Below are 72,089 nucleotides of genomic sequence, written 5' to 3' on the forward strand. Positions count from 1 at the left end.
CAGGGTCTAGGGAAGCTTTGCAGTCGCACTGACGGCCGCAGAGTGATTGACATGAAGAGGGCGTTTCTGGGTGTCAACTGACCGTTTTCAGGGAGTGTTGGGAAAAACGCAGGCGTGCCAGGAAAAACGCAGGCGTGGGTGGGTGAACGCTGGGCGGGTTTGTGACGTCAAAACAGGAACTGAACAGTCTGAAGTGATCGCAAGCGCTGAGTAGATTTAGAGCTACTCAGAAACTGCACAAAAAAAATTGTCGCCGCTCTGCGATCCTTTCGTTCGCACTTCTGCTAAGCTAAAATACACTCCCAGTGGGAGGCGGCATAGCGTTTGCACGGCTGCTAAAAACTGCTAGCGAGCGATCAACTCGGAATGACCACCTGTGTGCGCACGGGCAGTACGGCTCACTGGGTATAAATACTTCATCCATACTGAATAAGGCCGCCAATGATGGTCTCCTTACCCCTCATGTTTCTGCCTGTCCATGATTTGTGTACTCAGTACCTCATACTGCTCTGGTGTGTATTCCCATCAAATGTCACCGTTCTACAATTCAGACTTTTTATTACAGTATTGGAGGGATTTTTCCCAGTGTTTTCGCGCATGCACAGTAGGAAAATCACCGGGAAAATGGCCACCGCGCCATTTTTCTGGAGATCTGCACATGCCCAGAGCTACAGCACTGCCGGCTAGAGGGGAGGGGCCCCGACGGATCCTGCACATGGGCCCCCTCCTCTCTAGAAATGCCCCTGTCAACACCATATGGTTGACATGGTGGCAAGGCCGACAGGTTCACTTGGTCGACACGACAAGGGTCAACACAACATGTGGTCGACAAATTTTAAAAAAAATGTTTGCTTTCCCCCCCCCCCAACTTTTTCATACTTTACCATCCACGCGGACTACGACTGAGAATGGGCCCCTCGCCCGAAGCACAGCGAGCGAAGCATTTCATGAGCTGAAAGTCTGAAACCTACAATTTGACACTCAAGAAACATAAAAAAACTGCGTCGACATCTTCATGTGTCGACCATTTCCACGTCGACATGTTGATTGCAAGACCTTTTTCACCTGTTGACCTTGTGTGTGTTGACCTTTTTTTACTGTCGACCTTTTCACCCACACCCGAAACAGGACTTGTCATCTAGTGGTTGTCTGTGGACTGTGAGACTACAAGTCCCAGCATACCTTGCCGGTTATCAGCTGAAGAGTCATAGATTATGCTAGCGTGTTGTAGGTCTCCATGGCCAAGTACCGCTTCTGTTGTCGCCACCTCCAGCGTCAACAAATTTGAAATGTATTAATTCTGAAAAATAAAAACTGTCACAGCTTGCTATAAATGGAAGGCCGTCACTTATGCGATGTCTGTCCAAGCCGAGCACCTGAGTGATAGCCGCGCACAGCGCCGATGATCGCATAGCTTGGCGCTTTTTGTTGCTGCGCATGCACGAAAATCCCTAAAATCTCCTAGAGCGCACGTGTTACAAGGTGTATGCGCGAAGGCCTCTGTGGGCACAAGTCAGCGCATTACTGGGGGTTATATATGAAATGCGCTTCTTCGTTTTTTTTTTATTATTCAATTTGGCAGCTTTATGTGAGTAATTTCCTATGCACAGACAATCCATCTCTATTTGTTTGGCAGCTCAATTCCGTGCCGCTAAAATGACCAATAACCGGGGAAATCCGTGCCGTAGAGAATAGTTTCATTCATCCCTATTACTGGGAATGGGGACACACAAGGCTCCCCCCCCCCCCCCCCCCTCGTCACTGTGCAAAATGAGCTCACTGATGTGTAATGAGTAGTCCATTCCTGTCCAGGTGCGATCAATTTATAGGATCCCAAATGTTCTCCGATATTCTACAGACTAGCACATTGGTGGATAAAACAATTACAGACGATCAGTAGCAGCATTAGGGGGGCTTCAGGCAAAGTCCTAACATCCACGTGAACTGCAGGTCGGTATCTGTGTAGAACCTCCCTGGGGCTGGACAGGGGAAACAGCCGCTAATCTACTGTATTATTACATCTCTCATCCACTAATCCACTACTCAGACAAAAAAAGACACTAAATCCCCATGTATCAAGCCTTGGAGAGTGATAAATAGCACGGTAATAAGCCTTGGAGAGTGATAAATAGCATGGTGATAAGCCTTGGAGAGTGATAAATAGCACGGTAATAAGCCTTGGAGAGTGATAAATAGCACGGTGATAAGCCTTGGAGAGTGATAAATAGCACGGTAATAAGCCTTGGAGAGTGATAAATAGCATGGTGATAAGCCTTGGAGAGTGATAAATAGCACGATGATAAGCCTTGGAGAGTGCTAAATAGCACGGTGATAAGCCTTGGAGAGTGATAAATAGCACGGTGATAAGCCTTGGAGAGTGATAACTAGCACGGTGATAAGCCTTCTAGAGTGATAACTAGCAAGGTGATAAGCCTTGGAGAGTGATAAATAGCACAGTGATAAGCCTTGGAGAGTGATAAATAGCACGGTGATAAGCCTTGGAGAGTGATAACTAGCACGGTGATAAGCTTTGGAGAGTGATAAATAGCACGGTGATAAGCCCTGGAAAGTGATAAATAGCACAGTGATAAGCCTTGGAGAGTGATAAATAGCACGGTGATAAGCCTTGGAGATTGATAACTAGCACGGTGATAAAGTACCAACCAATCAGCTCCTAACTTCTATGTTACAGAGTGTGTTTGAAAAATGGCAGTTAGGAGCTGATTGGCTGGAACTTTATCTCCATCTAAGGCTTAGTAAATAGACCCCTATGATACTATAGACATACTGTATATAATCATTTCACCTAACACGTTACGAAGGGGATTATTTATCATCAAGTGTTAGAACTCGTTGTGAATAATAAAATTAATTGCGTATGATAAATGGTGCTCCTGCCAATCAGTTCCAGCTATCATGTGTTCAGCTTCTGTCATGTGTTTGAAAAATGACAATTGAGGGCTGATTGGCTGGAGCACGGTTTATCATACGCAAGGAGTTTTAAAAAAGACCTTTTGACCTTGGCCAACAACACCCCAGCCAGCCCATCACCCCATGCTGTTCACAGGAGACACACGGAATTTAGCACTCTGGATACGGCTGCCTCTCTGGAAGGAAAAGTACCAGGAGCCGGGAGATGCTGTATTAGAACCTGTATGTGGATATATATATATATATATATATATATATACACACATATATCAGGAATATGGAGTGTTTTTAATGAATTTACTGCTACCCCAGCAGGGGAGATTTACGAGCATTGTTTAAAGACATTATTGTCTATATTAATCTATGTCTTCATGTGACACGTACAACGGATTCTAACGGGAGTTATTTACAGCGTGTGTGGTGCTCCAGCTACCTGAAATAGGGACGTATTGTTTATGAATTAAACACGTATATGTGATACCCTGAAACTGCAGCCCAAATCAACTGTGGCACTACAGGTGCCAGCATGACTTTAATAAAAGTAAAATATTTGCTGGAGTTGCATAGCACTGTGCCAGCAGCCTACAGCTTGCAGCACAGAAGGAGTTAACAGCACAGCTCATAGCTATACAGATTAGTCTGCAAAATGCAAAGGGCATGACTCACTCATTTGCAGACTCAGAGCGGGAAACTGAGAGCGGGAAACACAGAGCGGGAAATCCCAGATAGAATGTGTACCTGGGAATGCAGGGTTATAAGAAGGTTGTCCTGCAGCAGCCTAGAGAGAGGACAGTCAGTGAGGAGAGGCCAGTCAGTGAGGAGAGGACAGTCAGTGAGGAGAGTGAGCAGACAGTGAGGTGGATTAGCCAGAAAGATGTAGCCCCAGTGAGGGCTCCCCACATGTTTAGGTGGGGAGTGATGCCAGCCACAGCAAAGCATTTGATGACAGAGGGAGACATCGCAGTGTAAGAGCAGCAGTATGCAGAATCCAGTGAAAGGGTGATGCCAGGAGAAAAGTGTGCTAATGGTGTGAGTCTCAAGAGGTATCTGGGTGAAGTGGTCGGAAGCCACGCGGCGTGAGTAAGCGCCCCCATGGAAAAGTATCTTGAGAGGTATCTGGGTGAAGTGGTCGGAAAGCCACGCGGCGTGAGTAAGCGCCCCCAAGGAAAAGAATCCTCGCTAAGTAAGAGAGAGAGAGACGGTCACCTGATGTGTAGCACTACTGGTCACAGAATGCCCAGGTACGTAATGCTGTTTGCCATGTATATGCCGCTGCGACTAAGCGATGCGCTGGAGGAGGTGCCCTGATGTGTGATCCACTGTAACTTATGCTTTGTGCTGGAGGAGCGTTCACAAGTTATCCCTGCAATCTCCCTGTTTGATGTTTAAATAAACTTTATGCTGTTTTTCTGAGATGGACTGGCGCCCAATTCTTTATGCGCTGCACCGACACCTGTAGTCCACACCCACAATGTACTTGTAGTTAAAGACCTGATTCTTCAGGGGACCCTCTGGTAACTGTGCCTGAACCCATGACAAGCCGGGGCAAGGTAAGGGTGATGTACTATACACAGTGACTGCAGATCTTGCATACCAAATACCAGCGGCTATCACATATATATTTATATATTGTAACAAGCGACCTTCCACCAGACACAACGCTGACACAGTTGTATGAAAGAAATGCAGACCATTTACTTCCACAGCACAGTAAACAGACTTTTCACAGCAAGTTTCAATGGGTACCTTAACTAGGCACCAGTTCACAAACAGCATGTCCACAATCTCAGGCTCCCTGTTTAACCCACTGCCCCACCCTCTATCGCCTGGCCACTTGTTGGCATCAGGAGCCCTGAGCCTTTGCCCTAACAAGCTTTATAAACGTGTGGCACAGGTGTGCCTGATTGCTGGGAGCGCTTGCTCCAATACTTGGACCGGACCTGCATGGATGGGATCTCATGTATGAAATTGCTGGGTATTTCTGTGTATCAACAGCATACCTCCCAACATGACCCTCTCCAGGAGGGACACAATGCTCTGCTCCTGGACTTTTCTCTTAATGTATGATTGCCATCACCTGTGCTGAACAGGGTAATGGATAAGAAAGGTGTTTCACCACAGGGGATGGTAGTCATACATTAAGAGATACGTCCAGGAGCAGAGCATTCTGTCCCTCCTGGAGAGGGTCATGTTGGGAGGTATGCAACAGCAATACAATAATATCATTTCCAACTGCCAGATAATCTTTGACACAACATTAAAGAGACAACCTGCTGTATCCCAACACCTCCCTGGGCTTCCTCTTGGTCCAGCCCTAAACCCAGGTCGCCTTAGCTTGGGGCACCCAAACATTTGTACCCTGTCCTGCAAACACCCGGGGTGTCATCCGGACTGGACTGACACATATCCTCCCCCCTAAGCTTCGAGCCTACGGGTGAAGCTGAGTCCTTCTTTGGCGCACATACCTGCTTGCCAATCTCAACAGGAGTACCCCTTTTCGGGTCGGTCTCTCTCGGAGTCCTCCCCCCCCCCCCTCTAGCTTCACCCCACAGAGCTGTGCATCTTTTGAGGAGAAGAACTTCCTTGAAAGGGCATCCGTGTTGACCTGTAATCCTCCTGCTCTGTGCTGGACATTGAAGCGATACGGCTGGAGGGCAAGGAACCACCGTGTTACCCGGGCGTTGGTCTCCTTATTCAGGCACTTCCATTGGAGCGGAGCGTGATCGGTGATTAAGGTGAACTCCCATCCCAGGAGATAGTACCTCAGAGTCTCTCCTGCCCACTTGATAGCCAGGCATTCCTGCGCTATGGTGGCATATCGCTGTTCCCTAGGCAGTAGTTTCTTGCTGAGGTAGAGGACTGGTTTCTCTTCCCCATCTACCTCCTGAGACAACACTGCACCGAGGCCTGTTCCTGAAGCATCCGTCTGCAGGATGAACCTTTTACCAAAGTCCGGGGCTATCAACACTGGTGCTTTACACAGGGCACTAAATCCTTCCAGGCCTCATGTACCTGGAATGTCCACACAAGCTTGTCCAGACTTTGCTTTTTAAAGCAATCAGTGAGCGGGGCTGCTCTGGTGGCAAAGTTCGGGATAAACTTGCGGTAATATCCCACCAGGCCTAAAAAGGCCCTGAGTTGGGTTTTCCTCTCAGGCCTTGGCCAGGCAGCAACTGCTTCCACCTTATTGACCTGAGGTTCGATTTGACCCCGGCCCACCACGAACCCCAAGTACTTGGCCTCTGACATACCTATCACACACTTCTCTGGGTTGGCCGTGAAGCCGTAGAGTCTTTAATACGGCTTTCACTTTGGCCAGATGAGACTCCCAGTCGTCGCTGAAGATAACAATGTAATCTAGGTACACGGCTGCATACTTCTGGTGGGGCTGGGGGAGCTTATTCATAGCCCGCTGGAACGTGGCCGGGACCCTGTGAAGACCAAATGACAAGACTCAAGAGTGGTCAAGTATTGGCTTTGGGCCAGTTGCTCGATCATCTCATCAACACGTGGCATGGGGTACGCATCAAATTTAGATGCTTGGTTCAACCTGCGGAAGTCGTTGCAGAACCGCAGTGCTCCGGACAGCTTGGGAACCAGCACTATGGAGATTATCCACCCGCTGGTGGACTCTTCAATAACCCCCAGGCAAAACATTTCCTCCACTTCCTTGTGTACTGCATCCCTCTTTGTCTCGGATATCCGGTACGGTCGCAGATTGACCACTACCCCCGGAGGAGTAACGATATCGTGCTCAATGATCTTAGTCCTCCCTGGAATCGCTGAAAAGACATCTAAATTTCTCCTGACCATGTCTTGAGCTTGATGCGTCTTGACCTCGTTGAGAAATCTGTCAATCGGGACTACCCATGCCGAGATCTTGGCCACTCTTGCAGTTGCTGTCTCTGAGCTTTTCTTCCAAGGCTTCAGCAGATCTATATGATAGATCTGTGTAAGCTTTCGCTTTCCCTTTTGACTCACACGATAAGTCACTGGTCCCACAGCCTCGAGCACTGTATATGTGCCTTGCCAATGGGCAAAAAGATTGCCCTCCACTGTGGGCACCAGGACCAAGACCTTGTCTCCAGGGTTAAAACTTTGTTTCTCAGCTGGGACATCATAATGACGTTTCTGTCTAGACTGGGCCTGAGTCATATGGTCCCTGACCAACTGAGCTATCTGCTGGAACCGCCCATAGAGCTGGTGAACGAACTGTACTACATTTGGTTCCGGGGATGTCTGTTGTTCCCATCCCTCCTTTAGGCGGTCTAGGATTCCCTGGGGCTGTCTACTGTACAGCAGCTCAAAGGAGCTGAAGCCCGTAGAGGACTGGGGAACCTCTCGGATAGCGAACATCAGAAAAAGTAGGAGCTGGTCCCAATCACTTTTGTCCTGGGCGACTGCCCTCCTGAGCATCTGCTTGAGTGTGCGGTTAAAATGCTCCACCAAGCCATCAGTCTGGGGATGATACACTGAGGTACGAATCTTCTTAACCCCCAGCAGCCGATATAAGTTGCTCATAAGCCGGGACATGAAGGGGGTCCCCTGGTCAGTGAGGACCTCCTTGGGTATACCCAGGCGGGAGATCAGCAATAGTTCTTTGGCAATGGTTGCTGTCTTCATATTTCATAGAGGGATGGCTTCAGGGTATCGTGTGGCATAATCAAGGAGGACTAAGATATACTGATGTCCCCTTGCTGATTTTTCTACTGGCCCCACAATATCAATCCCAATTCTTTCAAAGGGAACAGAAATTACCTGAAGAGGGATGAGGGGAGCTCTGTATTGGGGCTTTGGTGCAGTACGCTGGCAGATGGAACACTCCTGACAGTACTTTGCTACCGACGCTCAGATTCCTGGCCAGAAAAACCGCTGCTGTATCCTCTGCAGAGTTTTCTCCTCCCCCAAATGTCCTCCCCACAACTGTGAATGGGCAGCTTCCGGGACCAGAGGCTGATGGACCCGTGGTACTAGAAGCTGCTCAACTTTCTTACCCCGTTCCTCGACAACCCTATATAGTAAATACTTCTCTATTATGAAATAAGGACTGCCCCCCCCCCCCCCTGGGTAAAGGCGAATACATTTTCCCATTATAAGTACAAATGTTCTGGAAAGCATTTGCGAGGTTCAGCTTCCTGCTGGTCTCGTCCGAAATACTGAAGCGACATGACAGTTCTTAATGTCCTTTCATCACTTGCCTCCTCCGGATCGGTTGGCTCTTCTGGCATAGACGTACTGACTCCACACACACACTCGGTTCCTGAGAACTTACTCGACCTTCGAGCCACGAAGCTGGGAGAGGAAGGCAGCTCCTCGAGTTGAAATGCCAGCAGTTCCGATAGGCCAGGGAAATCTCGCCCCAGGATCAAAAGATAGGGCGAGCGCGGGGCGACGGCTGCCACCAGCTGGATTGTCCGCCCCTGAAGTTGTACTGGAAACCGCACTCTGGGGTACTTGCGAGTGGCACCATGGATGCAGAGCACCTCAACCGCAGGTAAGACCTGGTCAGTGCCTTCAGGGACCAACCTTGCAGCGATAATTGACAATTCACTCCCGGTATCGACAAGCGCCCGGATTGGCCGTGCTGTGATCTGGAGGGTCACCTGGAACCGGGAAGGCACAGACAAACCCTTGCTTCTGACACAGCTGTAGGCTGGTTGCTCTGATTACCCTGCTCCACACTCCATAGGCTCAGGTTGCTTGGTACAGTCCTTTCAGATGTGGCCCTGTTCCCTGCACTCATAGCAGATGACCAGATTGGTCTGGGCCCCCGTTTCCGGAGGTTGACGGGTCCGGGGTCTTGGGACTCGTCGAGTCTCTCAATCTGAGGGCTTAGCCATTTTCCCCAGTGCAGTATATCTCTCCATTACGGCGGCTAGGTCCTCCATAGTTTGAGGGTCAGCCTGGAGAACCCACCTCTGCATGCCTCTGTCTAAGAACCGCAGACAGTGGTCTATGGCTATGGTCTCCACCACTTGGGCAGCCGTATTCTTTTCCGGCTGAAGCCAGGACCTCGCCATTTTTAGAAGTTCAGCCAGCTGGATTTGAGAATTCTCTGTCGAGGTCCAACGCCAGTCCTGGAACTGCTGGGCTTTGCAGGCCTTGGTTACGCTGATGCGACCCAGTATGGCAGCTTTAAGCTGCAAATAGGTAGATGCCTGGTCCGCCGGGAGGTCATGGTACGTTTTCTGGGGATCCCCCGTCAAATATGGGGCCAGCTTATTCACCCAGCTATCCTCCGGCCATCCCAGACGTGTGGCCGCGCGCTCAAAGGTCCCCAGGTAGGCTTCCACATCGTATGAGGGACACATATTTTGCAACGGCCTAGGCTCCTGGTGATACTGTCGCTGGAGACCCACTTCATCACGAATCAGGCACAGGGTTTCCTGCTGAACTGGTACTTGTGTTTGGAGAAGCTGCATCTGGGATTGTTGCCCCGCGGCTGGTTACTAACCTGACCAGAGGAAGTTTGCAGAGTCTGTCTCAGGCTCCCTGTCTCTAACCCACTGGCCCGCTCTCTATCGCCTGGCCACTTGTTGGCATCATGAGCCCTGAGCCCTTGCCCTAACAAGCTTTATAAAAGTGTGGCACAGGTGTGCCTGATTGCTGGGAGCGCTTGCTCCAATACTTGGACCGGACCTGCATGGATGGGATCTCATGTATGAAATTGCCGGGTATTTCTGTGTATCAACAGCAATACAATAACATCATTTCCAACTGCCAGATAATCTTTGATACAACATTAAAGAGACAACCTGCTGTATCCCAACACCTCCCTGGGCTTCCTCTTGGTCCAGCCCTAAACCCAGGTCGCTTTAGCTCGGGGCACCCGAACTGTTGTACCCTGTCCTGCAAACACCCGGGGTGGCATCCGGACTGGACTGGCACAATATATATATTTTTCACACATGTAGACAAACAGTGGCAGTTGCTCTATCATTCCAGGAGATAATTATATCAGGTGCTAGAAAGGAAGAAGGGTCACAGACAAAAAAACAGAGGGGGGGTGCTTTTCCCCCCTGGTATCCCCCCAGCACACTAAAAAATGACCTGTAACCATACCTGAACCTATCTGGTAATAGAATTTCAGAAAATTGGTCACACATGTTTGCAAAGTCATATTTAGCTGCTGAGCCGCACCAAGGCTTCTCCGATATCAGCAGTCCTAACACTACATAATGGCAGTGACCACATAGGGCCATGTACTTTGTCTACAGTAAAGCCTTATGATAAAGGCTCATACAAAACCGCATCCAGACTGAGGGCCATCTTACCTGAGAGCCACCCCTAAGATCTCCCATTGGCACTACATGGATACAATATATTTTTGTAGATATTTATATTCTCTTGCCGGTCAGTGGGGTATTACTTGTATAACTCTTTTAGTAGCGCTATCTTAAAAGTTTGTGTTGATATAATAAGGGTGGAGTACTCCCCTCATTAGATGGCTGCTGATAAGAGTGCAACATTACCTATAAGCGCCAACTCCTGTATATGCTTTATAAAGGCTACATATAAAAATGTCACATTACTTCTACATAAAATAAATAAATAAATTCTCCTAGAAATATCTGATAATAACGAGATATGATGATAAGCGTTAAAATTAATATTCATCCAAAATGAATGTATTATCTGCAAACTATTCCAATTGTAATCCAGGGTTCAGTAATCACGATGTGAACTGGAGGCTGTGAATGACATAATGTGAACTGGGGCACTGTGACGTTATGTGGATTGGGGCACTACAATGTGGCATAATGTGGACTGGGGCACTGTGGCATTATGTTAATTAGGGCACTACAATGTGGCATAATGTGAACTGGGAAAACTGTGGCGTTATCTTAATTGGGGCACTACAATGTGGCATAATGTGAACTGGGGGAACTGTGGCATTAGGTAGATTGGGGCACTACAATGTGGCATAATGTGAACTGGGGGCACTGTGGCATTAGGTAGATTGGGGCACTACAATGTGGCATAATGTGAACTGGGGGCACTGTGGCGAAATGTGGATAATAACGAGATATGATGATAAGCGTTAAAATTAATATTCATCCAGAATGAATGTGTTATCTGCAAACTATTCCAATTGTAATCCAGGGCTCAGTAATCACGATGTGAACTGGAGGCTGTGAATGGCATAATGTGAACTGGGGTCACTGTGACGTTATGTGGTTTGTGGCACTACAGTGTGGCATAATGTGAACTGGGGGCACTGTGGCGTTATATGGATTGGGGAACTACAATGTGGCATAATGTGAACTGGATGCACTGTGGCGTTATGTGGATTGGGGAACTACAATGTGGCATAACGTGAACTGGGGGCCCTGTGGCATTATGTTGATTGGGGAACTACAATGTGGCATAATGTGAACTGGGGGCACTGCGGCGTTATGTTAATTGGGGCACTACAGTGTGGCATAATGTGAACTGGGGGAACTGGCATTATGTGGATTGGGGCACTACAATGTGGCATAATGTGAAGTGGGGGCACTGTGGCATTAGGTGGATTGGGGCACAACAATGTGGCATAATGTGAACTGGGGGCACTCTGGCATTATGTGGATAATAACGAGATATGATGATAAGCGTTAAAATTAATATTCATCCAAAATGAATGTGTTATCTGCAAACTATTCCAATTGTAATCCATGGTTCAGTAATCACGATGTGAACTGGAGTCTGTGAATGGCATAATGTGAACTGGGAGCACTGTGACATTATGTGGATTGGGGCACTACAGTGTGGCATAATGTGAACTGGGGCACTGTGGCATTATGTTAATTGGGGCACTACAATGTGGCATAATGTGAAATGGGGGCACTGTGGTGTTATGTGGATTGGGGAACTACAATGTGGCATACCGTGAACTGGGGGCACTGTGGCATTAGGTGGATTGGGGCACTACAATGTGGCATAATGTGAACTGGGGGCACTGTGGCATTATGTGGATTGGGGCACTACAATGTGGCATATTGTGAACTGGGGGCACTGTGGCATTATGTGGCTTGGGACACTACAATGTGGCATAATGTAAACTGGGGGCACTACAAGATTGCATAATAATAACTGGTGGTACTGTGTGGCATAAAAGGACACTACTATGGAGCTTAAATTGAACAACTTCTACATATAGAGGTGTCTCCCTAGAAGCATTGGGGGCCCCTTCAAAATGTTGCAGACCCTCTGCTGAAGGAGGCAGCCAGAATGTCAGTAAGATGCTATTCTAGCTTGGCTTTGAAGCAGACTATCTGTTTGGGCTGTGACATAATAAGTACATACCCTGCTAGCACAGAACACAATACATCTGCCTATAGAGTACTGTACATCATTTATGGATGTAAATGTAGTTATGTTGGACTAGAGCTCAAACTGTGCCTTTGCTGCCAGAACAGTGACTTCAGAAAGTAACAATTTGCTCTCCGCACGCTGCCATATTTGTATGATAGTCATTAGCGCTAGCATTGACTTTAGGTGCACTAAATCACAGTAACCAGCCCTTCATTTCCTTTCTTTGTCTACCATACACTAGATGGCAAATTGGCATATATCATTAAACTCCCCTTTTAAAATAACTAAAACTAATGTTGTCTTTAGCAAGAAGAAGCGCCACGGCTGTATACTTAAATGCCAGAGACGTTTAATATTCTCCTGTTGTCTCTCTGTGATCTGTGTATTCACAGGGGAACCAGCGACGGGAGAGAGAGATTAGGAGTCCTGCTGCGCAATATCATTTTCTCAGTTTCTGCCATCAGACTAGTTGGCGCATCTTATCTCTCCGCTGCCCAGTGGGATGCTAGATAAGAGAAGCCAGTTATATGAGAATAGCCTCCGCCCTTATAGGACACAGTGATACTACAGCGAGGAAAGCTGCTCTCCGTTACCGACTCATCCTCTTCCCCTGCGGTGACATGTACTGACGCAGATCGCAGGATCACCTACTAAAGTGCAGACACTATATATATACAGCGTACAGCTTATATATAACCACGGATGTCGTTCCTGAGTCCTCCGTGACCTCTGATTTTTTTTTCAAAGTGCTCAGCTCGCAATATTTTTAACAAGAATCCAATATTTCGGAAACATTTTTACATGTAAAGCATCATATTGGTTATAAATATTAATCATTCATATTAATCCCTGTTCCACTAGAGCTAGCAATCTAAATTCTCTACCACACACACTCACACATGCACACTTACGCGTTATATCACACTGTACTTGCAACTCTGCCCGGAGGACCAGGAGTGTCCCGAGTTTATGGGGGCTCGTCCGCCACCCCCGACAGTTGGTCTAGTCACTGCTGCTGTCCACTTCAGCCTGGAGGTTGGACAATGAGATTCTAATCAAATAGGGACACCCTAGACTCGCGCCCCACCCTGCTGTAAAATCCAGCGAGCAATAGCTTTGAACAGCCGGTGGGCGTGGCCACATTGATATTTAGCCCTGCCCCCGCTGTGAAATGCAGAAAATCCCAGCGTTAAGCAGCAGGGGTGGGGAAGGTTGCTTTATATGCACTAGGGTCATTGTGTGCCGTGCACAAGGGCACCAGGGCCCCGGTTTATAGTTATACTGCCGTCTCCAGAGTCCCGCATCGGCCGGAGGCCTGACTCTGCAGAGCAGCATAAATCTAACCAACCAATATGTTTCTGATGTGCATTAAACAATTATAAATTAAAATGTAATTATTTGTTTTCACTTTTAAGTTATTAATGATCCAAAAAGGGCAAAGTGGGGGGCATGGCCTGGAGGCTGAACAGAGTGGCTGCACAAACAGGGAGCTCTCTACTCCCTGAGGAAAATATCCCTCTGTTTTCCTCCCCTGACCACTTTAACAAACCACCATACCATCCACTGCCGATCCGGGACCCCCTCACACTGGTGGACCTGTGCTGCGGAGTCGGGAAGCCGGTATACTGGCTTCTGAGGACTGCGGCCTACCCACCCACCTGAAGCCGGGGCCTCGATTTCCGGCGCTACCCGTCGCGGAGGGCGTCCGCCCCTGGAGCCCCCGGAGTGCCCTCACAGGACTCCCATCCCTGCTCTGAGCGTCCGGACCTCCCTTACCTGGCATCGGGGATCGGTGGTGCTGCGGGAGGAGGAAGAGTCCGGGCAGACGCGGCTGCATGAGGCCCGGAGTCCTGACGGCGGCGACCATCTTGGACCTCGGGACCCGGGCGGAGAAGCAGAGGACGTGCGGCCTGGCGAGCCCGTCGGCGCAGAGGTGAGCCGCTCTCATTGATCCGTGCTCCCTGCGGTGGTCCCTCCCTCTGCGCCCCAGCCCACAGCACCCGCGAACGGCCGGCGGCCCTGCCACGCTTGAGGGGCTGGACGCAGCTCCATCCCCCCCCTCCTGCGACCTCAATCAAGAACTGGCTTTGTGCCCCTCCTGGGACTGAGGGGATCTCCTCCACTCCTGCCACCCACCTGGAAGCCCCTACACGCTCTCTCGGGAGGTGCCGGCTCGGACCACCCTCAACCTCCGGCTCTCTGCAACCCGCTCCAGCGGCGGCCGTTTAGTGGGTCTCTGGGACCGCAGTCCCATCTGCCTCCATCCACCTAAACGCCATTGAGGCCTCCACTGGAGCCCACCTGAGGGCCGCTTTCACACCTGTCCGCGGTCCTCTCCCCCGCCGGGTCCCCGCCGCGGGGCTGCCCCGATCGCCGGCTGGTCCGTGCCCGGGACGCGTCCCTGTGGTCCCCGAGCGGTGGAGATAGTCTCCGGGGCCCCCTCTCCTGCGACTTCGGATTCACACTCTCCAGTCCGGGCCGGGGTGCCCTCCCTCTGCTCTCGTGGGCCTCCCTGGGCAGGCTCCATCTGCCGGGCTCGGCTGATGTCCACACCGTGATGTCTCCTTAAAGCCCCCGAGTCACCTTCCCTGGCCCTGAGCCTCACAGCGGGAGCGCCACCCCCATTCCCCACCCTGATTTCCACCTACCTCCCTACGCCCCCAAGATGACCGGGGGTAACAAAAAATCCCAGGGGTCCGATCTCACACCATTTCTGACCAAAAAAGGCACCCCAGCCACGAACGGGCCCGACAATCCCGGCCCCTCTCAGGGCCCCTCCGAATCGGAGGCCGAGGATGACGATCTCACGCCCCTCACCCGCAAGGACTTCCTCTCCCTGCTTAGGGAGATGCGGGACATTAAGTCCTCAGTCCAAGCTCTACACTCCCTGAAATCCGATATAGCCGATATCGGCTCCAGAACTGACCAACTCGAAAGAAGAGTCGAAGAGGTGGTAACGTTCCAGCAAACAGCAGAGACCGAGCTGCACCAACTCCGTCAGGATGTTGCCCACCACCGGGAGGAGAACGAGGACCAAGACAATAGAGCAAGGAGAAATAATATGAGGATTCGGGGTATCCCTGAGGAGGTCGAGGCGTCTCATCTTGAACTCTACCTCAAACGCCTTTTCGCACACCTGTCGCCTGACACCCCTGAGGAACATCTCCTCCTGGACCGAGCCCACCGGGCCTTGCGGCCGCGCTCCCAGGACTCTTCTCAGTTCAGAGATGTCATTCTCCGAATGCACTACTTCACTGCGAAGGAGGCCGTTATGAGGGAGGCCCGACGGCTGGGATCTGTGACTTTCCAAAATACCCCACTCCAGATTTTTCAGGATTTATCCCCGCTAACCTTAGCTAAACGCAGGGACTTCAAACCCATCACTTCCCTGCTCTCCCGTCACAACGTGAAGTACCGTTGGGGTTTCCCTTTCTGGATCCTAGTGTGGCACCAAGGGAAGCTCCTCACAGCTAGAGACCAACCTGAGGCCCAAACGCTCCTCTCCGGACTGGGCATCCCCGCTCCTGACCAAGATGTCCATTCTCCACGCCTCCCACCACGGACACAGCGGGATTCGCTTCGGTCTCCTCGTTCTGAGTGGTTCACGGTGCCGTCCTCCGGGGCCCCCCAGGCTCCACCTCCAGTGCCCTGAGAACTCTCACCTCTCTACGCTACAGCACCCCACATTGAATTGGTACGATCACTTGTGGTCGTACCCCCCCACCTGCAGTGCTACATTACCTTAGGTTCTTCGTGACCTTACCTCCTGATCCCTTGGTTGCTTCACAATAGCATTGTTGTTATCCTCTATTGAAATGTTACAGTGTTTGAAAGTTTAAATGCCTAACTGCTTACATACTCAAAAGTCACTCTCCTGATATGTTTCCATGCAGATACTTGACCCACTCTCTCCCATCCTCCCCCTCCTCCTATTCTTCGCCCCTTGGGGCTGGCGCTCCGGCTATCTTCTCTTCCTGTCTTCTCTCCAGCTCTCTCCCTCAGGTACCCCCAGGGGAGGCTTGCCTCCTGTCCTTTCCCGAGCGGCTCGTGACCCGCGATCGGGGCCCCATGCCGCGCCCCCACAGGGCCCTACCGCTGACCTAGGTGCTCCCCCAACGCCTAGTACTCCTTCCCCTTGTCAGCTTTACCGGTCCTGGCCTCCTCCGCCAGACGACCAACCACCCCCCCACCCCCTCCGGTCCTCTTTCCCTTCCACCCCTCCTCTGACCACACTCTCTCTCATTTCATATATCTTCGATCTGTCTCCCCCTCCCCCTTCTCCACCTCCAACCACTCCCGCCCTTTCAAATCTGCCTACCTCGCTGCTGCCTGCCCATGGGTCTCCGGGTACTCTCTCATAATGTGAAGGGCTTGAACAGCCCTCAAAAGAGAGGCAAGCTCTTTGCTTCCCTTAAACACCATAGAGGCGATTTGATTTTCCTACAGGAAACTCACTTTGTGCACGAATCTCACCCTAACCTGCAATGTAAACCATTCCCCTTCTCCTTTCATGCCTGCGATCACCTAGCCAAAAAACGTAGAGTAGCGATCTTAATTGCCCGCCACCTGTCTTTTGAACTCCTAGACTCTCATGCTGACAAAGACGGCCGATTCCTTGTCCTAGTGGGAAAACTCAACAATAATCTATGCACCCTGGTTAACGTTTACGCCCCTAATCAGCGACAGGAACGGTTTTTTACAAGGCTAGATAATCTCCTCACTCGAGTCCGACAGGGCGACCTTATACTTGCAGGTGACTTCAACTCCGTTCTCAACCCACAGCTAGATCGCTCTACCTCTTCCCCTACTCCTTCCCCGTCGGACTCCCTCCGCTCTAGATCCCTCCTCCGACTCATGCGATCCCAACTCCTCTACGACTCCTGGAGGATAAAAGACCCCTCTGCCCGCGACTATACCTTCTACTCTGCCCCTCATAACTCCTACTCCCGCATTGATATGGTCCTGCTCAGTCATGATCTTGCTTTGAACCTCCGCGATGCCCATATCCACCCACTAATCTGGTCCGACCACGTCCCCATCTCCTGCGACCTGGCAGGTTTGGCTTCCCGTCCTTGCCCTATGACATGGCGCCTCAACGACTCCCTCCTACTCAACCCTGAGACAAAGTCCCAGCTCCAAGACAAAATCTCTGATTATTTCACCTTAAATGACTCCCCCGATATTTCTAGACCCACCCTCTGGCTGGCACACAAGGCTGTCCTTCGAGGACACCTCATCAGCCTAGCCTCAAAAGCTAAAAAGCAATCCCTTTCCCAATACAACAGGTATTCCATTAAACTCCATGCACTTGAGACCCAACACAATACAAGGCGTCCTCCGACCAGGCGGTCTTGTCCGAACTTCGCACCATTAAAGCGGAACTCGATCTTCTTCTTACTACACGGGTGGCCAAGCGTCTTAAGTGGCTTCGCCAGTCCTTTTATGAGAAGGGTGACAAGGCGGACAAGATCCTGGCGGCTCGACTCCGCTCCACAAGAGCCAAAACCAACATTGTCACTATCAGAAATTCTCTCAACCAACTTATTCAGGATCCCACAGCCATTAGAGCCGCCTTCCAATCCTACTACACCGACCTATACAACCTTCCGCCCCCCCCCCCCCCCCCCCACCGGGCTCTTCCCCCCAACCTCGATCCGACCTTATCTCCCACTTTCTCTCTGCTTCTAAACTACCCAGACTACCCCCGGACGCCTTGGACCTTCTTAACGGTGAGATTACGGTGGAAGAAATCACCCAGACTATACTCATGCAAAAAATCGGCAAATCTCCGGGCCCGGATGGGTTCACCGCTCTCTACTACAAGAAATTCTCTGCCCTTCTCTCCCCCCACCTACACTCTCTCTTCAATGGGATTGTCCAAGGCGACCCTTTTCCCCCTGAGATGCTAGAGGCTAGAATTGTGGTGATCCCCAAAGAAGGCAAGGACCCCCTTAACTGCGCAAGCTATCGCCCCATATCTCTCCTGAACCTAGACCTGAAAATCTTCGCTAAGATCCTGGCCAACCGTCTTAACCCATACCTCCCTTCCCTTGTTCACTACGACCAAGTAGGCTTTATCCCGGGCCGCCAGGCAAGAGACAACACCAGACGTGCCATTGACCTTATACATATCTCGAATTCCAGGAGATCCCCCACTGTCATGCTTTCCTTAGATGCCGAAAAAGCATTTGACCGGATCTCCTGGGACTTGCTGAGACCCGCCTTGGAGGCCTATGGCCTGTCCGGTGGCTTCCTCACTAGCATCCTAGCATTATACTCCACCCCCTCTGCCACCGTCCTTATCAATGGTACCCCATCCGCCCCACTTAGCATTTCCAATGGCACACGTCAGGGCTGCCCCCTCTCCCCCCTAATATTTGCCCTCATTATAGAACCCCTTGCCTCTCAAATTAGAGCACATCCGGATATACACGGAATACAGGTAGGCCCCACAGATCCCAAAATCTCCCTCTTCGCAGATGACATCCTACTCTCCCTGACCCAGCCCCTTATTTCACTCCCAAACCTATTCTCGGTTCTACAAGCCTATAGCCTTATTTCAGGCTATAAGATCAACTACTCCAAATCTGAGGCCATGATGCTACATATCCCCCAACACCAGGCTGAGTCCCTTCGCACCAATTTTAAATTTAAATGGCAGCCCACAAAAATAAAATACCTAGGGATATACCTAACCCCGCGTTACGACTCCCTCTTCCGGGAAAACTTCCCACCCCTTCTTACCAACACACTAGCCGACTTGACCTCTTGAACAGTCTCTTCAACTCGTGGCTGGGCAGGATCATAGCAGTTAAAATGACCATAATCCCCAAATGGCTCTACCTTTTCCAGACTCTCCCTGTGGCGGTCCCGGCCCCCTTTCTCCGCAATATCCAACGAGCCCTTATACGCTTTATTTGGAACCACAGACCTCCCCGCATTGCTGCCAACACCCTGAAAAGAGCAACCTCCATGGGAGGCAGAGGCCTTCCCGATGTCAAATTATACTACTTCGCCTCCCACTTATCCCACATTGTCACTTCCTACGCTCCTCCAGGATCGGTTTCCTGGCTGGACATCGAAGCAGCCTTCATTGGCATCCCAGATCTGACCCCCCTATGGGGACTTCCCTCCGCCTTTCGACCCCCAACCTCTAAACTTCTTCCCACCATCAAATTCAACCTCAAAACCTGGGACACCCTCTCTCTGAAGTGGGGTCTCACTACTACACCCTCACCCTTGACCCCCATCTGGCAGAACCCCATGTTTCCCTCTGGACTCTCAGCTACGAGATCCCGGACGTGGATTACTCTGGGCCTTAAATTTCCAATTGACTTTGCCGATCGAGGCCAATGGCTGTCCCTCCCGGACCTCCAGCAGAAAACCCCCTCACAACCACTCAATCCCTTTAAATACTCCCCCCCCCCCCCCTGATCCCCATGTGTGAACTTGATTGTTTTTCCCACACCAATTAACCCTGTTACTCATTTGAAAAATTGTGGTCTATTTTGGACACTGGCTATGTTGGCCATCTGTCCCATGTATTTCTAGAATGCCTTCTTTATGTACCTGACCACGTATAAATAAAGAATTTCAATAAAGTGCAAAGTGTTGGCAGAGAGGACATACACACAAGCAGTGCCCCTTGGGACAGATGGGCCTGGCAGCTGGCACAGGAAGCACCCTCTTGCCTATTAGTTATGTCCCGCGAAGATCCTATGGCGTTTCGGGAAGGTTTCGGAGCTCTGATGCTGCTCTTGTTATTCCTTCTCCTGATCAGGAGCCGCAGACTGAAGCAATTAGGCTCATACAATGCCGGGGCGCAGTGAAGTGTAACCCACTGACTCACTGTATGGCGGGCACAGGAGGGAGCCGGCGGCCCTGTCGGCACTCTCTCTCCTGCTGACGCACATCATGTGGGGCTCTTGCTGGAGGTTGGTCAGAGGTGACTGCCCGTCCTCTGAGAGAACGTCACTGGCTCACAGACAGGCCCTAATAATAAGACACTCTTAAATTAATGTACTTCGTTAGTGGCCCTCTGGGAGTTGTAGTCCCCCTGCTGCAGCTTCATTAGTGGCCGTCTGGGAGTTGTAGTCCCCCTTGCTGCGGCTCGGCTGATTCTGGTCTGTGTGGAATGGCCCCGCTTGATAAATAAACCCGTGTATTCATTGTGATGTTAATCCACTGGGAGTTGTAGTCCTCATTGCGTCTTTAGTACAGGGGTATCTTGCCGCCATCAGAACAGGCTTACTGATGCCATTTAGTGGTTTGAACCAATGGTATGCTGTGCGCGTGCGCAATGGATAGATATAGCGCCCGCACACACAAAGGCGCTCTGCGCCTGGCTAGACACCCCCTGTTACCTCCCAGTAACACCCACTGAAGTCCATCTCTCTGCATTCACATTCATCCCGCGCCTCCAAGAGCTTACCATCAAGGACGCATGCACAGGCGTCATACATCGGCCGCGTACGTGCGACATCGCCACTGCGTCCAGCGTTGAATCAGGCCCTATATCCCTGTAATCTCCTAGTTATTGCCTCCCCCCTCTGTGTGTAGGCGACAGGTAGCTGAGAAAATAACTGTTTGTTTCTATGCTCAGTGTCCCTGAGCCGTGATGACAACACTGTCTGTCGGAGGAGAGAGGAATTGGCACAGAGCAGATTTATAAATATCAGGTACAGCCCACACCCCATACTGCAGCAGACGTCTATGACAGCCACCCGCAGCAGCCGCGCACTCCTCCTTATATATATCTATATACATGTATATAATGCACCAGTCTCACAGCAAGAAACTCAGCGCTGGGGATCATGTAGAATGGGGGAAGTAGTACTGTGCAGTGTCACATATCCTAGTATACAGGGCGAACAGTCCTAAGCAGTGTCACATATCCCAGTACACAGGGCAGTGGAAGTGGTACTATGCAGTGTCACATATCCCAGTATACAGAATAGGAGAAGTGGTACTATGCAGTGTCACATATCCTAGTATACAGAATAGAAGTGGTACTACGCAGTGTCACATATCCCAGTATACAGGACAGGGGAAGCGGTACTATTCAGTGTCACATATCCTACTGTACAGAATAGAAGTGGTACTATGCAGTGTCACATATCCTAGTATACAGAATAGAAGTGGTACTACGCAGTGTCACATATCCCAGTATACAGGACAGTGGAAACGGTACTATTCAGTGTCACATGTCCCAGTATACAAAATTAGAGAAGTGGTACTATGCAGTGTCACATATCCTAGTATACAGAATAGGAGACGTGGTGCTATGCAGTGTCACATATCCCAGTATACAGAGAAATGGTACTATGCAGTGTCACATATCCCAGTATACAGAATAGGAGAAGTGGTACTATGCAGTGTCACATATCCCAGTATACAGAATAGGAGAAGTGGTACTATGCAGTGTCACATATCCCATTATACAGAATAGGAGAAGTGGTACTATGCAGTGTCACATATCCCAGTATACAGAATAGGAGAAGTGGTACTATGCAGTGTCACATATCCTATTATACAGAATAGGAGAAGTGTTACTATGCAGTGTCACATATCCCAGTATACAGAATAGGAGAAGTGGTACTATGCAGTGTCACATATCCCAGTATACAGAATAGGAGAAGTGGTACTATGCAGTGTCACATATCCCATTAGACAGAATAGGAGAAGTGGTACTATGCAGTGTCACATATCCCAGTATACAGAATAGGAGAAGTGGTACTATGCAGTGTCACATATCCCAGTATATAGAATAGGAGAAGTGGTACTATGCAGTGTCACATATCCCAGTATACAGAATAGAAGTGGTACTATGCAGTGTCACATATCCTAGTATACAGAATAGGAGACGTGGTGCTATGCAGTGTCACATATCCCAGTATACAGAATAGAAATGGTACTATGCAGTGTCACATATCCCAGTATACAGAATAGGAGAAGTGGTACTATGCAGTGTCACATATCCCAGTATACAGAATAGGAGAAGTGGTACTATGCAGTGTCACATATCCCAGTATACAGAATAGGAGAAGTGGTACTATGCAGTGTCACATATCCTAGTATACAGAATAGAAGTGGTACTACGCAGTGTCACATATCCCAGTATACAGGACAGGGGAAGCGGTACTATTCAGTGTCACATATCCCAGTATACAAAATTAGAGAAGTGGTACTATGCAGTGTCACATATCCCAGTATACAGGGCAGGGGAAGTGGTATTATGCAGTGTCACATATCCCACTATACAGGGCAGGCGAAGTGGTACTATGCAGTGTCACATATCCCAGTATACAGAATAGGAGAAGTGGTACTATGCAGTGTCACATATCCTAGTATACAGAATAGAAGTGGTACTACGCAGTGTCACATATCCCAGTATACAGGACAGGGGAAGCGATACTATTCAGCGTCACATATCCCAGTATACAAAATTAGAGAAGTGGTACTATGCAGTGTCACATATCCTTGTATACAGAATAGGAGACGTGGTGCTATGCAGTGTCACATATCCCAGTATACAGGGCAGGGGAAGTGGTACTATGCAGTGTCACATATCCCAGTATACAGGGCAGGCGAAGTGGTACTATGCAGTGTCACATATCCCAGTATACAGAATAGGAGAAGTGGTACTATGCAGTGTCACATATCCTAGTATACAGAATAGAAGTGGTACTACGCAGTGTCACATATCCCAGTATACAGGACAGGGGAAGCGGTACTATTCAGTGTCACATATCCTACTGTACAGAATAGAAGTGGTACTATGCAGTGTCACATATCCTAGTATACAGAATAGAAGTGGTACTATGCAGTGTCACATATCCCAGTATACAGGGCAGGCGAAGTGGTACTATGCAGTGTCACATATCCCAGTATACAGAATAGGAGAAGTGGTACTATACAGTGTCACATATCCCAGTATACAGAATAGGAGAAGTGGTACTATGCAGAGTCACATATCCCAGTATACAGAATAGGAGAAGTGGTACTATGCAGTGTCACATATCCCAGTATACAGAATAGGAGAAGTGGTACTATGCAGTGTCACATATCCTAGTATACAGAATAGAAGTGGTACTACGCAGTGTCACATATCCCAGTATACAGGACAGGGGAAGCGGTACTATGCAGTGTCACATATCCCAGTATACAGGACAGGGGAAGTGGTACTATGCAGTGATAAAGCTGAATCTATTTATCGTATAAATTACCCTTTAAGAGGTCTAAGAACACTGTACGCTGACTACGTAAGAAGTACCGTAAGGGTACGCTACTTGCGTAACGATCGCTCAGCCGTAGGCGAGACGCTCAAGCGTCGCGTTCGCTCACGGCCCAGAGATCACAGACTGGCACACTATTGGCTACAGACAAACGTAATGATTCGCTATGGCGTAGCGGACGCTCGAGACCACGAGGAGATCACCAGCGGCGCAGACGCTCACAACGCTATACCTTGATTATACCTTTAACCATGAGATACACAGTATACCCTTATGTAGAGACAGTGTGTAAGTGCAACCTGGTGTAACCTGATTAACTACAAAGCTGCTTGAGCGTCACCGACGCTCTGTGAACACTTAACACTATGAGAAAATACACAGATACTTGTTTAGGGTCCAAAGCCTATTAAATGTATTATAACTAATATACTTGTAAAACGGAATCACAGTACAAATGATACACTACAATATAACAGAGACTTCCTAACCAAATAACTACACTATAAATACAATACAATACAATACAATCTAATCAAGGGAAAATACGAGAGAAAGAGTAGAGAGAGAGAGAGAGAGAGATGAGAGAAATGGCTCACAGTAAGACAATATGATCACGGAGAAAAACTTACGCACAAGGGGAAACGATCGCATGCGCCTGGACATCCAGCACCCGATTTTCAGCAATGAGAACCGTTGAAGAGTGAGAGCTGGATGTGGTCGGCCTGCCTATTTATGCCCCACACACAATGCAATCCAATGGTCCCTACAATCTTATCGTCCATTGGACACAGGAATTCGGCTTCGCACTATAACAAGAGGTCATAGGTTGATTCATACAGGTGGGCTGTGACGATTTCAAACAGCTCAGGTGGGTGGGACACTGGGTTTCCCGCCGCATACCTGAGTAAGAGTAAATAATAGTAATGGACATAAACTCCTTATGTCCATAACTATTCGCACGAGCGATTAATACGCTCCAAACCAACACCGGAATATTGCTATTTAAATACTCTTCCGATGGGTACCAAACACTGCTGTATGACTCCTGTTAGATCCTTCCTACAATACAAAGAGGGATTCCTCCGTTCAGGGACATTCTATATTAACCAAACTTTCAGAATCTATCAAAAGGACCATGATCTATAAACTACGTTAATTGTGGAAATATGTAACGATTGGGTCGCACGCTACGACTACATACTCTTTACCGTAAATACGCATACCGATGCGAGCGGGTGCACGCATCAGCGGGTATGCGCTATCACGGGAAAGCGCACGCATGCGCAGCGCGGACCAGTGCGAGGTGCAAATATGGCAGTGCGCATAGAGATATTTTTCTGACTTTGACAGCAGTGTCACATATCCCAGTATACAGGACAGGGGAAGTGGTACTATGCAGTGTCACATATCCCAGTATACAGGACAGGGGAAGCGGTACTATTCAGTGTCACATATCCCAGTATACAAAATTAGAGAAGTGGTACTATGCAGTGTCACATATCCCAGTATACAGGGCAGGGGAAGTGGTACTATGCAGTGTCACATATCCCAGTATACAGGACAGGGGAAGTGGTACTATGCAGTGTCACATATCCCAGTATACAGGACAGGGGAAGTGGTACTATGCAGTGTCACATATCCCAGTATACAGGACAGGGGAAGTGGTACTATGCAGTGTCACATATCCCAGTATACAGGACAGGGGAAGTGGTACTATGCAGTGTCACATATCCCAGTATACAGGACAGGGGAAGTGGTACTATGCAGTGTCACATATCCCAGTATACAGGACAGGGGAAGTGGTACTATGCAGTGTCACATATCCCAGTATACAGGACAGGGGAAGTGGTACTATGCAGTGTCACGTATCCCAGTATACAGGGCAGGGGAAGTGGTACTATGCAGTGTCACATATCCCAGTATACAGGACAGGGGAAGTGGTACTATGCAGTGTCACGTATCCCAGTATACAGGGCAGGGGAAGTGGAACTATGCAGTGTCACATATCCCAGTATACAGGACAGGGGAAGTTGTACTATGCAGTGTCACGTATCCCAGTATACAGGGCAGGGGAAGTGGTACTATGCAGTGTCACATATCCCAGTATACAGGACAGGGGAAGTTGTACTATGCAGTGTCAAATATTATAGTATACAGAACAGGAGAAGTGCTTCCGAATGGGGCGTGACCTATGGAAAAGGGGCGTGGCTTTGTGGGAGGGCACTGAGGGGGCATGCCCAGCGCTCTGTGAGCTGCTGGCATGCCCTCTCTCCTCCTGTCTCCACTGCACAGCATCTATTCACCACTGCTCAGCTATGCAGCAGTGACAGGAGCCTCCCAACTGCCCCCACCGTGGGACACTGTGGCCCGCGGGTGGGACAGCGGGACAGTCCCAAAAAACCGGGACTGTCCCGCAAAAATCAGGACAGTTGGGAGGTATGGTGGTACTACTATATATACATGTCTCGTATCTCAGTCTACAGAACACAAAATCACACTGTACAATAATCCACATATGCCAGAATCTCTCCCTTTAATGCCATAAGATTTTATAGGCGTACAGCTGCCATTTTGGTTTTGCATTTTTGCATTATGTCTATTATCCCTTAGCAGTTATGGTTCCCTGACCCACACATTCAGTCTCCTCTCGTGCCCCGGGCACCGGATAGTACGTGCATGGGGAGCAGAGACTGCATTGCACCAGCATGATGTACTGTAGCTGCCTGCACGCAGGAGCTCAGGAGTTATGTAGAGACCAGCGTACAGGAGCTCAGGAGTTATGTAGAGACCAGCACACAGGAGCTCAGGAGTTATGTAGAGACCAGCGTACAGGAGCTCAGGAGTTATGTAGAGACCAGCACACAGGAGCTCAGGAGTTATGTAGAGACCAGCGTACAGGAGCTCAGGAGTTATGTAGAGACCAGCGTACAGGAGCTCAGGAGTTATGTAGAGACCAGCACACAGGAGCTCAGGAGTTATGTAGAGACCAGCGCACAGGAGCTCAGGAGTTATTTAGAGACCAGCGTACAGGAGCTCAGGAGTTATGTAGAGACCAGCGTACAGGAGCTCAGGAGTTATGTAGAGACCAGCGTACAGGAGCTCAGGAGTTATGTAGAGACCAGCGTACAGGAGCTCAGGAGTTATGTAGAGACCAGCACACAGGAGCTCAGGAGTTATGTAGAGACCAGCGTACAGGAGCTCAGGAGTTATGTAGAGACCAGCACACAGGAGCTCAGGAGTTATGTAGAGACCAGCACACAGGAGCTCAGGAGTTATGTAGAGACCAGCGTACAGGAGCTCAGGAGTTATGTAGAGACCAGCGTACAGGAGCTCAGGAGTTATGTAGAGACCAGCGTACAAGAGCTCAGGAGTTATGTAGAGACCAGCACACAGGAGCTCAGGAGTTATGTAGAGACCAGCACACAGGAGCTCAGGAGTTATGTAGAGACCAGCGTACAGGAGCTCAGGAGTTATGTAGAGACCAGCACACAGGAGCTCAGGAGTTATGTAGAGACCAGCACACAGGAGCTCAGGAGTTATGTAGTGACCAGCGTACAGGAGCTCAGGAGTTATGTAGAGACCAGCATACAGGAGCTCAGGAGTTATGTAGAGACCAGCACACAGGAGCTCAGGAGTTATGTAGAGACCAGCACACAGGAGCTCAGGAGTTATGTAGTGACCAGCGTACAGGAGCTCAGGAGTTATGTAGAGACCAGCACACAGGAGCTCAGGAGTTATGTAGAGACCAGCGTACAGGAGCTCAGGAGTTATGTAGAGACCAGCACACAGGAGCTCAGGAGTTATGTAGAGACCAGCACACAGGAGCTCAGGAGTTATGTAGAGACCAGCGTACAGGAGCTCAGGAGTTATGTAGAGACCAGCGTACAGGAGCTCAGGAGTTATGTAGAGACCAGCACACAGGAGCTCAGGAGTTATGTAGAGACCAGCACACAGGAGCTCAGGAGTTATGTAGAGACCAGCGTACAGGAGCTCAGGAGTTATGTAGAGACCAGCACACAGGAGCTCAGGAGTTATGTAGAGACCAGCACACAAGAGCTCAGGAGTTATGTAGTGACCAGCGTACAGGAGCTCAGGAGTTATGTAGAGACCAGCACACAGGAGCTCAGGAGTTATGTAGAGACCAGCGTACAGGAGCTCAGGAGTTATGTAGAGACCAGCACACAGGAGCTCAGGAGTTATGTAGTGACCAGCGTACAGGAGCTCAGGAGTTATGTAGAGACCAGCACACAGGAGCTCAGGAGTTATGTAGAGACCAGCACACAGGAGCTCAGGAGTTATGTAGAGACCAGCGTACAGGAGCTCAGGAGTTATGTAGAGACCAGCACACAGGAGCTCAGGAGTTATGTAGAGACCAGCACACAGGAGCTCAGGAGTTATGTAGAGACCAGCACACAGGAGCTCAGGAGTTATGTAGAGACCAGCACACAGGAGCTCAGGAGTTATGTAGAGACCAGCACACAGGAGCTCAGGAGTTATGTAGAGACCAGCGTACAGGAGCTCAGGAGTTATGTAGAGACCAGCACACAGGAGCTCAGGAGTTATGTAGAGACCAGAACACAGGAGCTCAGGAGTTATGTAGAGACCAGCGTACAGGAGCTCAGGAGTTATGTAGAGACCAGCACACAGGAGCTCAGGAGTTATGTAGAGACCAGCACACAGGAGCTCAGGAGTTATGTAGAGACCAGCGTACAGGAGCTCAGGAGTTATGTAGAGACCAGCGTACAGGAGCTCAGGAGTTATGTAGAGACCAGCACACAGGAGCTCAGAAGTTATGTAGAGACCAGCGTACAGGAGCTCAGGAGTTATGTAGAGACCAGCACACAGAAGCTCAGGAGTTATGTAGTGACCAGCGTACAGGAGCTCAGGAGTTATGTAGACGCCAGCACACAGGAGCTCAGGAGTTATGTAGAGACCAGCACACAGGAGCTCAGGAGTTATGTAGAGACCAGCATACAGGAGCTCAGGAGTTATGTAGAGACCAGCACACAGGAGCTCAGGAGTTATGTAGAGACCAGCACACAGGAGCTCAGGAGTTATGTAGTGACCAGCGTACAGGAGCTCAGGAGTTATGTAGAGACCAGCACACAGGAGCTCAGGAGTTATGTAGAGACCAGCGTACAGGAGCTCAGGAGTTATGTAGAGACCAGCACACAGGAGCTCAGGAGTTATGTAGAGACCAGCACACAGGAGCTCAGGAGTTATGTAGAGACCAGCGTACAGGAGCTCAGGAGTTATGTAGAGACCAGCGTACAGGAGCTCAGGAGTTATGTAGAGACCAGCGTACAGGAGCTCAGGAGTTATGTAGAGACCAGCACACAGGAGCTCAGGAGTTATGTAGAGACCAGCACACAGGAGCTCAGGAGTTATGTAGAGACCAGCGTACAGGAGCTCAGGAGTTATGTAGAGACCAGCACACAGGAGCTCAGGAGTTATGTAGAGACCAGCACACAGGAGCTCAGGAGTTATGTAGTGACCAGCGTACAGGAGCTCAGGAGTTATGTAGAGACCAGCGTACAGGAGCTCAGGAGTTATGTAGAGACCAGCACACAGGAGCTCAGGAGTTATGTAGAGACCAGCACACAGGAGCTCAGGAGTTATGTAGTGACCAGCGTACAGGAGCTCAGGAGTTATGTAGAGACCAGCACACAGGAGCTCAGGAGTTATGTAGAGACCAGCGTACAGGAGCTCAGGAGTTATGTAGAGACCAGCACACAGGAGCTCAGGAGTTATGTAGAGACCAGCACACAGGAGCTCAGGAGTTATGTAGAGACCAGCGTACAGGAGCTCAGGAGTTATGTAGAGACCAGCGTACAGGAGCTCAGGAGTTATGTAGAGACCAGCACACAGGAGCTCAGGAGTTATGTAGAGACCAGCACACAGGAGCTCAGGAGTTATGTAGAGACCAGCGTACAGGAGCTCAGGAGTTATGTAGAGACCAGCACACAGGAGCTCAGGAGTTATGTAGAGACCAGCACACAGGAGCTCAGGAGTTATGTAGTGACCAGCGTACAGGAGCTCAGGAGTTATGTAGAGACCAGCACACAGGAGCTCAGGAGTTATGTAGAGACCAGCGTACAGGAGCTCAGGAGTTATGTAGAGACCAGCACACAGGAGCTCAGGAGTTATGTAGTGACCAGCGTACAGGAGCTCAGGAGTTATGTAGAGACCAGCACACAGGAGCTCAGGAGTTATATAGAGACCAGCACACAGGAGCTCAGGAGTTATGTAGAGACCAGCGTACAGGAGCTCAGGAGTTATGTAGAGACCAGCACACAGGAGCTCAGGAGTTATGTAGAGACCAGCACACAGGAGCTCAGGAGTTATGTAGAGACCAGCGTACAGGAGCTCAGGAGTTATGTAGAGACCAGCACACAGGAGCTCAGGAGTTATGTAGAGACCAGCACACAGGAGCTCAGGAGTTATGTAGAGACCAGCACACAGGAGCTCAGGAGTTATGTAGAGACCAGCGTACAGGAGCTCAGGAGTTATGTAGAGACCAGCACACAGGAGCTCAGGAGTTATGTAGAGACCAGCACACAGGAGCTCAGGAGTTATGTAGAGACCAGCGTACAGGAGCTCAGGAATTATGTAGAGACCAGCACACAGGAGCTCAGGAGTTATGTAGAGACCAGCACACAGGAGCTCAGGAGTTATGTAGAGACCAGCGTACAGGAGCTCAGGAGTTATGTAGAGACCAGCGTACAGGAGCTCAGGAGTTATGTAGAGACCAGCACACAGGAGCTCAGAAGTTATGTAGAGACCAGCGTACAGGAGCTCAGGAGTTATGTAGAGACCAGCACACAGGAGCTCAGGAGTTATGTAGAGACCAGCACACAGGAGCTCAGGAGTTATGTAGAGACCAGCACACAGGAGCTCAGGAGTTATGTAGAGACCAGCACACAGGAGCTCAGGAGTTATGTAGAGACCAGCACACAGGAGCTCAGGAGTTATGTAGAGACCAGCACACAGGAGCTCAGGAGTTATGTAGAGACCAGCACACAGGAGCTCAGGAGTTATGTAGTGACCAGCGTACAGGAGCTCAGGAGTTATGTAGAGACCAGCACACAGGAGCTCAGGAGTTATGTAGAGACCAGCGTACAGGAGCTCAGGAGTTATGTAGAGACCAGCACACAGGAGCTCAGGAGTTATGTAGAGACCAGCACACAGGAGCTCAGGAGTTATGTAGAGACCAGCGTACAGGAGCTCAGGAGTTATGTAGAGACCAGCGTACAGGAGCTCAGGAGTTATGTAGAGACCAGCGTACAGGAGCTCAGGAGTTATGTAGAGACCAGCACACAGGAGCTCAGGAGTTATGTAGAGACCAGCGTACAGGAGCTCAGGAGTTATGTAGAGACCAGCACACAGGAGCTCAGGAGTTATGTAGAGACCAGCACACAGGAGCTCAGGAGTTATGTAGTGACCAGCGTACAGGAGCTCAGGAGTTATGTAGAGACCAGCGTACAGGAGCTCAGGAGTTATGTAGAGACCAGCGTACAGGAGCTCAGGAGTTATGTAGAGACCAGCACACAGGAGCTCAGGAGTTATGTAGAGACCAGCGTACAGGAGCTCAGGAGTTATGTAGAGACCAGCACACAGGAGCTCAGGAGTTATGTAGAGACCAGCACACAGGAGCTCAGGAGTTATGTAGTGACCAGCGTACAGGAGCTCAGGAGTTATGTAGAGACCAGCACACAGGAGCTCAGGAGTTATGTAGAGACCAGCGTACAGGAGCTCAGGAGTTATGTAGAGACCAGCACACAGGAGCTCAGGAGTTATGTAGAGACCAGCACACAGGAGCTCAGGAGTTATGTAGAGACCAGCACACAGGAGCTCAGGAGTTATGTAGAGACCAGCACACAGGAGCTCAGGAGTTATGTAGAGACCAGCGTACAGGAGCTCAGGAGTTATGTAGAGACCAGCACACAGGAGCTCAGGAGTTATGTAGAGACCAGCACACAGGAGCTCAGGAGTTATGTAGAGACCAGCGTACAGGAGCTCAGGAGTTATGTAGAGACCAGCACACAGGAGCTCAGGAGTTATGTAGAGACCAGCACACAGGAGCTCAGGAGTTATGTAGAGACCAGCACACAGGAGCTCAGGAGTTATGTAGAGACCAGCACACAGGAGCTCAGGAGTTATGTATAGACCAGCGTACAGGAGCTCAGGAGTTATGTAGAGACCAGCACACAGGAGCTCAGGAGTTATGTAGAGACCAGCACACAGGAGCTCAGGAGTTATGTAGAGACCAGCGTACAGAAGCTCAGGAGTTATGTAGAGACCAGCACACAGGAGCTCAGGAGTTATGTAGAGACCAGCACACAGGAGCTCAGGAGTTATGTAGAGACCAGCGTACAGGAGCTCAGGAGTTATGTAGAGACCAGCGTACAGGAGCTCAGGAGTTATGTAGAGACCAGCACACAGGAGCTCAGAAGTTATGTAGAGACCAGCGTACAGGAGCTCAGGAGTTATGTAGAGACCAGCACACAGGAGCTCAGGAGTTATGTAGAGACCAGCACACAGGAGCTCAGGAGTTATGTAGAGACCAGCACACAGGAGCTCAGGAGTTATGTAGAGACCAGCACACAGGAGCTCAGGAGTTTTGTAGAGACCAGCACACAGGAGCTCAGGAGTTATGTAGAGACCAGCACACAGGAGCTCAGGAGTTATGTAGAGACCAGCGTACAGGAGCTCAGGAGTTATGTAGAGACCAGCACACAGGAGCTCAGGAGTTATGTAGAGACCAGCGCACAGGAGCTCAGGAGTTATGTAGAGACCAGCACACAGGAGCTCAGGAGTTATGTAGAGACCAGCGCACAGGAGCTCAGGAGTTATGTAGAGACCAGCACACAGGAGCTCAGGAGTTATGTAGAGACCAGCGTACAGGAGCTCAGGAGTTATGTAGAGACCAGCACACACAGGAGCTCAGGAGTTATGTAGAGACCAGCGTACAGGAGCTCAGGAGTTATGTAGAGACCAGCACACAGGAGCTCAGGAGTTATGTAGAGACCAGCGTACAGGAGCTCAGGAGTTATGTAGAGACCAGCACACAGGAGCTCAGGAGTTATGTAGAGACCAGCACACAGGAGCTCAGGAGTTATGTAGAGACCAGCACACAGGAGCTCAGGAGTTATGTAGAGACCAGCACACAGGAGCTCAGGAGTTATGTATAGACCAGCGTACAGGAGCTCAGGAGTTATGTAGAGACCAGCACACAGGAGCTCAGGAGTTATGTAGAGACCAGCACACAGGAGCTCAGGAGTTATGTAGAGACCAGCGTACAGAAGCTCAGGAGTTATGTAGAGACCAGCACACAGGAGCTCAGGAGTTATGTAGAGACCAGCACACAGGAGCTCAGGAGTTATGTAGAGACCAGCGTACAGGAGCTCAGGAGTTATGTAGAGACCAGCGTACAGGAGCTCAGGAGTTATGTAGAGACCAGCACACAGGAGCTCAGAAGTTATGTAGAGACCAGCGTACAGGAGCTCAGGAGTTATGTAGAGACCAGCACACAGGAGCTCAGGAGTTATGTAGAGACCAGCACACAGGAGCTCAGGAGTTATGTAGAGACCAGCACACAGGAGCTCAGGAGTTATGTAGAGACCAGCACACAGGAGCTCAGGAGTTTTGTAGAGACCAGCACACAGGAGCTCAGGAGTTATGTAGAGACCAGCACACAGGAGCTCAGGAGTTATGTAGAGACCAGCGTACAGGAGCTCAGGAGTTATGTAGAGACCAGCACACAGGAGCTCAGGAGTTATGTAGAGACCAGCGCACAGGAGCTCAGGAGTTATGTAGAGACCAGCACACAGGAGCTCAGGAGTTATGTAGAGACCAGCGCACAGGAGCTCAGGAGTTATGTAGAGACCAGCACACAGGAGCTCAGGAGTTATGTAGAGACCAGCGTACAGGAGCTCAGGAGTTATGTAGAGACCAGCACACACAGGAGCTCAGGAGTTATGTAGAGACCAGCACACAGGAGCTCAGGAGTTATGTAGAGACCCCCGGGCTGCAGCGCTGACCAAAGTCTGCAGGGGGCGCTGGCCGGCACATATGAACATACATGTGAAGTTGTATGTAACATCTATCTTCAATAAGCCCGCCCACAGACTTCTATTGACTGGTTTCACAGGAGTCTGGGGGCGGGCTTATTGAAGACAGGCTGAAGCTGAGCAGTGGTGCCGAGCGAGGGGACACGGTGCACTAACTGGGGTTCCCCATCACTTTACGAAGAAAACGACACCAAAAAAAGTTTAAAAAACTCTTGTCGACCTTTTTCCTTGTCGACCTAATGACTATGACGACCTAGGGGTAAATTAACTAAGATGGGAGTTCTATTTAAGATGGGATGTTGCCCATAGCAACCAATCAGATTTCAGGTATTTTCTTCTAGAAGGTGCTAGATAAATGAGAAGTAGAAGCTGATTGGTTGCTATGGGCAACATCGCATCTTAAATAGAACTCCCATCTGAGTTAATTTACCCCCTAGTGACCATGTCAGCCTAATGCATGTCGACCAGTAGTGGTCCACCTAATGACCCATACCTGCCACAACATGCGCGGGACACAGGCGCACACTGCTCAGCCTCATGCAGTCGAGAGCCCGGCTGGGCCCCAGATACTTTTCAGGGGGCGTGGCCTAATCACAGTAGGTGTGGTTATGCACCCTTAGAAAAAACTACTGAAAAAATTGTATTTTAAGCACCTCCATGGCGTAATGCCCAATAGTGGTCGACCTAATGACCGTACCCCGTAGTGGCTGCTGATTCCCGGGGGAAGGAAGCCAACACATGTTACATACAACTTCACATGTATGTTCACATGTGCTGGCCAGGTCCCTTCTGCAGACTTTGGTCAGTGTTGCAGCCCGGGGGCAGAGGTGCCGCTGGTAGAGGCCTAATAAAAGAGATCAGAGAATGTGTGTGTGTATAAATATCATTATTTTTATTATTTGGGGGGGGTGGAAAACCTTTACATACTGTACGCCTCCGTTCCTGCATTCCCAACATCCTCCAGGCCACTAACAGGGCAGGTTTTACTGACGTCCTGGCTTCAGCACAGATGGTTACATCAATATAACTGAGGTGCTAATTATGTCACCTGTGCTCAAGCATACAAATAGCGAGTTCCTGAGGGGAGACCTGTATGCATGCCTGGAGGGAGGAGGGCTTGTGACATCTCACCATTAATAAATGACGAGGACAGACTTGCTGGAGGGACGACCTGTATCTGCTGATGATTCAATACGGAACCTGTGTCAGCATCAGCAGCACATAAGGGGTATCTCAGGTGTAAGCTCTGTGGCCGAGCGATTCTGCTCTGCATTGTCCGCCATGCTCTGATTCCACTGCTGTTATTACTGACAGGCTGCAAACACTAAATAATGTACAGTAGCTGTGTCTCTCCATGTGATGCAGAGCGGCTCACACAAGCTGTCCCTGTGGAAGTCTCCTCCTGCATCAGAGGACGAGAGAGAGCCGGGGAGGGGAGAGGTGGCAGAGGTGTCCTTCACACATCCTTCCAGCCTGCTTTCCATCTGCCAGATATACAGAATATCCCACTGCTTCCCCTAAGCACATCCCCCACACTGCTTCCACGCCTACTGTGCTGCACCCCCACTGTGCTGAAACCCCCACTGTGCTGCCACCCCTACTGTGCTGCACCCCCACTGTGCTGAAACCCCCACTGTGCTGCCACCCCTACTGTGCTGCACCCCCACTGTGCTGAAACCCCCACTGTGCTGCCACCCCTACTGTGCTGCCACCCCACTGTGCTGCCACTCCACTGTGCTGTAACCCCCACTGTGCTGCCACCCCTACTGTGCTGCCACCCCACTGTGCTGCACCCTCACTGTGCTGCCACCCCTACTGTGCTGCACCCCCACTGTGCTGAAACCCCCACTGTGCTGCCACCCCTACTGTGCTGCCACCCCACTGTGCTGCCACTCCACTGTGCTGTAACCCCCACTGTGCTGCCACCCCTACTGTGCTGCCACCCCTACTGTGCTGCACCCCCACTGTGCTGTAACCCCCCACTGTGCTGCCACCCCTACTGTGCTGCACCCCCACTGTGCTATACTCCTACTGTGCTGCCACCCCACTGTGCTGCATCCACACTATGCTGCCATGCCTACTATGCTTCCACCACTCACTGTGCTGCACCCCCTACTGTGCTGCCACCCCACTGTGCTACACCCCTACTGTGCTGCCACCCCTACTGTGCTACCATGCCATTGTGCTGCCACGCTACTATGCTCCCACCTTCCCTGTGCTGCCACCCCTACAGTGCTTCAACCCCTACTGTGCTACCACCCTTCCTGTGCTGCCACCCCTACAGTGCTTCAACCCCTACTGTGCTGCCACCCCTACAGTGCTGCTACCCTCACTGTGCTGCCACCCTCCCTGTACTGCACCCCTACTTTGCTGCCACGCCACTGTGCTGCCACCCTCACTGTGCTGTACCCTACTGTGCTGCCACCAACACTGTGCTGCCACCTCTACTGTGCTGCCACGCTACTATGCTCCCACCTTCCCTGTGCTGCCACCCATACAGTGCTTCAACCCCTACTGTGCTGCCACCCTTCCTGTGCTGTACCCCTACTGTGCTGCCACCCTCACCGTGCTGCCACCTTCGATGTGCTGTACCCCTACTGTGCTGCCACCCCTACTGCCACCCTTACTGTGCTGCCAGCCCCACTGTGCTGCCACCCTACTGTGCTGCCACCCTCACTGTGGGTCCATGGCTAGGAAACTCTCCAGACCTTAATCTCATTGACAACTTGTGGTCAATCCTCAAGAGGCGGGTGGACAAACAAAACCTCACAAACTCTGACACACTCCAAGCATTAATTAGGAAGAATAGGCGGCCATCAGTCAGTATGTGGCCCAGAAGATGATTGACAGCAGCCAGGGCGAATTGCAGAGGTCTTGAAAAAGAAGGGTCAACACTGTAGATATTAACTCTTTGCATAAACTTAATGTAATTGTCAATAAAAGCCTTTGACACGTATGAAATGCTGTAATGTTACTTCAGTATACTATAGTAACATCCGACAAGAAGGTCTAAAAACACTGATGCAGCAGACTCTGTGAAAACCGATACGTGTGTCATTTTCAAAACTTTTGGCCCGGGTTGTATGTATGTATATATATATATATATATATATATATATATATATATTTGACATCTTATTACATGCCTCTGGTAGTCTTTTATTGACACTATGCCATAATATATTACATCCCTTGTACCTTGGCGGCTGCACAGGGTTTTGGTTCTAGATGTCTTTTAATTCTTATTTTCCGTGAATGTAGAGCCCGTGGTGTAGCGGTGGGGTAATAACCTAGACAAGCTTTTTACATCCTCTTAGTCCATGAAATATATTGCTCCTCGTATATCGGTCTTACGGACTGTGTTGCCCCCGGGCTGCACTATCCTCATGTTGTGCCTGTTATACGGCTTGTCAGATGGCGGTCAGTGAGTTACCGTGCTGCTGCCTGTACATAATATACTGATCTCAACAGCCGTAGCCTCAGCCTGAGCTAAACATTTATACAGTGCACATTACTTGTCCTGATATACCTACTCCATCACCCCTTATATGCCGAGAGCCTGACACGATACAGGAATAATTATATATACGTACTAGCTGAATACTGTACGTGTGCTTCGCTACGGAATTTCCAGTATAATCACAAAGATGTTATTGTTACGGGAATCTGCAGTCTTTGTGTCTTATTTTCTGGACAACGGGAAATACCTAAAGTTAACTGATGAGTTTATCACAGAAAATCAGCAATTAGACTTACAACAGGACATGCTCCGCCCTCCGCTGCCAATCTTCGTCAGGCCACACCTCTGGGCGGGCCTTCCCCGGATTGTTGCTGTAAAAAGGCTGGCGCTGAGGAGAATAATGCGCCTCCTCCTCTACCCCGTCCCGCCTCTGATGCTGCCCTGCTCGGTGCTGTGACTGCTGGGACGACAGGCCATGGTCCGCCCGCTGTATGGTAAATATGTAAGGTTTGCAGATATAGGCTGACTCTATTCCAAAGGGCCCTAGGTCTCCTTACTGAGCTTCTCACTATCCTTAGAGCTCCTCCTTTGAGGTAAAAAGGTAAAGATATTCGCACAACACTTAAGGTCACTGGGAGAGCTGTCGGTAGCCTTTACACAGCAGATAATCGGCTGCTGACTATCAAGCTTTCCTTTAATGCATTAAACAGTCAAAATATCTCTCGCTCCTTTCCTCCTATTGCTCTCTGAGAGGTTCGGCAATGTTTAGTTTAAGTGACAGGTTATCCTCTGATAATTGAGACACTATCCTTTCCTGATTGGAAATAGGTTGGTTAAGTACTTAGATCTGAAATCTACTGTATATATATAAAAAGCAAATACCACTGACTCATCACAAAATCTCCTGAACCATAAGGCTGGACTTCCTTGCCAGTGGCAGTTTTAGAGCAGTCCATTATTCAAATAGGGGAGCCAACCGCAGCGATGTTTGACAGTGTTTAGGGGTGGCAGTTGATGTGGCTCCCATATTTGAATAATAAACTGCTCTGCAACTACCAGGGCTAGTCCGCCTCGCATGCCAGGCTCGACCTCCCCCGCACAAGTACAAGAGCATCACACAGCGGCAATGCATTCGTTCTGGAAGAGTAGCTGCCCGGGCTGCAGCGGCTGCATGTAGCGTCACGCAGCCACCGCGGCCCGCCCCCCCCCCCCCCAATGGTCCGGGTCTGGCGCTTCATTTGAGGGTTTACCTTGCCCCTCCTTTTGTATGGCAGATTATCAGGCCTTCATAGAGGCCCTGGTGTGATGGTCGTTGGCCCCTGCTACCTGGGGGACGTACTTGGCAGCTTTGTGTACTAGGGAGGCTTACCTAGCGACGGTAGATGGGAATACTCCGCTTACCAATCCTATGTGCGCTGCGATACGCTGTAGTGTTGCGCTCCCTGCAATGACTCGAAAACATAGTTCACAATGGTTAGCATTCGGCAACTGAGGGTGTGAGGGGTGCCTTTTTCTTTTTCCTCCCCGGTGCCATGATTTTACCCCTATGGTTCACGGGAGGTTGTTTTGTTTTGTTTTGGGCCGAGCGTCATGGGTTGGCTAAAAGGGCCGGATATCTTTTAGGGGGGTGCCGGGTGCACTGGATTGGAGTTCAGGGGCTACGTTGTGAAGCCATGCTGGATTTGTTGTTGTCTTCTGTTGAACAGTGGGGGATTCCTGAATGGTTAGTTCTTCATATAGGGGGCAACGATCTTGGTCAGTTGAAGGGTGTGGAGTTGATTGTCCGTTTACGAGAGGTCATGTCGGGGGTTACGGCACGTTGGCCATCGGTGCGGATTGTATAGTCCGATGTTGTGCTGAGGTTGGTCTGGAGAGGCGCTTGTAAGCCCAAGGCTTTGGAGCATGCGCGCCGTATGGTTAATGTGGCAGTATCTAAATTTGTTCAGTCCATTGGTGGTTTAGTAGTTCGGCATAGTTTTCTAGGAGGTGATCCGGCTCGGTTTTTTTTCGGCCCGACGGTGTGCATCTTACTGCTTTGGGACTTGGTTTCTTTATCAAGGATTTGTTGTCATTTTTGGATTGACACCAGGACCTGAGGAACGGGGAGGTGGCTGCAGCTAATCAGTAACACTAGTACCGCCTGAATCATCTATTGATGTAGGTGACGGGACAGGTTTTTCTGTTAGAATTACTGGCAAGGAAAATGGAGGTGGTGGAACTAGTTCCCCCCTACCATTAGAGGTGGTGGAACTGTGTGGACATATGGGAAAGTTGTTTCCTTTTTTTCAATGGGACAGTTTACCTCTTTTACCACCTAATATTTGCTGGACGAAGTACAAAGATACCATGATGGGAGTGAACACACATTATATGGTGTGAGTTGGGGTCCGCATTTGGGCTACCATATTCTCTATAAAGATACCTTTATGGGAGTTCGTCTTCTTGCTTTCGTGTGAGTTTGGGTACCAGTGGCGTGCGGTGAGGTCGGTGGCTGGGGAGGCACAAGCAGCCAACCCCCCCCCCCCCCCCCCATAGAGTGGGGTAAAAAAAAAAAAAGTGTAGCCCCCCCACATTCGTGAAACCAGCACCGGGCAGAACCAGCCAGGGGGGTCTAATGCCATAGCAGGGGAGACACTCGGTATGGGGTCCCCCCTGCCATAACATTAATCTGCCCCCCCCAAACCAGTCAGCCCAGGGCTAGAATTCCTCGGAAGTGGAGACCCCAAAAAATGAAAATGGGGTCCCTCTCCCGAGCAACAACCAGCACTGGGCCACCCCTGGTGGCAGTGGGTGCGGGGTTCATTGTTAATATTGTTCTTGACAGGTGCCCTACAGGTCCCAGCATGCCGGCACTTGGAGAAGCACAAGTGCCAGCATTCCCGGACATAAATGGCCCGGTGGCACCTGTGGTCCACCTGTTAAGAACAGTAATATTGTTCTTTACAGGTGGCCAACAGGTCCCAGCAAGCCTGCCCCAGCAGGCTGGCACATGGAGAACCACAAGTGCCAGCATGCCTGGACATAAATGGCCTGCTGGCACCTGTTCTCCACCTGTAAAGAAAATATTAAAATAAAAACACCAGTCTCTTTTAAAAAAAAATAGTTTATTTGACAGGGTCTTCACCTGGGGGCGGCGGCCTTTAAGCTCTTTTGCATGGCCGCCGCCTCCCCAGGGCTTCCGGCGTCTTCACCTGGGGGGCGCCACCTCCCCAGGGCTTCCAGCGTCTTCCTCCGGCGTCTTCACCTAGGAGGTGGCGGCCATTAAGCTCTTTTGCATGGCCACCGCCCATCCAGGACTTCCGGCGTCTTCAGCCTTCAGGAGCTCTTCTCCGCTCCTCCTCCGCCGTCGGACTGACAGCCGCTCCCTCGCGCTGACTTATATAAGTCAGCCAGAGAGGGCGGAGCGATGACGCGGCGAGCCGTGATTGGCTCGCGGCGGCCATCTTCAATTTAAAAAATGACACTGAGGTGCCATTTTTGAAATGGGTTACCGCTCCGCTGCCAAACTCTGCATCGCCGCCGCCCGCACCTCCGCCGTCACACGCCCTCCGCCACCTACACCACCGCCGCCAGCACCTCCGCCGACACCCGCACCTCCGCCGACACCCGCACCTCCGCCGCGCCCACAACAGTGATTGACAGCGGATCCAGTGACGGATCCGCTGGCCAATCACTGTGGCCTGACTGACAGGGGACGTGCTTTCATAGGTTGAAAGCACATCCCTGTGTGAAAGCGGCACCACTAATGGTGCCGCTTTCCTATGTTATTTCAATGGGCTTTTAATGCCCATTGCTAGGCCCCGCCCGCTCCCGCCCCCCGCTCCCCATACCTTTCCCTATCTGACCGGGAGGCACCACGATCGGTGCCTCCCAACCCCATTTAGACAGGGATAATGATTACATTAATATAAAGGAGATACTTATGACACAGAATATGTGTCATAAGTATCTTCTTTATATTATTTTAATCATTAATGACAGGGGAGGCACTGCCTCCTCTGCCTCCCCTGACTGCACGTCCCTGTTGGGTACGCAAAGATCACCCCTCTCTTGAGTGTATTTTTGGAACATTGCCTAATTACAAAGATACCTTTATGGGAATTATATCCTCCTCTATTGTGTGAGTTGGGGTACGCAGAATTTTATCCCCTTCTGCTATATATATATAAAATATAGTGGATTGGTCCATCCCTTAGAAAGATACCTTTATGTGCATATACCTGCCAGTACATATTGTGAGTGGGGAACGCTCCTCCTCCTCCTTTGAGAGTTTATACTAAAAGACGTATACGACTATTGCAAAGTAAAAAGATTGGTCTACACATTTCTGTGTTTTATTCTTTTTTATGAACTTTGGAAAAACTACATACAAGAGTCATTTGGATTTCGAGTGGACCCTTTGAAGGCCTACCTAGAGACATTACTCCACTAAGAAGGACCCTTCATTTGGTTATTTCTGAAGGAATGTATTGTTTTTTATTTTTTCATGTCTTGTTATTTTAGTCATTTTTAAAGTGTCCTGGACACGAATAAGTGTCTTTTCTCTAACGTCCTAGTGGATGCTGGGGACTCCGTCAGGACCATGGGGAATAGCGGCTCCGCAGGAGACAGGGCACAAAAAGTAAGCTTTTAGGATCACATGGTGTGTACTGGCTCCTCCCCTTATGACCCTCCTCCAAGCCTCAGTTAGGTTTTTGTGCCCGTCCGAGCAGGGTGCAATCTAGGTGGCTCTCATAAAGAGCTGCTTAGAAAAAGTTTTTTAGGTTTCTTATTTTCAGTGAGTCCTGCTGGCAACAGGCTCACTGCTACGAGGGACTTAGGGGAGAGAAGTGAACTCACCTGCGTGCAGGATGGATTTGCTTCTTAGGCTACTGGACACCATTAGCTCCAGAGGGATCGAACACAGGCCCAGCCATGGAGTCCGGTCCCGGAGCCGTGCCGCCGACCCCCCTTGCAGATGCCGAAGTTGAAGAGGTCTAGAGGTCCGGAAACAGGCGGCAGAAGACTTTCAGTCTTCATAAGGTAGCGCACAGCACTGCAGCTGTGCGCCATTGTTGTCGGCACACTTCACACCAGCGGTCACTGAGGGTGCAGGGCGCTGGGGGGGGCGCCCTGGGCAGCAATGTATAATACCTTTTTCTATGGCTAAAATACATCACATATAGCCCTTGAGGCTATATGGATGTATTTAACCCCTGCCATATATCGCAAACTCCGGGAGAAGAGCCCGCCGTTTTAGGGGGCGGGGCCTATTCTCCTCAGCACACAGCGCCATTTTCCTGCTCAGCTCCGCTGTGAGGAAGGCTCCCAGGACTCTCCCCTGCACTGCACTACAGAAACAGGGTAAAACAGAGAAGGGGGGCATATTTTGGCGATATTTTTATATATTAAGCGCATATAACAGAAACAACACCTTTTAGGGTTGTTTATATACATTTTTATAGCGCTTTGGTGTGTGCTGGCAAACTCTCCATCTGTCTCCCCAAAGGGCTAGTGGGGTCCTGTCTTCGATAAGAGCATTCCCTGTGTGTCTGCTGTGTGTCGGTACGTGTGTGTCGACATGTATGAGGACGATGTTGGTGTGGAGGCGGAGCAATTGCCGGTAATGGTGATGTCACCCCCTAGGGAGTCGACACCGGAATGGATGGCTTTAATTATGGAATTACGTGATAATGTTAGCACGCTGCAAAAGTCAGTTGACGACATGAGACGGCCGGAAAACCAGTTAGTATAGGAGGCTGGAAACTACCCTGAAGAGTATATACACACATACTGGTGTTATACTGCGACCAGCAATAGCCTCAGCCTGGATGTGCAGTGCTGGGGTGGTGTGGTCGGATTCCCTGACTGAAAATATTGATACCCTGGATAGGGACAGTATTTTATTGACTATAGAGCAATTAAAGGATGCTTTTCTTTATATGCGAGATGCTCAGAGGGATATTTGCACTCTGGCATCGAGAGTAAGTGCGATGTCCATATCTGCCAGAAGAAGTTTATGGACGCGACAGTGGTCAGGTGATGCGGATTCCAAACGGCATATGGAAGTATTGCCGTATAAAGGAGAGGAATTATTTGGGGTCGGTCTATCGGATCTGGTGGCCACGGCAACAGCCGGAAAATCCACTTTTTTACCTCAGGTCACCTCCCAACAGAAAAAGACACCGTCTTTTCAGCCGCAGTCCTTTCGTTCCTATAAGAACAAGCGGGCAAAAGGACAGTCATATTTGCCCAGAGGCAAAGGAAGGGGTAAGAGGGTGCAGCAAGCAACTACTTCCCACGAACAGAAGCCCTCCCCGGCTTCTACAAAGCCCTCAGCATGACGCTGGGGCTGTGCAAGCGGACTCAGGGGCAGTGGGGGGTCGACTAAAGATTTTCAGCACACAGTGGGCGCGCTCACAGGTGGACCCTTGGATCCTGCAGGTAGTATCTCAGGGTTACAAGTTGGAATTCGAAAAGTCTCCCCCTCGCCGGTTCCTAAAGTCTGCTTTACCAACGTCTCCCTCAGAAAGGGCGACGGTATTGGAAGCCATTCACAAGCTGTATTCTCAGCAGGTGATAGTCAAGGTACCCCTCCTACAACAGGGAAAGGGGTATTATTCCACACTATTTGTGGTACCGAAGCCGGACGGTTCGGTAAGACCTATTCTAAATCTGAAATCCTTGAACCTGTACATACAGAAATTCAAGTTCAAGATGGAGTCACTCAGAGCAGTGATAGCGAATCTGGAAGAAGGGGACTTCATGGTGTCCCTGGACATAAAAGATGCTTATCTGCATGTCCCAATTTACCCTTCACACCAAGGGTATCTCAGGTTCGTGATACAAAACTGTCATTATCAGTTTCAAACGCTGCCGTTTGGTTTGTCCACGGCACCTCGGGTCTTTACCAAGGTAATGGCCGAAATGATGGTTCTTCTACGAAGAAAAGGCGTATTAATTATCCCTTACTTGGACGATCTCCTGATAAGGGCAAGGTCCAGAGAACAGCTGGAAGTCGGAGTAGCACTAACCCAAGTAGTGCTTCAACAACACGGGTGGATTCTGAATCTTCCAAAATCTCAATTGACCCCGACGACACGTCTGCTGTTCCTGGGAATGATTCTGGACACTGTTCAGAAAAAGGTGTTTCTCCCGGAGGAGAAAGCAAGGGAGTTATCCGAACTTGTCAGGAACCTCCTAAAACCAGGAAATGTGTCAGTACATCAATGCACAAGAGTCCTGGGAAAGATGGTGGCTTCTTACGAAGCAATTCCATTCGGCAGATTCCACGCACGAATATTTCAGTGGGATCTGCTGGACAAATGGTCCGGATCGCATCTGCACATGCATCAGCGGATAACACTGTCACCAAGAACAAGGGTGTCTCTTCTGTGGTGGTTGCAGAGTGCCCATCTGTTAGAGGGCCGCAGATTCGGCATACAGGACTGGGTCCTGGTGACTACGGATGCCAGCCTACGAGGCTGGGGAGCAGTCACACAGGGAAGAAACTTCCAGGGCGTGTGGTCAAACCTGGAGACGTCTCTTCACATAAATATACTGGAGCTAAGAGCGATTTACAATGCTCTAAGCCTGGCAAAACCGCTGCTTCAGGGTCAGCCGGTGTTGATCCAGTCGGACAACATCACGGCAGTCGCCCACGTAAACAGACAGGGCGGCACGAGAAGCAGAAGAGCAATGACAGAAGCTGCAAGGATTCTTCGCTGGGCGGAAAATCATGTCATAGCACTGTCAGCAGTGTTCATTCCGGGAGTGGACAACTGGGAAGCAGACTTCCTCAGCAGACACGACCTCCACCCGGGAGAGTGGGGACTTCATCCAGAAGTCTTCCACATGATTGTGAACCATTGGGAAAAACCAAAGGTGGACATGATGGCGTCCCGCCTCAACAAGAAACTGGACAGATATTGCGCCAGGTCAAGAGACCCTCAGGCAATAGCTGTGGACGCTCTGGTAACACCGTGGGTGTACCAGTCCGTGTATGTGTTTCCTCCTCTGCCTCTCATACCAAAGGTACTGAGAATTATACGGCTACGGGGAGTAAGAACAATACTCGTGGCTCCGGATTGGCCGAGAAGGACTTGGTACCCGGAACTTCAAGAGATGCTCACGGAAGAGCCGTGGCCTCTACCGTTAAGAAGGGATCTGCTTCAGCAGGGACCTTGTATGTTCCAAGACTTACCGCGACTGCGTTTGACGGCATGGCGGTTGAACGCCGGATTCTAAAAGAAAAGGGCATTCCAGAGGAAGTTATTCCTACCTTGATTAAAGCCAGGAAGGAAGTGACCGCACAACATTATCACCGCATTTGGAGAAAATATGTTGCGTGGTGTGAGGCCAAGAAGGCCCCAACGGAGGAATTTCAATTGGGTCGATTCCTACATTTCCTGCAGGCAGGATTGTCTATGGGCCTCAAATTGGGGTCTATTAAGGTTCAAATTTCGGCCTTATCGATTTTCTTCCAGAAAGAATTGGCTTCAGTGCCTGAAGTACAAACCTTTGTCAAAGGTGTACTACATATACAGCCCCCGATTGTGCCTCCAGTGGCACCGTGGGATCTCAACGTAGTTTTGGATTTTCTCAATTCCCATTGGTTTGAGCCGCTCAAATCGGTAGATTTGAAGTATCTTACATGGAAAGTGACCATGCTACTGGCCCTGACTTCAGCCAGGAGAGTATCAGAGTTGGCGGCTTTATCGTACAAAAGCCCATATCTGATTTTCCATTCGGATAGGGCAGAACTGCGGACGCGTCCTCAGTTTCTGCCTAAGGTGGTTTCGGCTTTTCACTTGAACCAGCCTATTGTGGTGCCTGCGGCTACTAGCGACTTGGAGGACTCCAAGTTGCTGGACGTTGTCAGAGCATTGAAAATATATATTTCAAGGATGGCTGGAGTCAGAAAATCTGACTCGCTGTTTATCCTGTATGCACCCAACAAGATGGGTGCTCCTGCGTCTAAGCAGACGATTGCTCGTTGGATCTGTAGCACAATCCAACTTGCACATTCTGTGGCAGGCCTGCCACAGCCTAAATCTGTAAATGCCCACTCCACAAGGAAGGTGGGCTCATCTTGGGCGGCTGCCCGAGGGGTCTCGGCATTACAACTTTGCCGAGCAGCTACGTGGTCAGGGGAGAACACGTTTGTAAAATTTTACAAATTTGATACTCTGGCTAAGGAGGACCTGGAGTTCTCTCATTCGGTGCTGCAGAGTCATCCGCACTCTCCCGCCCGTTTGGGAGCTTTGGTATAATCCCCATGGTCCTGACGGAGTCCGCAGCATCCACTAGGACGTTAGAGAAAATAAGAATTTACTTACCGATAATTCTATTTCTCATAGTCCGTAGTGGATGCTGGGCGCCCATCCCAAGTGCGGATTGTCTGCAATACTTGTACATAGTTATTGTTACAAAAATCGGGTTATTATTGTTGTGAGCCATCTTTTCAGAGGCTTCTTCGTTGTTATCATACTGTTAACTGGGTTCAAATCACAAGTTGTACGGTGTGATTGGTGTGGCTGGTATGAGTCTTACCCGGGATTCAAGATCCTTCCTTATTGTGTACGCTCGTCCGGGCACAGTACCTAACTGAGGCTTGGAGGAGGATCATAGGGGGAGGAGCCAGTACACACCATGTGATCCTAAAAGCTTACTTATTGTGCCCTGTCTCCTGCGGAGCCGCTATTCCCCATGGTCCTGACGGAGTCCCCAGCATCCACTACGGACTATGAGAAATAGAATTATCGGTAAGTAAATTCTTATTTTTTCTTGTTCAGGGCCTTTGGCGCCTGTCTGTGGCGGGAGAGCACTGCAATCTCAGTGGCCTACTGTGGCGCAAGATGTCGTCGTGGGGCACCTACACTCTGATTACTTGTTGAGTTTGTCTTGCTCAGTGCGGGGGGGACCTGGACGCCCTTTGTGTGGGAGCGTTCAGTCTTGGCCATGAGGTGTGGGGAGTCCCGGAGATGCTAGTGCCTCATTGCAGGGGGGACGTCACAGTCGTCCCCCAGGGCCCGATTCAATAGTCAAGGCTGGAACTGAGATTGCAGCGTCTCCTGGCCACCTTTACCTCGTAGGTCAATCACGTTTGGCATAAATAGCTGTGACCTTTAAGCCAAGCCGTTTATCTGTCAGTTTCAATTATTTGTGTCTGTGTCATTTATTTTAGTGCTAAATTATGCATTAATGGTCAGAAGGGTAATGGTTACAGGTTGGTTATGTTAAGTACTTACTTCATTAGAAAATGAGAGTTATCGGTCATAAGTCTTTAATGGTGGATTTGTCATGCCTGGTTGGAACCGTTGGGAGATGTACTATTGCAATTCAATTTAATATGTTGATTATTCTTTTATCATATTAGATTATACTGCGGATTAATCCTAGCAGTGTCATTTGTCTCCCTTATATCTGATATTTTCCTGTTTATGCTCTAGCACTGAATAATTACCACAAAGACAAACATCAGATGTTTTCCAAGTGTTTGATGATCATGTTTTATATTAATGTCAGCAAGTTCTTTCATGCCAGTACCTTATATCTCAATAAACCATTGTTCTACGTGAGAGCTAGGTGCATACTTGCCTACCCTCCCGGAATGGCCGGGAGGCTCCCGAAAAACGGGTGACCCTCCCGGCCCCCCGGAAGAGCAGGCAAGTCTCCCGATATCCGCGGGTCACCCCCTGCCCGCCACCCACTTAACGAGTAAAGTGGGTGGTCCGGGCAGGCGATGACACGATTCTTGTTGAATCGCGTCATCGTAACCACGCCCCCTGCTGTATAATGCCGGTAATCGCTGCATTACACAGGGGGCGTGGCTTAAATGATGCGGTCCAGAAGCCACGCCCCGTTCCGCCTCCGGCCCGCCCCCTGTCACGTCACCTCACTGCCCGCCCCCCCTGCTGAGCCGACGGGCTGCTCTCTCCCGGAGAGAGCAGCCCAGAAGTCGGCAACTATGGCTAGGTGTGATGCCGCTATAATAACCCAACATTGGGGTAAATTTACTAAGATTCGTGTTTTCCCGTTTGAGGTCAAAGTTCAATCACGAATGACATCGAAAGTGTAAATATGCAACTTTTTGAATTGATTACGACTAATTTACTAAGCTGCCGTATTCTGCATTTTCGGGTTTTCCGATGTCGATGTCATTCGTTTTTTTTGGCAGTGTTTTACGTGAGTGACTTGTAAAACACTGCCGACTTTAATACAATGAATCTCGGCCGGATCTGAGAGATCCGTGCTGGGCTTCATTGTGCACTTTGTTAAAAAAATAAATTAAGTTTAAATGTAAAAAAAAAATTGCGTGGGGTCCCCCCTCCTAAGGCAAACCAGCCTCGGGCTCTTTGAGCCGATCCTGGTTGCAGAAATATGGGGAAAAAATGGACAGGGGTTCCCCCATATTTAAGCAACCAGCATCGGGCTCTGTGCCTGGTCCTGGTTCCAAAAATACGGGGGACAAAAAGAGTAAGGGTCCCCCGTATTTTAGAAACCAGCACCGGGCTCCACTAGCTGGACAGATAATGCCACAGCCGGGGGTCACCTTTATACAGTGCCTTGCGGCCGTGGCATCAAATATCCAACTAGTCACCCCTGGCCGGGGTACCCTGGGGGAGTGGGGACCCCTTCAATCAAGGGGTCCCCCCCCCAGCCACCCAAGGGCCAGGGGTGAAGCCCGAGGCTGTCCCCCCCATCCAATGGGCTGCGGATGGGGGGCTGATAGCCTTTGTGATAAGTGTTTGATATTGTTTTTAGTAGCAGTACTACAAGGCCCAGCAAGCCTCCCCCGCAAGCTGGTACTTGGAGAACCACAAGTACCAGCATCCGGCGGAAAAATGGGCCCGCTGGTACCTGTAGTACTACTACTAAAAAAATACCCCAATAAAGACATTACACACACACCTTGATAGTATAACTTTATTACATCCATCCACACCTCCATATACACATACTTACCTTATGTTCCCACGCAGGTCGGTCCTCTTCTCCAGTAGAATCCATGGTGTACCTGTAGAAAAAATTATACTCACATAATCCAGTGTTTTAGGCTCCTCGGTAAATCCTTTTGTAATCCACGTACTTGAAAAAAAAAAAAAAACGGACACCCGACCACGAACTGAAAGGGGACCCATGTTTTCACATGGGACCCCTTTCCCCGAATGCCAGAAACCCACTCTGACTGATGTCTAAGTGGGTTTCTTCAGCCAATCAGGGAGCGCCACGTTGTGGCACCCTCCTGATCGGCTGTGTGCTCCTGTACTGTCTGACAGGCGGCACACGGCAGTGTTACAATGTAGCGCCTATGCGCTCCATTGTAACCAATGGTGGAAACTTTCAGGTCAGCGGTGAGGTCACTTTCGGTCAACCGCTGACCTGAAAGTTCCCACCATTGGTTACAATGGAGCGCATAGGCGCTACATTGTAACACTGCCGTGTGCCGCCTGTCATACGGTACAGGAGCACACAGACGATCAGGAGGGTGCCACAACGTGGCGCTCCCTGATTGGCTGAAGAAACCCACTTAGACATCAGTCAGAGTGGGTTTCTGGCATTCGGGGAAAGGGGGCCCATGTGAAAACATGGGTCCCCTTTCAGTTCGTGGTCGGGTGTCCCGTTTTTTTATTTTTACAAGTACGTGGATTACAAAAGGATTTACCGAGGAGCAGAAAACACTGGATTATGTGAGTATAATTTTTTCTACAGGTACACCATGGATTCTACTGGAGAAGAGGACCGACCTGCGTGGGAACATAAGGTAAGTATGTGTATATGGAGGTATGGATGGATGTAATAAAGTTATACTATCAAGGTGTGTGTGTAATGTCTTTATTGGGGTATTTGTTTAGTAGTAGTACTACAGGTACCAGCGGGCCCATTTCCCCCCCGCATGCTGGTACTTGTGGTTCTCCAAGTACCAGCTTGCGGGGGAGGCTTGCTGGGCCTTGTAGTACTGCTACTAAAAACAATATCAAACACTTATCACAAAGGCTATCAGCCCCCCATCCGCAGCCCATTGGATGGGGGGGACAGCCTCGGGCTTCACCCCTGGCCCTTGGGTGGCTGTGGGGGGGGACCCCTTGATTGAAGGGGTCCCCACTCCCCCAGGGTACCCCGGCCAGGGGTGACTAGTTGGATATTTGATGCCACGGCCGCAAGGCACTGTATAAAAGTGACCCCCGGCTGTGGCATTATCTGTTCAGCTAGTGGAGCCCGGTGCTGGTTTCAAAAATACGGGGGACCCCTACTCTTTTTGTCCCCCGTATTTGTGGAACCAGGACCAGGCGCAGAGCCCGATGCTGGTTGCTTAAATATGGGGGAACCCCTGTCCATTTTTTCCCATATTTCTGCAACCAGGATCGGCTCAAAGAGCCCGAGGCTGGTTTGCCTTAGGAGGGGGGACCCCACGCAATTTTTTTTCCGAAAATTTAGAACATTTCCCCCCCTTCCCACTGAAAAACATGCACGGATCTCATGGATCCGTGCATGCCTATACAAACACGGGATAAAAAAGCAGGTCTGGTTTTTTTTGCACTTTTTCACGATTTGTATTTTATCACGGCAGTGTTTGGCTATTGTCGGCAGTGTTTGTGTTTTGCACTTTTTAGTAAATTCCCGATTTCTACCAAATTGCAGGCGTATTTGACCAATGGTGTATTGATTCGTGATTTTTTCCTAGGACTTCCAAAATATTACGAATGCCCTCATCACTGCCGTGATTTTTGCTTAGTAAATTACCGAGATGACACTTTGATGAAAAAACGGCATCTCGGTCAAAATCGGGACCTTAGTAAATATACCCCACTGATTTAAGGTGTTGTTAAAAAAAATACATATATATATATTTTTTTTTGCAGTTATCAGGCGTAACGCAGCCACATTTCCAGTATGTGATCTTCCTGTTGTATAATGTGTTGTCCTTGTGTTTTTATTGCGGAATTTGATCCTTATGAAAGTTCGGCACTTACCTGTATAAATTTATAACCCAGAATTCCATAAAAGTCTCTGAATGTAAAAGTAATTGAACTGTGTATTTGGTGCCTCATACTGTGACATTCTACCGGTGTGAGATGTGGGCGTCAAACCTAATGCTCTTGTAACGTTAATGTAAAACATGTTCCTGCAATCAGGCTTAATCATCCTTATCATGTGGAAATCAATATGTGCATCTCGATGAGTAACTATCGTGTAGAGTGATTAATGAAGAAATAATAAAACCGATTAATAACAGATTAGGGGAGAGAGGTGTTAGCTCTCAGAACCCCCTCACACATGCATGAAACAGACGTACGTATCGGAACACCGTGGCTTATAGACAGCCGAAACATTTGTGACGCTCACATTTAAAGCTACGTTACAGTATATGCTCATTTATACAATTTGAAATGGTGATCGCCTGATGTTTCTTATTACATGTCAGCATTACATTGACAGGAGCACAGAAAACCTAATCTGGGCCTGTTTACCCGTCATAAGAGGTGCGTATACAGTACAGCAATCAGCAGGTGTCATGCAGGTGTGAAATAGCAGGAGACCACCTGTCACAATACCGACCTCTGCATCCCGCCAGGGCGAAATCCCGACAGACGGTACGCCAACTAGCAGAGTCCATTCCCACTCATGGGTTGTTTCCAGCCAATTTGGCTCCCAGTGCGAGATTTAAAAATGTGCCCCCCCCACCCCCACCCATTAACATAAAAAAAATGCGCACCTCTCACCTGAAAAAACTACCTTACACCCCAGTTTTTGACCCTGCACCAACAGATCACTGCCACCACAGGGGAAAAAAAATAATTCCACCATATTAAGCCCCAAACAGTAATGCCCCCTGCACTGTATCATGCCATACACTGCAATGCCAGTGATACATTATGCCCTACAGTAATGCCCTCTGCACTGTATCATGCCATACACTGCAATGCCAGTGATACATTATGCCCTACAGTAATGCCCTCTGCACTGTATCATGCCATACACTGCAATGCCAGTGATACATTATGCCCTACAGTAATGCCCTCTGCACTGTATCATGCCATACACTGCAATGCCAGTGATACATTATGCCCTACAGTAAAGCTTCTAATTACTTTTAAATTACCTGCTCGTTGCCAAGGGTTTCACACACTGGGTGTCATGCTCGTTGCCAGGGGTTTCATGCTCTGGGACGGGTGTCATGATGGTTGCCAGGGGTGTGTAGTGCTTGTTGCCAGGGGTAATGCTCATTGTCAGGGCTCAAGGGTGTGTAATGTTAGTTGCAAGGGGTGTGTAGTACTCGTTGTCAGGGGTAATACTCATTCTCGGGGCTCAGGGGTGTGTAATGCTAGTTACCAGGGGTGTGTAGTGCTCGTTGTCAGGGGTAATACTCATTCTCGGGGCTCAGGGGTGTGTAATGCTAGTTGCCAGGGGTGTGTAGTGCTCGTTGTCAGGGGTAATACTCATTGTCGGGGCTCAGGGGTGTGTAATGCAAGTTGCCAGGGGTGTGTAATGCTGGTTGCCAGGGGTGTGTAGTGCTCATTGCCAGGGGTAATGCTCATTCTCGGGGCTCAGGGGTGTGTAATGTTAGTTGCCAGGGGTGTGCTGTGTAGTGCTCGTTGTCAGGGGTAATACTCATTGTCAGGGCTCAGGGGTGTGTAATGCTAGTTGCCAGGGGTGTGTAATGCTAGTTGCCAGGGGTGTGTAATGCTGGTTGCCAGGGGTGTGTAATGCTAGTTGTCAGGGGTGTGTACTGCTCGTTGTCATGGCTCAGGGGTGTGTAATGCTAGTTGCCAGGGGTGTGTAATGCTAGTTGCGAGGGGTGTGTAGTGCTCGTTGTCAGGGGTAATACTCATTGTCAGGACTCAGGGGTGTGTAATGCTAGTTGCCAGGGGTGTGTAGTGCTTGTTGTCAGGGGTAGTACTCATTGTTGGGGCTCAGGGGTGTGTAATGTTGCCAGGGGTGTGTAATGCTAGTTACTAGGGGTGTGTAGTGCTCATTGTCAGGGGTAATACTCATTGTCGGGGCTCAGGGGTGTGTAATGCTAGTTGCCAGGGGTGTGTAGTGCTCATTGTCAGGGCTCAGGGGTGTGTAATGTTGCCAGGGGTGTGTAATGCTCATTGTCAGGGCTCAGGGGTGTGTAATGTTGCCAGGGGTGTGTAATGCTAGTTGTCAGGGGTGTGTAGTGCTCGTTGTCAGGGCTCAGGGGTGTGTAATGCTAGTTGCCAGGGGTGTGTAATGCTAGTTACCAGGGGTGTGTAATGCTAGTTGCCAGGGGTGTGTAGTGCTCGTTGTCAGGGGTGTGTAGTGCTCGTTGTCAGGGCTCAGGAGTGTGTAATGCTAGTTGCCAGGGGTGTGTAGTGCTCGTTGTCAGGGCTCAGGGGTGTGTAATGCTAGTTGGCAGGGGTGTGTAATGCTAGTTGTCAGGGGTGTGTAGTGCTCGTTGTCATGGCTCAGTGGTGTGTAATGCTTGTTGCCAGGGGTGTGTAATGCTAGTTACCAGGGGTGTGTAGTGCTCATTGTCAGGGGTGTGTATTGCTCATTGTCGGGGCTCAGGGGTGTGTAATGCTAGTTACCAGGAGTGTGTAGTACTCGTTGTCAGAGGTAATACTCATTGTCGGGGCTCAGGGGTATGTAATGTTAGTTGCCAGGGGTGTGTAGTGCTCATTGTCAGGGGTAATACTCATTGTCGGGGCTCAGGGGTATGTAATGTTAGTTGCTAGGGGTGGGTAGTACTCGTTGTCAGAGGTTATACTCATTGTCGGGGCTCAGGGGTGTGTAATGCTGGTTGCCAGGGGTGTGTAGTGCTCGTTGCCAGGGGTAATGCTCATTCTCGGGGCTCAGGGCTGTGTAATGTTAGTTGCAAGGGGTGTGTAGTGCTCGTTGTCAGGGGTAATACTCATTCTCGGGGCTCAGGGGTGTGTAATGTTAGTTGCCAGGGGTGTGTAGTGCTCGTTGTCAGGGGTAATACTCATTGTCAGGGCTCAGGGGTGTGTAATGCTAGTTGCCAGGGGTGTGTAATGCTGCTTGCCAGGGGTGTGTAATGCTAGTTGTCAGGGGTGTGTACTGCTCGTTGTCATGGCTCAGGGGTGTGTAATGCTAGTTGCCAGGGGTGTGTAATGCTAGTTGCCAGGGGTGTGTAGTGCTCGTTGTCAGGGGTAATACTCATTGTCAGGGCTCAGGGGTGTGTAATGCTAGTTGCCAGGGGTGTGTAATGCTAGTTGCCAGGGATGTGTAATGCTGGTTGCCAGGGGTGTGTAATGCTAGTTGTCAGGGGTGTGTACTGCTCGTTGTCATGGCTCAGGGGTGTGTAATGCTAGTTGCCAGGGGTGTGTAATGCTAGTTGCCAGGGGTGTGTAGTGCTCGTTGTCAGGGGTAATACTCATTGTCGGGACTCGGGTGTGTAATGCTAGTTGCCAGGGGTGTGTAGTGCTTGTTGTCAGGGGTAGAACTCATTGTTGGGGCTCAGGGGTGTGTAATGTTGCCAGGGGTGTGTAATGCTAGTTACTAGGGGTGTGTAGTGCTCATTGTCAGGGGTAATACTCTTTGTCGGGGCTCAGGGGTGTGTAATGCTAGTTGCCAGGGGTGTGTAATGCTCATTGTCAGGGCTCAGGGGTGTGTAATGTTGCCAGGGGTGTGTAATGCTAGTTGCCTGGGGTGTGTAGTGCTCATTGTCAGGGCGCAGGGGTGTGTAATGCTAGTTGCCAGGGGTGTGTAATGCTAGTTACCAGGGGTGTGTAATGCTAGTTGCCAGGAGTGTGTAATGCTAGGGGTGTGTAGTGCTCGTTGTCAGGGGTGTGTAGTGCTCGTTGTCAGGGTTCAGGGGTGTGTAATGCTAGTTGCCAGGGGTGTGTAATGCTAGTTGCCAGGGGTGTGTAGTGCTCGTTGTCAGGGCTCAGGGGTGTGTAATGCTAGTTGCCAAGGGTGTGTAATGCTAGTTGCCAGGGGTGTGTAATGCTCGTTGTCAGGGGTGTGTAGTGCTCGTTGTCAGGGCTCAGGGGTGTGTAATGCTAGTTGCCAGGGGTGTGTAGTGCTCATTGTCAGTGCTCAGGGGTGTGTAATGCTAGTTGTCAGGGGTGTGTAATGCTAGTTGTCAGGGGTGTGTAATGCTAGTTGTCAGGGGTGTGTAGTGCTCGTTGTCATGGCTCAGGGGTGTGTAATGCTTGTTGCCAGGGGTGTGTAATGCTAGTTACCACTTACCAGGGGTGTGTAATGCTAGTTGCCAGGGGTGTGTAGTGCTCGTTGTCAGGGGTGTGTAGTGCTCGTTGTCAGGGGTGTGTAGTGCTCATTGTCAGGGCTCAGGGGTGTGTAGTGCTCGTTGTCAGGGGTGTGTAGTGCTCATTGTCAGGGCTCGGGTGTGTAATGCTAGTTGCCAGGGCTGTGTAGTGTTTGTTGTCAGGGGTGTGTAGTACTCGTTGTCAGGGCTCAGGGGTGTGTAATGCTAGTTACCAGGGGTGTGTAATGCTAGTTGCCAGGGGTGTGTAATGCTAGTTACCAGGGGTGTGTAATGCTAGTTGCCAGCCCTGTGTAGTGCTTGTTGTCAGGGGTGTGCACAGCGCCCATCAGCCTGCCAGCCCACATCTCCCTCCTGCCCCCCGCCAGTTGCTCCCCTGCTCCCCCTCCTCCCCGTCATTAGTACTCCACTCGGGAGTGGGGGGGGGAGTTTCGTGAAATAACGCGTTGCGTCGTAACGTCACAATGCAAATGCGTCATTACACAATACTCCACCCCCTGAGTGGAGTACTAATGACGGGTAGGAGGGGGAGCACCAGGAACAAGCAAAAGTGCCGTGGCAGGTGCCCCATGCGACAGCATGCCTCGCCCGCCACAAGAAATGGCTCTGCCCACATAGTGTGAATAAAACCTGTGGCGAGCCCACAAGGGGGATCGTTTAGCTCGCCCCCCCCTCCTGGCATTCAGCTGCCGAGATCCTGTGGTCATTATACTGACCAACGGGATCCCCAGCGCCGGTAACCCGTACCCGACCCTTTTAAACATATGACATAATTTTAATTAAACATTGATTGTTCAATAAACTATAAACCTCCTCCCCATCCTCACCTGATGACAGGCAGTACAGGCTCCTCCCCCACCTCACCTGATGACAGTACAGGCAGTATATGCTCCTCCCCCACCTAACCTGATGATAGGTAGTACAGGCTCCTCCCCGCCTCACCTGATGACAGACAAGTAGCACAAACTCCTCCCCATCTTTACCTGATGACAGGCAGTACAGGCTCCTCCCCCACCTCACCTGATGACAGTACAGGCAGTACAGGCTCCTCCCCCACCTAACCTGATGATAGGTAGTACAGGCTCCTCCCCCGCCTCACCTGATGACAGACAAGTAGCACAAACTCCTCCCCATCCTCACCTGATGTCAGTTAAGCTGGCTACCAGTGCCGTAACTAGACATTTTGGCGCTGTGTGCAAGAAACAGCACCGCCCCCCCCCCCATATACAAATCAGGGCCCGTGCGTACCGCTGGCATGCGCAAAAAATATAGGGGCGTGGCTTCACGGGGAAGGGGCGTGGCCCAGAACTCCCCTTTACACATTACGGCAGGCAGAGCTCCCTTTTACACATTACGGCAGGTAGAGCCCCCTTTTACACATTACGGCAGGTAGAGTCCCCTTTTACACAGTACGTCAGGTAGAGCCCCCTTTTACACATTACGGCAGGTAGAGTCCCCTTTTACACAGTACGTCAGGTAGAGCCCCCTTTTACACATTACGGCAGGTAGAGTCCCCTCTTTTACACATTACGGCAGGTAGAGTTCCCCTTTTTACACATTACGGCAGTCAGAATCCTCTTTTTACCATTACGGTGGCAGAGTCCCATTTTTTACACATTAGGCAGGCAGAGTCCCCTTTTTACACATACGGCAGCAGAGTCCCCCTTTTTACACATTAGGTAGCAGAGTCCCCTTTTTACACATTACGGCAGCAGAGTCCCCCTTTTTACACATTAGGTAGCAGAGTCCCCTTTTAACACTTTAGGCATGCAGAGTCCCTCTTTTTTACACATTACAGCAGCAGAGTAGCACACTGGGGGAGAACGAGGGAGAAAGCAGATGAGAGGAACACTGGGGGAGGGCTAAGGAGAGAGCAGGTGAGAGGAACGCAGGGGAGGGCTAGGGAGACAGCAGGTGAGAGGAACGTTGGGGAGAGCAGGTGAGAGGAAAGTGGAAGAGCTAGGTTTAGAGCAGGTGAGGGGCACACGGTGGGTGGGCTAGGGTAAGAGCAGGTGAGAGGAACGCGGGGGGGGGAGAGCTAGGGAGAAAATATGTGAGTGGAACGCGGGGGGAGGGCTAGGGAAAGAGCAGGTGAGAGGAAAGTGGGGGGACAGCTAGGGTTAGAGCAGGTGAGGGGCACATGGGGGGAGGGCTAGGGTAAGAGCAGGTAAGAGGAACGCGAGGGGAGAGCTAGGGAGAGAGCAGGTGAGCGGCACACAGGGGGGAGAGCTAGGGAGAAAGCGGGTGAGAGGAACACTGGGGAGAGCTAGGGTTAGACCAGGTGAGGGGCACGCGGGGGAGTGTGTGTGCTAGGGTAAGAGCAGGTGAGAGGAACGCAGGGGGAGGGTTAGGGAGAGAGCAGGTGAGAGGAACGCAGGGGGGGGTTAGGGAGAGAGCAGGGGAGAGGAACGCGGGGGAACGGCTAAGGGGAGAGAGCAGGTGAGAGGAATACGGGGGGAGGGTTAGGGAGAGAGCAGGGGAGAGGAACGCGGGGGGAGGGCTAAGGGGAGAGAGCAGGTGAGAGGAACGCAGGGGGAGGGTTAGGGAGAGAGCAGGGGAGAGGAATGCAGGGGGAGGGCTAAGGGGAGAGCAGGTGAGAGGAACGCGGGGGTGCTAGGGAGAGAGCAGGTGAGAGGAATGCAGGGGGAGGGCTAGGGGGAGAGCAGGTGAGAGTAACGCAGGGGGAGGGCTAGGGGGAGAGAAGGTGAGAGGAACGCAGGGGGAGGGCTAAGGGGAGAGCAGGTGAGAGGAACGCAGGGGGAGGGCTAGGGGGAGAGAAGGTGAGAGGAATGCAGGGGAAGAGCTAGGGAGAGAGCAGGTGAGAGGAACGCAGGGGGAGGGCTAGGGCGAGAGCAGGTGAGAGGAACGCAGGGGGAGGGCTAAGGGGAGAGCAGGTGAGAGGAACGCAGGGGGAGGGCAAAGGGGAGAGCAGGTGAGAGGAACGCAGGGGGAGGGCTAGGGCGAGAGCAGGTGAGAGGAACGCAGGGGGAGGGCTAGGGAGAAAGCAGGTGAGAGGAATGCGGGGGGAGGGCTAGGGAGAGATCAGGTGAGAGGAACGCAGGGGGAGGGCTAAGGGGAGAGCAGGTGAGAGGAACGCAGGGGGAGGGTTAGGGAGAGAGCAAGTGAAAGGAACGCAGGGGGAGGGCTAGGGAGAGAGCAGGTGAGAGGAATGCAGGGGGAGGGCTAGGGAGAGATCAGGTGAGAGGAACGCAGGGGGAGGGCTAAGGGGAGAGCAGGTGAGAGGAATGCGGGGGGAGGGCTAGGGAGAGAGCAGGTGAGAGGAATGCAGGGGGAGGGCTAAGGGGAGAGCAGGTGAGAGGAATGCGGGGGGAGGGCTAGGGAGAGAGCAGGTGAGAGGAATGCAGGGGGGGCTAGGGAGAGAGCAGGTGAGAGGAATGCGGGGGGAGGGCTAGGGAGAGATCAGGTGAGAGGAATGCGGGGGGAGGGCTAGGGAGAGATCAGGTGAGAGGAATGCAGGGGGAGGGCTAGGGAGAGAGCAGGTGAGAGGAACGCAGGGGGAGGGCTAAGGGGAGAGCAGGTGAGAGGAATGCGGGGGGAGGGCTAGGGAGAGAGCAGGTGAGAGGAATGCAGGGGGAGGGCTAGGGAGAGATCAGGTGAGAGGAATGCAGGGGGAGGGCTAAGGGGAGAGCAAGTGAGAGGAACGCAGGGGGAGGGCTAAGGGGAGAGCAGGTGAGAGGAACGCAGGGGGAGGGCTAAGGGGAGAGCAGGTGAGAGGAACGCAGGGGGAGGGCTAAGGGGAGAGCAGGTGAGAGGAACGCAGGGGGAGGGCTAAGGGGAGAGCAGGTGAGAGGAACACAGGGGGAGGACTAGGGTAAGAGCAGGTGAGAGGAACGCGGGGGGAGGGCTAGGGAGAGAGCAGGTGAGAGGAACGCGGGGGGAGGGCTAGGAAGAGAGCAGGTGAGAGGAACGCGGGGGGAGGGCTAGGGAGAGAGCAGGTGAGAGGAACGCGGGGGGAGGGCTAAGGGGAGAGCAGGTGAGAGGAATGCAGGGGGGGACTAGGGTAAGAGCAGGTGAGAGGAACGCGGGGGGAGAGCTAGGGAGAGAGCAGGTGAGAGGAATGCGGGGGGAGGGCTAGGGAGAGAGCAGGTGAGAGGAATGCAGGGGGGGACTAGGGTAAGAGCAGGTGAGAGGAACGTGGGGGGAGGGCTAGGGAGAGAGCAGGTGAGAGGAACGCGGGGGGAGGGTTAGGGAGAGAGCAGGTGAGTGGAACGCGGGGGGAGGGCTAGGGAGAGAGCAGGTGAGAGGAATGCAGGGGGGGACTAGGGTAAGAGCAGGTGAGAGGAACGCGGGGGGAGGGCTAGGGAGAGAACAGGTGAGAGGAATGCGGGGGGAGGGCTAGGGAGAGAGCAGGTGAGAGGAATGCGGGGGGGGACTAGGGTAAGAGCAGGTGAGAGGAACGCGGGGGGAGGGCTAGGGAGAGAGCAGGTGAGAGGAATACGGGGGGAGGGGTAGGGTAAGAGCAGGTGAGAGGCACGCAGGGGGAGGGCTAAGGTGAGAGCAGGTGAAAGGCATGCGGGGGGAGGGTTAGGGACAGAGCAGGGGAGAGAAACGCGGGGGGAGGGCTAGGGAGAGAGCAGGTGAGAGGAACGCGGGGGGAGGGCTAAGGTGAGAGCAGGTGAAAGGCATGCGGGGGGAGGGCTAGAAAGAGATCAGGTGAGAGGAACGCAGGGGGAGGGCTAAGGGGAGAGCAGGTGAGAGGAACGCAGGGGGAGGGCTAGGGAGAGAGCAGGTGAGAGGAATGCAGGGGGGGACTAGTGTAAGAGCAGTTGAGAGGAACGCGGGGGGAGGGCTAGGGAGAGAGCAGGTGAGAGGAATGCGGGGGGAGGGCTAGGGAGAGAGCAGGTGAGAGGAATGCAGGGGGAGGGCTAGGGAGAGAGCAGGTGAGAGGAATGCGGGGGGAGGGCTAGGGAGAGAGCAGGTGAGAGGAATGCGTGGGAGGGCTAGGGAGAGAGCAGGTGAAAGGAATGCGGGGGGAGGGCTAGGGAGAGAGCAGGTGAGAGGAATGCGGGGGGGACTAGGGTAAGAGCAAGTGAGAGGAACGCAGGGGGAGGGCTAGGGAGAGAGCAGGTGAGAGGAACGTAGGGGGACTAGGGTAAGAGCAGGTGAGAGTAATGCGGGGGGGATTAGGGTAAGAGCAGGTGAGAGGAACGCTGGGCGAAGGCTAGGGAGAGAGCAGGTGAGAGGAACGCGGGTGGGGGAGCTAGGGAGAGAGCAGGTGAGAGGGACGCGGGGAGGATTAGGGAGAGAGCAGGTGAGAGGTATGCGGGGGGCTAGGGAGTGAGCAGGTGAGAGAAATGCGGGGGGAGGATTAGGGAGAGAGCAGGTGAGAGGTACGCAGGGGGGGGCTAGGGAGAGAGCAGGTGAGGGGAACATGGGGGAGGATTAGGGTAAGAGCAGGTGAGAGGAATGCTGGGCGAAGGCTAGGGAGAGAGCAGGTGAGAGGAACGCGGGTGGGGGAGCTAGGGAGAGAGCAGGTGAGAGGGACACGGGGAGGATTAGGGAGAGAGCAGGTGAGAGATACGCGGGGGGGCTAGGGAGTGAGCAGGTGAGAGAAATGCGGGGGGAGGATTAGGGAGAGAGCAGGTGAGAGGTACGCGGGGGGGGGCTAGGGAGAGAGCAGGTGAGAGGAACATGGGGGAGGATTAGGGAGAGAGCAGGTGAGAGGAATGCGGGGGGGCTAGGGAGAGAGCAGGTGAGAGGAACGCGTAGAAATGATTAGGGAGAGAGCAGGTGAGAGGAATGCGGGGGGAGGATTAGGGAGAGAGCAGGTGAGAGGAACGCGTAGAAAGGATTAGGGAGAGAGCAGGTGAGAGGAATGCGGGGGGCTAGGGAGAGAGCAGGTGAGAGGAATGCAGGGGGGGCTAGGGAGAGAGCAGATGAAAGGAATGCGGAGGGGGCTAGGGAGAGAGCAGGTGAGAGGAACGCGTAGGAAGGATTAGGGAGAGAGCAGGTGAGAGGAACACGGGGAGAGGATTAGGGAGAGAGCAGGTGAGAGGTACGCGGGGGGGAGTATTAAGGAGAGAACAGGTGAGAGGAACGCGGGGGGAGGATTAGGTACAGAGCAGAAGAGAGAAACGCGGGGAGGGCTAGGGAGAGAGCAGGTGAGAGGAACGCGGGGGGATGGTTAGGGAGAGAGCAGGTGAGAGGAACGCGGGGGGAGGGCTAGGGAGAGAGCAGGTGAGAGGAATGCAGGGGGGGACAAGGGTAAGAGCAGGTGAGAGGAACGCGGGGGGAGGGCTAGGGAGAGAACAGGTGAGAGGAATGCGGGGGGAGGGCTAGGGAGAGAGCAGGTGAGAGGAATGCGGGGGGGACTAGGGTAAGAGCAGGTGAGAGGAACGCGGGGGGAGGGCTAGGGAGAGAGCAGGTGAGAGGAATACGGGGGGAGGGGGAGGGTAAGAGCAGGTGAGAGGCACGCAGGGGGAGGGCTAAGGTGAGAGCAGGTGAAAGGCATGCGGGGGGAGGGTTAGGGACAGAGCAGGGGAGAGAAACACGGAGGGAGGGCTAGGGAGAGAGCAGGTGAGAGGAACGCGGGGGGAGGGCTAAGGTGAGAGCAGGTGAAAGGCATGCGGGGGGAGGGCTAGGAAGAGATCAGGTGAGAGGAACGCAGGGGGAGGGCTAAGGGGAGAGCAGGTGAGAGGAACGCAGGGGGAGGGCTAGGGAGAGAGCAGGTCAGAGGAATGCAGGGGGGGACTAGGGTAAGAGCAGGTGAGAGGAACGCGGGGGGAGGGCTAGGGAGAGAGCAGGTGAGAGGAATGCGGGGGGAGGGCTAGGGAGAGAGCAGGTGAGAGGAATGCAGGGGGAGGGCTAGGGAGAGAGCAGGTGATAGGAATGCGGGGGAGGGCTAGGGAGAGAGCAGGTGAGAGGAATGCGGGGGGAGGGCTAGGGAGAGAGCAGGTGAGAGGAATGCGGGGGGAGGGCTAGGGAGAGAGCAGGTGAGAGGAATGCGGGGGGGACTAGGGTAAGAGCAAGTGAGAGGAACGCAGGGGGATGGCTAGGGAGAGAGCAGGTGAGAGGAACGTAGGGGGACTAGGGTAAGAGCAGGTTAGAGTAACGCGGGGGGGATTAGGGTAAGAGCAGGTGAGAGGAATGCTGGGCGAAGGCTAGGGAGAGAGCAGGTGAGAGGAACGCGGGTGGGGGAGCTAGGGAGAGAGCAGGTGAGAGGGACGCGGGGAGGATTAGGGAGAGAGCAGGTGAGAGGTACGCGGGGGGCTAGGGAGTGAGCAGGTGAGAGAAATGCGGGGGGAGGATTAGGGAGAGAGCAGGTGAGAGGTACGCAGGGGGGGGCTAGGGAGAGAGCAGGTAAGAGGAACATGGGGGAGGATTAGGGTAAGAGCAGGTGAGAGGAATGCTGGGCGAAGGCTAGGGAGAGAGCAGGTGAGAGGAACGCGGGTGGGGGAGCTAGGGAGAGAGCAGGTGAGAGGGACGCGGGGAGGATTAGGGAGAGAGCAGGTGAGAGGTACGCGGGGGGCTAGGGAGTGAGCAGTTGAGAGAAATGCGGGGGGAGGATTAGGGAGAGAGCAGGTGAGAGGTACGCAGGGGGGGGCTAGGGAGAGAGCAGGTGAGAGGAACATGGGGGAGGATTAGGGAGAGAGCAGGTGAGAGGAATGCGGGGGGGCTAGGGAGAGAGCAGGTGAGAGGAACGCGTAGAAATGATTAGGGAGAGAGCAGGTGAGAGGAATGCGGGGGGAGGATTAGGGAGAGAGCAGGTGAGAGGAACGCGTAGAAAGGATTAGGGAGAGAGCAGGTGAGAGGAATGCGGGGGGCTAGGGAGAGAGCAGGTGAGAGGAATGCAGGGGGGGCTAGGGAGAGAGCAGGTGAAAGGAATGCGGAGGGGGCTAGGGAGAGAGCAGGTGAGAGGAACGCGTAGGAAGGATTAGGGAGAGAGCAGGTGAGAGGAACACGGGGAGAGGATTAGGGAGAGAGCAGGTGAGAGGTACTCGGGGGGGAGTATTAAGGAGAGAACAGGTGAGAGGAACGCGGGGGGAGGATTAGGTACAGAGCAGAAGAGAGAAACGCGGGGAGGGCTAGGGAGAGAGCAGGTGAGAGGAACGCGGGGGGAGGGTTAGGGAGAGAGCAGGTGAGAGGAACGCGGGGGGAGGGCTAGGGAGAGAGCAGGTGAGAGGAATGCAGGGGGGGACAAGGGTAAGAGCAGGTGAGAGGAACGCGGGGGGAGGGCTAGGGAGAGAACAGGTGAGAGGAATGCAGGGGGAGGGCTAGGGAGAGAGCAGGTGAGAGGAATGCGGGGGGGACTAGGGTAAGAGCAGTTGAGAGGAACGCGGGGGGAGGGCTAGGGAGAGAGCAGGTGAGAGGAATACGGGGGGAGGGGGAGGGTAAGAGCAGGTGAGAGGCACGCAGGGGGAGGGCTAAGGTGAGAGCAGGTGAAAGGCATGCGGGGGGAGGGTTAGGGACAGAGCAGGGGAGAGAAACACGGAGGGAGGGCTAGGGAGAGAGCAGGTGAGAGGAACGCGGGGGGAGGGCTAAGGTGAGAGCAGGTGAAAGGCATGCGGGGGGAGGGCTAGGAAGAGATCAGGTGAGAGGAACGCAGGGGGAGGGCTAAGGGGAGAGCAGGTGAGAGGAACGCAGGGGGAGGGCTAGGGAGAGAGCAGGTCAGAGGAATGCAGGGGGGGACTAGGGTAAGAGCAGGTGAGAGGAACGCGGGGGGAGGGCTAGGGAGAGAGCAGGTGAGAGGAATGCGGGGGGAGGGCTAGGGAGAGAGCAGGTGAGAGGAATGCAGGGGGGGGCTAGGGGGAGAGCAGGTGAAAGGAATGCGGGGGGGGGGCTAGGGAGAGAGCAGGTGAGAGGAACGCGTAGGAAGGATTAGGGAGAGAGCAGGTGAGAGGAATGCAGGGGGGGCTAGGGAGAGACCAGGTGAAAGGAATGCAGGGGGGGCTAGGGAGAGAGCAGGTGAAAGGAATGCGGGGGGGGGGGCTAGGGAGAGAGCAGGTGAGAGGAACACGGGGAGAGGATTAGGGAGAGAGCAGGTGAGAGGAATGCAGGGGGGGCTAGGGAGAGAGCAGGTGAAAGGAATGCGGGGGGGCTAGGGAGAGAGCAGGTGAGAGGAACGCGTAGGAAGGATTAGGGAGAGAGCATGTGAGAGGAACACGGGGAGAGGATTAGGGAGAGAGCAGGTGAGAGGTACGCGGGGGGGAGTATTAGGGAGAGAACAGGTGAGAGGAACGCGGGTGGAGGATTAGGTACAGAGCAGGAGAGAGAAACGCGGGGAGGGGCTAGGGAGAGAGCAGGTGAGAGGAACACGGGGGGGTGGCTAGGGAGAGAGCAGGTGACAGTAACATGGGAGGAGAGCTTGGAATAGAGGTGAGTGGCATATAGAGGGGAGAGCTATGGATGTGAGAGGCGCACAAGGGAGGGAGGGGGGTTGGTAATAAGTCCCTACCCTGTGGTGGTGTGCGCCCCTGTGAATCCGACTGGAGTGAGAAGTGCAGCACTAACAGGCGCTGGTGCACGGGTCCCTACTTCATCCACGCCTTCCCCTGGCTCTTCCGTGGCTGCAGCTCCCCATGTCAGGGTGTGTGGGCGCACGCTGTCGAACGCTGTGTGGGCGTGCATGATGACGTCACGCCCGGCGTTGAGCGCAGCTGAAGGGAAGAGAAGATCAGCTGCTGCCTGGTGACACAGTCCGCGTCCTCCACTCCACTTAGAAACTCTGGTGAGTGGAGTGGAGCAGTGCACACTGCAGCCCAGTCTGGGGTGGGGGAGGAGAAGGAAGAGGGCTGTAGGGCACGGCACCTGGTAGACCACACCGTGCTCCTCGGCAGCTCTGCAGCGGCGATGGCGGCATGGCGGTAGTGTGGCTTGGCCCTGCGGGTACCTGCAGAGATTTTTCTGCCTCACAGCGCATTACACTGTGTGCAATGCCCCTCTCGCCCACACCTAGTTACGGCCCTGCTGGCTACAGACTGAGCGGTGTCCCCAGCTAATATATCAGCCTGACAGGGCAACATATCGGATCCTGAGTACACATTAGAGCAATCTACAACATAAGGGGAGAAGTGAGCCATTGGAGAAGTTGCCCATGGCAACCAATCTACATTCCTCACTGGCTCACGTCTCCACTTTTATCACTGCTTAGTACATGTCCCCCTATGTCGCTAGCGTTATGGCACAGTTAGCTGTGCAGCAGGGCTGACCAGGTGACATCACTGGGCTCCTGCATATTGGGCATACACACTGAGTGATATGCCCCATATGTTGTTCCAATTCAGCCAGGAAATGACACATCAGGCCAATAACGCTGCAATGTGCCCCTGGCTTTACGTAGCGCAATCTCCTCACCATCCTCACCTGATAACAGGCAGACAGCACAAGCTCCTCCCCATCCTCACCTGATAAAAGGCAGACAGCACAAGCTCCTCCCCATCCTCACATGATAACAGGCAGACAGCACAAGCTCCTCCCTCCACCTCACGTGATAACAGCAGACAGCACAAGCTCCTCCCCATCCTCACCTGATAACAGGCAGACAGCACAAGCTCCTCCCCATCCTCACCTGATAACAGGCAGACAGCACAAGCTCCTCCCCATCCTCACCTGATAAAAGGCAGACAGCACAAGCTCCTCCCTCCTCCTCACATGATAACAGGCAGAGAGCACAAGCTCCTCCCTCCACCTCATGTGATAACAGGCAGACAGCACAATCTCCTCCCCATCCTCACCTGATAAAAGGCAGTTAACACAAGCTCCTCCCTCCACCTCACGTGATAACAGGCAGACAGCACAAGCTCCTCCCTCCACCTCACGTGATAAAAGGCAGACAGCACAAGCTCCTCCCCATCCTCACCTGATAAAAGGCAGACAGCACAAGCTCCTCCCCATCCTCACCTGATAAAAGGCAGACAGCACAAGCTCCTCCCTCCACCTCATGTGATAACTGGCAGACAGCACAAGCTCCTCCCCATCCTCACCTGATAAAAAGCAGACAACACAAGCTCCTTCCCATCCTCCCCTGATAAAAGGCAGACAGTACAAGCTCCTCCCTCAACCTCACGTGATAACAGGCAGACAGCACAAGCTCCTCCCCACCCTCACCTAATAAAAAGCAGACAGCACAAGCTCCTCCCCATCCTCACCGATAAAAGGCAGTCAGCACAAGCTCCTCCCCCATCCTTACCTGGTAACACAAACAGCACAAGCTCCTCCCCATCCTCACCTGGAAAAGGCAGACAGCACAAGCTCCTCCCTATCCTCATCTGGTAACAGGCATACAGCACAAGCTCCTCCCCATCCTCACCTGATAAAAGGCAGTTAACACAAGCTCCTCCCCATCCTCATCTGGTAACAGGCATACAGCACAAGCTCCTCCCCATCCTCACCTGATAAAAGGCAGTTAACACAAGCTCCTCCCCATCCTCATCTGGTAACAGGCATACAGCACAAGCTCCTCCCCATCCTCATCTGTTAGCAGGCGGACAGCCCAAGTTTCTCCCATCCTCACCTGGTTACGGACAGACAACACAAGCTCCTCCCCATCCTCACCTGGTTACAGGCAGACAGCACAAGCTCCTCCCCATCCTCACCTGGTTACAGGCAGACAGCACAAGTTCCTCCCCATCATCACCTGGTTACAGGTAGATAGCACAAGCTCCTACCCATACTCACCTGATGGTAGGCAGACAGCACAAGCTCCTCCCCATACTCACCTGATGGTAGGCAGACAGCATGAGCTCTTACCAATCTCTACTTGACAATTTTAAAACAAAAACCCCTATACTGTGGTTATCAGTGTAATAGGACCCATACATCCGGCATGTATCTGGGCAATTCCCCGTTCTGCCGTGCCTGGGTTGTGGGATTGGAGAAATCCAAATGAGGCTGAGTCGTAGATTCCGCATTTTGCAGTTTGCAGACAGATCACTGATTTTCTTGGTCCGCTAAGCAGAATTTTTGTTCAGCGAATCAAATTAGCGTAATGGGGAATCACGCTCAGATGCAGTGCTGTAACTAGGTGTGTGCCGATGGTGCTTTGCCCACAGCGCACATGCACTGAAGGCGCACCATCGGCAGCACCCCCCCCCCCTCCGCACGACCGCAGTCACTGTCCACTTGTTCAGTGCTGCCGTCTGCATCCCGCCAGCCGCCGGAGCCGCCCCACCCCACTGCCACGATCTGAGCAGGGACAAAGCCGCAGCCACTGCTCTCTGTCCAGCGCTCCTGCGCTGTCTGCCTCCCGCCAGCCACCGGAGCCGCCCCCCCACTGCCGCGATCTGAGCAGAGCCAAAGCCGCAGCCACTGCTCTCTGTCCTGCGCTGCCTGTCTCCCGCCAGCCGCCGGAGCCATCTCTGAGCACCGCTTTCCTCTACCACATTGCCGCGCTCATTGGTTTCCGAGTCCCGCTGATGCCTGCCTCTTGCTGCTGCCTCTGCAGAGGACTCAGGATCATGCCGCAGCCGCCAGCTCCCGGATCTCTGCCTCCTCTGCTGTTGATGCCAGATCGCAGGCGAGGGTGAGTATAACTCTCTCTCTCTCTCCCTCCCATAAAAGGGGATGCTGTCTGCCATAATGTGTACAAAGAGGACGCTGTCTGCCATAATGTGTAAAAAGGGGGACGCTGTCTGCCGTAATGTGTAAAAAAAGGGGACGCTGTCTGCCGTAATGTGTAAAAAAGGGGATGCTGTCTGCCGTAATGTGTAAAAAGGGGACGATGTCTGCCGTAATGAGTAAAAAGGGGGACTGTCTGCCATAATGTGTAAAAAGGGGAGGCTGTCTGCCGTAATGTGTAAAAAGGGGACGCTGTCTGCCGTAATGTGTAAAAAGGGGACGCTGTTTGCCGTAATGTATAAAAAGGGGACGCTGTCTGCCGTAATGTGTAAAAAGGGGACGATGTCTGCCGTAATGTGTAAAAAAGGGGACGCTGTCTGCCGTAATGTGTAAAAAGGGGACAATGTCTGCCGTAATGTGTAAAAAAGGGGACGCTGTCTGCCGTAATGTGTAAAAAAGGGGACGATGTCTGCCATAATGTGTAAAAAGGGGACTCTGTCTGCCGTAATGTGTAAAAAGGGGACGCTGTCTGCCGTAATGTGTAAAAAGAGGACGCTGTCTGCCGTAATGTGTAAAAAGGGGACGCTGTCTGCCGTAATGTGTAAAAAGAGGACGCTGTCTGCCGTAATGTGTAAAAAGGGGACGCTGTCTGCCGTAATGTGTAAAAAGGGGGACGCTGTCTGCCGTAATGTGTAAAAAGGGGACTTTGCCGTAATGTGTAAAAAGAGGATGCTGTCTGCCGTAATGTGTAAAAAAGGGGACGCTGTCTGCCATAATGTGTAAAAAGGGGACTCTGTCTGCCGTAATGTGTAAAAGGGGACGCTGTCTGCCGTAATGTGTAAGAAGTGGACGCTGTCTGCCGTAATGTGTAAAAAAGGGGATGCTGTCTGTCGTAATGTGTAAAAAGGGGACGATGTCTGCCGTAATGTGTAAAAAAGGGGTCGCTGTCTGCAGTAATGTGTAAAAAGTAGACGATGTCTGCCGTAATGTGTAAAAAAGGGGACGCTGTCTGCCGTAATGTGTAAAAAGGGGACGCTGACTGACGTAATGTGTAAAAAGGGGAACGCTGTCTGCCTTAATGTGTAAAAAGGGGACAATGGGGGTCATTCCGAGTTGTTCGCTCGGTAAATTTCTTCGCATCGCAGCGATTTTCCGCTTAGTACGCATGCGCAATGTCCGCACTGCGACTGCGCCAAGTAAATTTGCTATGCAGTTAGGAATTTTACTCACGGTTTTTTCTTCGTTCTGGTGTTCGTAATGTGATTGACAGGAAGTGGGTGTTTCTGGGCGGAAACTGGCCGTTTTATGGGTGTGTGTGAAAAAACGCTACCGTTTCTGGGAAAAACGCGGGAGTGGCTTGAGAAACGGAGGAGTGTCTGGGCGAACGCTGGGTGTGTTTGTGACGTCAAACCAGGAATGACAAGCACTGAACTGATCGCAGATGCCGAGTAAGTCTCGAGTTACTCAGAAACTGCACAGAGATGTCTTTTCGCAATATTGCGAATCTTTCGTTTGCAATTTTAAGAAGCTAAGATTCACTCCCAGTAGGCGGCGGCTTAGCGTGTGCAAAGCTGCTAAAAGCAGCTTGCGAGCGAACAACTCGGAATGACCCCCAATGTCTGCTGTAATGTGTAAAAAGGGGACGCTGACTGCGGTAATGTGTAAAAAAGGGGACGCTGTCTGCCATAATGTGTAAAAAGGGGACTTTGCCGTAATGTGTAAAAAGGGATGCTGTCTGCCGTAATGTGTAAAAATGGGGCGCTGTCTGCCGTAATGTGTAAAAAGGGGACTTTGCCGTAATGTGTAAAAAGGGGATGCTGTCTGCCGTAATGTGCAAAAAAGGGGACGCTGTCTGCCATAATGTGTGAAAAGGGGACTCTGTCTGCCGTAATGTGTAAAAAGGGGATGCTGTCTGCGGTAATGTGTAAAAAGGGGACAATGTCTGCCGTAATGTGTAAAAAAGGGGACACTGTCTGCAGTAATGTGTAAAAAGGGGACGATGTCTGCCGTAATGTATAAAAAAGGGGACGCTGTCTGCCATAATGTGTAAAAAGGGTACTCTGTCTGCCGTAATGTGTAAAAAGAGGACGCTGACTGCCGTAATGTGTAAAAAGGGGAACGCTGTCTGCCTTAATGTGTAAAAAGGGGACGCTGTCTGCCGTAATGTGTAAAAAGGGGACACTGACTGCGGTAATGTGTAAAAAAGTGGATGCTGTCTGCCATAATGTGTAAAAAGGGGACTTTGCCGTAATTTGTAAAAAAGGGGACGCTGTCTGCCGTAATGTGTAAAAAAGGGGACGCTTTCTGCCGTAATGTGTAAAAAGGGGACGATGTCTGCCGTAATGTGTAAAAAAGGGGACGCTGTCTGCCGTAATGTGTAAAAAGGGGTCGATGTCTGCCGTAATGTGCAAAAAAGGGGACGCTGTCTGCCGTAATGTGTAAAAAGGAGACTCTGTCTGCCGTATTATGTAAAAAGGAGACGCTGTCTGCCGTAATGTGTAAAAAGGGGACGCTGTGTGCCGTAATGTGTAAAAAAGGGGACGCTGTCTGCCGTAATGTGTAAAAAGGGGACAATGTCTGCCGTAATGTGTAAAAAGGGACGCTGTCTGCTGTAATGTGTAAAAAGGGGACAATGTCTGCCGTAATGTGTAAAAAAGGGGACGCTGTCTGCCTTAATGTATAAATAGGGGACGCTGTCTGCCATAATGTGTAAAAAGGGGACGCTGTCTGCCGTAATGTGTAAAAAGGGGACGCTGTCTGCCCTAATGTGTAAAAAGGGGACGCTGTCTGCCGTAATGTGTAAAAAAGGGGACGCTGTCTGCCGTAATGTGTAAAAAGGGGGACGATGTCTGCAGTAATGTGTAAAAAAGGGGGACTGTCTGCCATAATGTGTAAAAAGGGAACGCTGTCTGCCGTAATGTGTAAAAAAGAGGACGCTGTCTGCCGTAATGTGTAAAAAAGGGGACGCTGTCTGCCGTAATGTGTAAAAAGGGGACGATGTCTGCCGTAATGTATAAAAAAGGGGACGCTATCTGCCGTAATGTGTAAAAAGGGGACGATGTCTGCCGTAATGTGTAAAAAATGGGGACGCTGTCTGCCATAATGTGTAAAATAAGATTTTAAACCTACCGGTAAATCTTTTTCTCCTAGTCCGTAGGACCTCTCCTGTACTGTAAAGGTGCATCCCTGTGTCCAATGGACAAAGGGATTACAGTATCCATTGTATTGCTTTTGGAAGACTTGTATAAATAAAGCCTGCTGCAGAGCGGCCAGTCACAAGACTCACAACGTTATCTATTTGATTACGGAGGACTGGACCAGGAAGCGCACGCGAATATTCTCACGTATGTACATTGACTGTAGCCATTATTCTGTTATATATATTGTTTGTATTGTAGTGTATAATTTGTATTGTAAACCCCCTTTCAGAAATAATCCACTGTGGTGTCGAAACCCAGCGGTTAATCACAATTGGTGTTGTGTGCTCATTGCCCTGCTAAGGTTTAAAGTGTATTATTATTATTGTTATTATCGCATTGCATTGCTGTAGAAGGTTTTAAGTGTATCTCTGGGTGTGTACGCGCTGAGAGTACTTTGTACCGTCAGCGCGGCGTGTGTACGCAAAGTCCGTACACGGGCCCTCATTCCGAGTTGATCGGTCGCAAGGCGATTTTAGCAGAGTTACACACGCTAAGCCGCCGCCTACTGGGAGTGAATCTTAGCTTCTTAAAATTGCGACCGATGTATTCGCAATATTGCGATTACTAACTACTTAGCAGTTTCAGAGTAGCTTCAGACTTACTCTGCCTGTGCGATCATTTCAGTGCTTGTCGTTCCTGGTTGACGTCACAAACACACCCAGCGTTCGCCCAGGCACTCCCACCGTTTCCCCGGCCACTCCTGCGTTTTTTCCGGAAACGGTAGCGTTTTCAGCCACACGCCCCTGAAACGCCGTGTTTCCGCCCAGTAACACCCATTTCCTGTCAATCACATTACGATCGCCGGAGCGAAGAAAAAGCCGTGAGTAAAAATACTTTCATCATAGTAAAGTTACTTGGCGCAGTCGCAGTGCGAACATTGCGCATGCGTACTAAGCGGATTTTCACTGCGATGCGATGAAAAATACCGAGCGAACAACTCGGAATGAGGGCCACTGTACGGGACTCTGTCCGCAAATAGCGTAAAAGGTGCGTAGAGTGTGAACTAAGTATAGCGGCCGCAGCGGCTAAAGGTTTAAAGTGTATTGACGGTGTGTTTGAGGTATAGCTTTTATTCCTGTAAAGATAATCAACATTATCAGGTGATAATGTTTCGTTGTCACCTCCTTCCTAGCCTTTATCAGAGTAGGTATGACCTCCTCCGGAATACCTTTCCCAGCTAGGATTTTGCGT

The sequence above is a fragment of the Pseudophryne corroboree genome, chromosome 1, assembly GCF_028390025.1.
Source record: "Pseudophryne corroboree isolate aPseCor3 chromosome 1, aPseCor3.hap2, whole genome shotgun sequence".
In the NCBI taxonomy this organism is placed as follows: Eukaryota; Metazoa; Chordata; class Amphibia; order Anura; family Myobatrachidae; genus Pseudophryne; species Pseudophryne corroboree.